This window comes from Mustelus asterias, chromosome 21 (genome assembly GCF_964213995.1).
Source record: "Mustelus asterias chromosome 21, sMusAst1.hap1.1, whole genome shotgun sequence".
Classification (NCBI taxonomy): Eukaryota; Metazoa; Chordata; class Chondrichthyes; order Carcharhiniformes; family Triakidae; genus Mustelus; species Mustelus asterias.
Genome location: NC_135821.1, coordinates 3,733,830 through 3,805,918, shown reverse-complemented (window position 1 = coordinate 3,805,918; position 72,089 = coordinate 3,733,830).

The window sequence follows — 72,089 nt, the reverse complement described above, 5'->3', positions numbered from 1 at the left end:
ATTTGTGAAAGGGAATCTGCCAGCCCCATTCTGGGTGGTTGACCTCTTAATAATCTTGGGCAGCTCGGGAAGGGCAATAAGTAATGATTTGCCATTGTTTCAAACAAGTCAAGAATAACTTCCCAAAGTAAAGTTTATTTATTAGTCACAAATGAGGCTTACATTAATGCTGCAATGAAGTTACTGTAAAATTCTCCTAGTTGCCACACTCCGGCGCCTGTTTGGGTACGCTGAGGGAGAATTTAGCATAGCCAATGCACCTAACCAGCACGTCTTCAGACTGTGGGAGGAAACCGGAGCACCCGGAGGAAACCCGCGCAGACACGGGGAGAATGTGCAAACTCCACACAGACAGTGACCCAAGCCGGGAATCGAACCTGGGTCCCTGGCGCTGTGAGGCAGCAGTGCTAACCACTGTGCCACCGTGCCGCCCAGAGTGGGACCGTAATAAACAACCAAGAGTGAGGAGAATAATTTGGACAAAAGATTTCAGTGTTACATTACAGAATTGGAGGGCATGATTATGAAAACACCTCTTGTCCGACGACAATGGTGGATTCCTTTTCTGGAGCTGGCAAGCTGCAGCGGGATGCTCTATGGCAGCTGACCCGAATGATAAAATCCACTCCATGATCTGTTGCGGGAATGAGGTGGGCCTGCAAGTCTGCTTTTAACAGCCACATGTGGGGTGGCACGGTGGCACAGTGATTAGCATTGCTGCCTTACAGCGCCTGGGACCCGGGTTCGATTCCCAGCTTGGGTCACTGTCTGTGCGGAGTCTGCACGTTCTCCCTGTGTCTGCGTGGGTTTCCTCCGGGTGCTCCGGTTTCCCCTCTCAGTCCAAAGATGTGCACGTTAGATGGATTGACCATACAAAGTTGCCCCTTAGTGTCCAAAGATGCGCAGGTTAGGTGCACCCGAACAGGCACCGGAGCGTGGCGACGAGGGAATTTTCGTAGTAACTTCGTTGCAGTGTTAATGTAAGCCTACTTGTGACACTAATTAATAAATTTTTTAAAAACGTAATTAGGTGAAAAAATGGTTTTATCTTTTCAGGAGAGTCTGCCAGCAGCGCTGAGCAAGGTTTGCTGGCCAGGATTTTGTTTGTAACTTGTGTTTTCTGAGATCTCAGTACCTTGGGGCACCTTTGGTTCCGCAGATTTGATTTTGAGAGGTTTTGGTTACAGCCAGGTGGGCCTTGGAGTTAAGGTTCTGTCGTCACACACTAGTGATAATTGACTTTCATTGTGCGCTGCATTCCGCACACTATCCCAAGCACAGCAGAGTTCAGGGGAATTGAGTGTAATTGGGAGGCGGCTGGGTGATAACCAAGAAATCCCATTTTCACGTTGTCAGTCAAATGCATTCATATTAAAAATCATAGGCGGCACCGTGTCACACAGCGCCGAGATTCTGTTTTGTTACTTATTAGTCAGTCCATTAGACACAACTCCTTCCTTTTTGCTTGAGGTTTATTGATCCAAGGAATGTGTATACGTTGTTGAGAATATGCACCACTTTAAATGACATGTAATCTTTGAGGAATCGCAGGTCACAGATTCAGTACCTTGTCTAGAAAGTTTAACTTGGGTGCAAAATGCAAACCTTCCCTATGCCATACTAACAGCAATAAGTTGCATTTATATAGCACCTTTAACACCGTTTAAAAAGTCACAGGAGCGTTATCACACAAAAATGAGCAAAAGGAAATATTTGGACAGGTGAGCCAATTCTTCCTAAATAGGCAGGTTTTAAACTGAGTCGAAAAGGAGATGCCAAAAATAGTGAGTCAAAGTGGTTTAGGGAGGGAGGGAGCTTACCCTTACCATTAGATTTTGCCCAGAGGCAGTATCAGCTCATCCCAGTACAATTCATAGAAACCCTACAGTGCAGAGGGAGGCCATTCAGCCGATCGAGTCTGCACCGACCACAATCTCACCCAGGCCCTAACCTCATAACCCCGTGCATTTACGCTAGCTAGTCCCCCGGACACTAAGAGGCAATTTAGCACGGCCAATCCATCTAACCCGCACATCTTTGGACTGTGGGAGAAAACCGAGCACCCGGAGGAAACCCACACAGACACGAAGAGAACATGCAAACTCCACACAGACAGTGACCCAAGCCAGGAATCCCTGGCGTCGTGAGGCAGCAGTGCTAACCACTTTGCCACCGTGGCACCCCAATTATGCTGGCTGAGCCAGTGAGTTGTGCAACTGGTCAGGTCATATGGACATGGATCTTCCTGGGATCCCAGAAAAGCACAGGTTAAAATTGGCATCAAATCCGTTTCCCCAAGATGGCCTGTGACCTGAAGAACGTTGTTGTTTGTCCCAATCTGTGACAAATATAAGAGCAAGTTTTGAGTCCTTTGTAAACTGGATTCAAAATCTTAAATTGAAAGATTTTAAACAATGTTTAGAGGAGAGCTTCAGAGTTAGGCCTCTGAACTGAAAGATCTGTTCCCGCCCTCCTAAAGCCTCAATGGAATTGGTCTGATAGTTTTTCTCAGATATGATGGCAATGTACCCCAAGTGTTGCCATGGACCATATAGAGTCTTAGAGGTTGACAGCATATAAACAGGCCCTTCGGCCTAACTTGTCCATGCCGCCCTTTTTTTTTAACCACTAAGCTAGTCCCAATTGCCCACATTTGGCCCATATCCCTCCATACCCAACTTACCCATGTAACTGTCTAAATGTTTTTTTAAAAGACAAAATTGTATCTCCCCTCTACTACTATCTCTGGCAGCTTGTTCCAGACACTCACCAACCTCTGTGAAAAAAGCCCCTCTGGACCCTTTTGTATCTCTCCCCTCTCACCTTAAACCTATGCTCTCTAGTTTTGGACTCCCCTACCTTTGGGAAAAGATATTGACTATCTAGCTGATATATGCCCCTCATTATTTTATAGACCTCTATAAGATCACCCCTCAGCCTCCTCTGCTCCAAGGGAAAAATGTTCCAGTCTGTCCAGTCTCTTTTATAACTCAAACCATCAAGTCCCGGTAGCATCCTAGTAAATCGCTTCTGCACTCTTTCTAGTTTAATAATATCCTTTCTATGATAGGGTGACCAGAACTGTGCACAGTATTCCAAGTGTGGCCTTACCAATGTCTTGTATAATTTCAACAAGACGTCCCAACTCCTGTATTCAATGTTCTGACCAGTGAAACCAAGCATGCCGAATGCCTTCTTCACCACTCTGTCCACCTGTGACTCCACTTTCAAGGAGCTATGAACCTGTACCCCTAGATCTCTTTGTTCTATAACTCTCCCCAACGCCCTACCATTAACTGAGTAAGTCCTTCCCTGGTTCGATCTACCAAAATGCCTCACCTCGCATTTATCTAAATTAAACTCCATCTGCCATTCGTCAGCCCACTGGCCCAATTGATCAAGATCCCACTGCAATCCTGGATAACCTTCTTCACTGTCCACACATGGTTTGTGGACAGCCCACTCCCACCTGACTGCCCACACCAATTGTTTTATGGTGTGGAGAGTGTATTATTAGAATCAATTAGCTTGCTAATAAGCCTAATTGAACCTTCATTATCCCACACTATTTTACATCCCCCCCCACCCCACTGAGAATACACCTGGTGGTGGGGCGGGGGCACATAAAATATATCCCATGGGTTTTACAATTTGGCATTATGAAACACATTAAATGATCATGTCCACTGTAAAGTCAGAATATCGAAATGGAAACAGGTTTTTAATGCTGCATGGAGTGCTTATTTCATTTACAATTAGCTCCCAGGCCACATACTGCACAGAACAGATTCTTTGGCATGCTTTGTGTGGTATCTCTGTGATCGTCCATAGAATCTATAATATTGAAACTGCTACAGCTTGAACACGATGAAACAGACCCATTCACTCATTGAGATGAATCATGTGGAGTCGCCATGGTTTGAATCATCGAACCATTCAGCACAGATGAAGGCAGTTTAACTAATCTTGTCAATGTTGACTCCTTGACAGATTTATTTAACTGTCCCCATTCCCCTGCTCATTTCCATAAAGCCTTGCTAATCTTTCCTTTTCAAAGGGAGGGTCTTACTGCCCCTCTCTCCCCAGCAGATGCTGTGGGCCATGGTAACTTTGGTGATTCCGTAATAACCCCCTGGGTGGGAAGGACTGTAAAATCCTGACTCGAGTGTAATAACCCATTCACTTTAGAAGTTACTATTGAATCTCCTTCCTCTGCCTTTAAGGTAATGCATTCCAGATCATAAATGACTTGCTGTGTAAAAACGACATTCTCCTCATTTCCCCTCTGGACTTTTTTGCCAACTATCTTTTTCACACAACGAATGGTTGGGGTTTGGAATGCCTGGAAGTCTGGTGGAGGGAGCTTCAGTCGAGTTATTCAAGAGGGCATTAGATGATTACTTGAGAAACAATGAGCCCGTTTTACCATCGTGATGCGCCCGTTTTTGGGCGTGAAAACTTGCTAAAGTCGGGCATGAGGCGAGTAGCGTGATCCACGCTTGCCTCCGCGCCGATTCCCCCTTTACCAAGGCCTGAAAATGGCCGCGATTGGGACCGTGCCCAAAACGGGTGCGACGGCCATTTAAAATTTTAAAGTTCAAAGTTTAAAGTTTTTAAGTTTATTTATTGGTGTCACAAGTAAGGCTTACATTAATACTGCAATGAAGTTACTGTGAAATTCCCCTAGTCACCACACTCCGGCGCCTGTTCGGGTCAATGCACCTAACCAGCATGTCTTTCAGACTGTGGGAGGAAACCGGAGCACTCGGAGGAAACCCACGCAGATACAGGGAGAACGTGCAAACTCCGCACAGACAGTGACCCAAGGCCGGAATCGAACCTGGGTCCCTGGCACTCTGACGCAACAGTGCTAACCACTGTGCCACCCAAATGCATTTGCATGCATTTAAATTGACTTAATGGGCTGCACGCCCAACCTTACTGGCACTTCCCCCTTTACCACTGTGTTCGCCCATCCAGAATTGGCACGAAACAGACATAGAATCATAGAAACCCTACAGTGCAGAAGGAGGCCATTCGGCCCATCGAGTCTGCACCGACCACAATCCCACCCAGCCCTACCCCCCACATATTTACCTGCTAATCCCTCTAACCTACGCATTTTTAGGATTCTAAGGGGCAATTTTTAACCTGGCCAATCAACCTAATCCGCACATCTTTGGACTGTGGGAGGAAACCGGAGCACCCGGAGGAAACCCACGCAGACACGAGGAGAATGTGCAAACTCCACACAGACAGTGACCCGAGCCGGGAATCGAACCCGGGACCCTGGAGCTGTGAAGCAGCAGTGCTAACCACTGTGCCACCGTGCCGCCACATGCTCCACAAAAGTCCAGTTAGTGAGGAGGTAAGTGCCAAGCATCCAACAGCTCTCTGCTTGAGATCGGTGGGGGGATGGAAGGGGAGATCCACAGCCAATCTGCTTATGATCAGTGAGGGGAAGGGGGGGAGTCTGTTGCCATTCTGCCTGAGATCGGTGGGGGCGGGGTCGGGAGGGGGGGGGGGGCAGGGGCCCGTGATCAGTCTGGGTGGCAGAGGAGGTGGGGGGATAAGGGGGTCAGTAATGTTGTGGGGGTGGGGCAATGTCTGTGGGAACCAGTTGGAGGCATTATCTGGCCCAGGAGGGATGGTGACAGGGGAGCCGCTTTCTATCATTTTTTTTCTCTGCGCATGCACCGTAGGAGGTGCCGATTGGAGCTGCAGGGTTTCGGGCGCGCGTGCGATTCGGAATCGCTAATATTTTTGCAGGCAGCGTGTGGCGGCGCCTGAGAACGCGTCTAAAAGTCGGATCTGAAACACTCCGAGATTCAAGTCCGTCCAGTACTTAGAATCAAAATGGTAAAATAGGGCCCAATGTTTAGGGGCATGGGGAAAAGGCACGAGAATGGCACTAAGTCCTAATGCTCATTTGGAGAGCCAGTACAGATACGATGGGCCAAATAGCCTCCTTCTGCATTAAAAGACTATTATGATTCTGTGACACTTGTGGAAACAATTTCTCCCAAGAGTAGGAGAATGCTTGACATCAGAGAATGAGTATACATTTTAAACCCTACTTCAGAATTAGATTAACTTGGAAGAACGGCTTAAAAAATATTCCAGCAACATTGAACAATATGCCAATTTTAGCAGTTCCTGCGAGACTACATCTGATGATCAGTTATAAATGACTGACTGAAAGGGGGCAGTGACACAGCTCCTGACATGAGAGTTAGCTATCAGACTCTGTGGGGCAGTGGATTGTTCCATGGATCCTGTTTCCAAAACCGCTGAATTAGATTTATTATCCAGAGATTTCTAATTTCTGTTCTCTCAACATTTCCTGCACGCATTTTCAGCTTGGCTGCTCTGTATCTGGAGAAGAGAAGCAATGGGAAACAGGAACAACAAGTTTATTTTAAAGTTTATTTTAGTCATAAGTAGGCTTACATTAGCACTGCAATGAAGTTTACTGTGAAAACCCCTTAGTCGCCACACTCCGGCGCCTGTTTGGGTACACTGAGGGAGAATTTAGCATGGCTAATGCACCTAACCAGCACGTCTCTCGGACTGTGGGAGGAAACTGGAGTACCCGGAGGAAACCTATGCAGACACAGGGAGAACGTGCAGACTCCATACAGACAGTGACCCAAGCCGGGAATCGAACCCAGTTCCCTGGTGCTGTGAGGCAGCAGTGCTAACCGCTGTGCCACCACGACGCCCCACGAGTGAATCGAACGCGATTACGCATATGGTGCAAACAGTGCGTGTAACAAGCCCTGCCAGCCTTGGCTCAGCTGTTCGTACTCTCACCTGTGAATCAAAAGGTTCTAGGTTTGATTCCCACTCCAGAGATTTGAGCACAAAGTCTGAGCTGCTGTTCCCAGTATTGGGAGTGCCACCTTTTGGTTGAAATGGTAAATGTCTGTCCTCTCAGTTAAAAGATTCCGTGGCACTATTTCTAGGTAATGCAGACCTGGTCAATAGTTAGTCCTCAAGCGAAACCTTTTAAACCTATTATCTCGTCATTGTTTTATTGCTGTTTGTTGGACCATGCTGTGCACAAATTGGCTGCCACATTTCCTACATTACAACAGCGACCATACTGACAAGTACTTAATTGTCTGTAAAGAGCTGAGTGGAATCCTGAGGTTGTGAAAAGCGCTATCTAAATATGTCTTTCTCCTATTTCTTAAATATTATTGACAGTAGAGGGATTGTATGCAAAAATAACTTAAGATGTAGATTTCACTATGTATTACGTTACAAACTCATGTTACATTGCACTAGCCATATCCAATTACGATTAACAGGGCTTTCCTGAGCAGAGCTCTCTCCACCAGAAAACTGGTGTGGGTCAACTGAACTCCCAGGAAATGCTCCAGCAATTGCCGTTAAGTAATTTTCCCTGTAGGTGATTAAATGCATTATGCTGACAGAGGTACAGATCCCAGTATAGCCCAAAATCTTTCAACACCGGCTCCTTTTTCACCAGAACAGAAGACCTTTCAGCCCCTCAAAGGTGTTCCGCCATTTAAGTAGCCAGATCGAGATGGATGTGTACCTCAACTTCGTTTGTCCGTCTTGAATTTATATTCCTTGATATCCTCGCTGAATATATAGGCAATCGATCTCGGTCTTCAAAGCTCAACTTGTCCATTGATATGATCTTAGTTGATGTTATAACTCAATGGGAAGGTCCTAGAATGCAGCCCTGGCTCAAAAGACAGTAACTTTTTAAATACAATGTGGAGGAACAGAGCAATAAGACTGCTAATTAGTTTCAACAAAAACCATGAAAATTGGGTGATGATACTTCCCCCATATCTTAACAAATACACACACATTTTAAGATTAACAAAGTACATCTTAAACTACAATGGTCTCAACAATACAAAGTCCCTTTAGGCAGGCACACAGATTAGCTGTGGTCAAATACACACGCTTCGCTCTGAACCCAAGTGAGTGTTTGTGGACTTCTCCTCAGAATTCCCCCAGATGATTGTCACAAGAGAGTTTCCAAACTCCATTCCCAAACACACTTTAAAATCTTCTTTCACAATAATACTTTCCGTTAGTGGTTTACATTCCAAAATCCAGTCCAGGTTTTCCAATGACTCTTTTAAATAACGCTTCTGCTCCAGTTTTAACAGCGGATCCAGTATTTACATCACCCAATTCCCAGACTCTATTGAAATGGCATCAAACTTTTGATTTGCCTCTGAAGTCTGCTTTGCCACTTTAAATCTGGTTGCTGCAATTGCCTCTTGAACTCAGAATACTTTGTTTACTCTTCCTTGAATTCTCTGAACAATACCTTGGTCTCTGTGCTCTTAACTTCAGTTGTCTTAAGACATTACTTTTGTCCCAATTCCCTGGTTATCTGGACACTAATTGGTTCTTTGCGAAGCCTGCCTCTTTGCAATTCCATCCTGTCTAGTCTTTCTTCTGGCAGAGTTGAGAGATGTTCACTCCCTGGTGTCCTATCACGAACTGCAATATATCCAGCTAAAACTTATAAGTTTTTCTACCTTACAAGGTCCCCAGTTGCTAAGCAACCACTGCTAGTTTGTTTACTGTTCACATCATAGCCCTCTCTGAGCACAGTTGGAACTGAACCAGCCCCCAAATATACAAACACCTTTGCCCAGCATGAATCTATAACTATAGGTTTTACCCTGCCTTCCACAGAAACATTAGATTAAACCCACTTAAAATTATGCCTTATTTCTAATGTTTACCAATACAAATACAAATCCCTTAAAACTACCTTTGCTTTCCTAACACAGTGCAGTATTCAATTGTTCAGTTGTTCTATGTTTGAATATGTCAACAATATGCCAACTTCAGCGGTTCCTGAGAGACGACATCTGAGAAAAATTATCCATGATTGGCTGAGAGGAGGCAGTGACTCAGCTCCTGGCCTGAGAGGTAGCTTCCAGACCCTGTGGGGCAGTGGAGTGCTCCATGGATGCTGTTCCCAAAACCCCTGAAGGTAAATCATTGTCCAGATATTTCTAACTCTTGTGCTATTTGTTTATTTCATTTATTTCTGGCTTGGCTGCCCTGTATCTGGAGAGACTGAGCAATGGGAAACTGATCTATGCTCACAGTGCTTGACTGTTTAAGCCTGGGTGTGGACTTGGAGCAAAGAAAACAGACACTACATAAGCTACTGGAAGTTGAGCTGTGAGCATGAGCGCAGTCATTTTGCGACTGCAGGGATATTTTTAAACTATTGTAAATAAACCTTTTGCACATTTAGAAGCTAATGTAATCTCTGCATTGCCCTGAGGCAAATCAAATAGATAAAATATACAACAGTCCCAATATCGTGGGTGACACAGTGGCACAGTGGTTAGCATTGCTGCCTCACAGTGCCAGGGACCCAGGTTTGATTCCCGGCTTGGGAATTTGGAGTTTGCAAGTTCTCCCTGTGTCTGCGTGGGCTAGGGGTATTTCACAGTAACTTCATTGCAGTGTTAATGTAAGCCTTGTGACTAATAAATAAACTTTACTTACTTACTTTTCCTCCAGGTGCTCCGGTTTCCTCCCACAGTCCAAAGACATGTTGGCTAGGGTGCATTGGCTAAATTCTCCCTCAGTGTACCCGAACAGGCACCGGAGTGTGGCGACTAGAGGATTTTCACAGTAACTTCAATGCAGTAAGCCTACATGTGACTAATAATAAATAAACTTTTTTAAAAATGTCGACACCTTTTTGGGGGTAGAGAATTCCAGATTTCTACTACCCTTTTGTGTATGAAAGTGTTTCCTGACATATCTCCCAACAGAGTAGCTCTAATTTTCAGATAACAACCCTTTATTCTTGAATGCTCGTCAGGGAAATGCACCTACCCTATCAATTTTGAAAAACATTTCAACACATCAATCAGATCACCCCTCTATCTCATTTATTCATAACTACGTGGGGTTACGGGAAAGGGTCTGGGTGAGATGCTCTGCCAGAGAGTAACTTGACCCTTTGACAAAGAGTCATCTGGACTGGAAACGTCAGCTCTTTTCTCTCTTTACAGATGCTGCCAGACCTGCTGAGATTTTCCAGCATTTTTTGTTTTGGCCCGGCTTCAATTCCTGCCCTGGGTCACTGTCTGTGTGGAGTTTGCACATTCTTCCTGTGTCTGTGTGGGTTTCCTCCGGGTGCTCCGGTTTCCTCCCACGCTCCAAAAATGACGTTTGTTCATTCGTCACAAGTAGGCTTACATTAACATGCAATGAAGTTATTGTGAAGTTAGGTGGATTGGCCATGCTAAATTGCTCCTTAGTGTCAGGGGGCTAGCAGGGTAAATATGTGGGGTTGTGGGGATAGGGCCTAGGTGGGATTGTTTTCGGTGCAGGCTCAATGGACTGAATGGACTCCTTCTGCACTGTAGGGATTCTGTGAAGCAAGAGAAAAATAAATCAATTTAGTTTTTTTTTTAAATCCCAAAAGGGCAATGGCTGATTATTTGTCCAGGTTTTTTTTGCGTTCGCAGGTCATTTGCGGAGCAATATGATGATTTGTGCGATCTCTACTGGGATTGTGATAAAGAACCTGTCATGAGTGCTTGTAGCACATTGTGTAGTAATTGTGGGGTATTGAGATTCCGAGGAGAAGCAGACAGCTACTACCAAAATACACAGGTCTCAACATCTCGACACTGAGATGAGGGCAAGCAGAACTCCTTAAATTATTGATAGGCACTGGATGAGAATACTGATGATGACAAAGAATGTATGAAATTTTTAAATTCAGGAAACGAAGGGTTATTAAAAAAAGATGAATGGCTGAAAGGAGCTAGTAGATTTTAGAAGCAGGAAGCAAGTAAAACAAAGTAAGTAAGTGGGAAATAAGTAAAACAAAGGCAAAGAAAAAAGAGAAAGGAAGGATAGGAACAAATTTAAAAGAATGAAAGTAAAATAGGCATTCAGGCAGCTTAAAACAGGAAAAGAACAGAGAGAGGCAGAGAGTGAAGTCCAATTTCATAATGGAAGACTGCATGAGAATGAGGGCTTTACAGTGGAAGATTTTAAAAAGCAAATTGATGAGATTTGAGAACGATAAATGAGTTTATCCTTGAAGTTCACTTGTGTGAAGGCCACAGCACTATTCTACTCTAACCTCTTCACTCCACAGCTGAACAAACCCCCTCACAGAAGCATGCAGTAGTAAAGCAGCCTTTGATTCTTCAAGCAACCCTCAGGGACCCCGACACCCTTTCAAAATGGCTTTCTTCTTTGTTTGCCTTTCGAATGTCTTTCAGAATCGCATTGAGAACATGAGTTAGTTCCAGCTGAAAAGGGCTTTTTAAAAATTCAATACTATCTTCATCGTGTTTCTCAGGGTGGTGCAAGATAATGTTACCCTCTGTTGCAAATAGAAGAAAAAAAAAAGTGCCATCTCTAATGGAAAACTCAGCTGTGACTGCCCTGCTCCCCCATCCTATTTCTCACATTCACGAGCAGGACGGGAAATTATTTATCTGTGTCTGAGCAAGGGGCTTCGACTTGCAGGGAACTGCAGTCAGCGCACGTTAAAACCCACTATTAGAATTGGGATACCCTCTTGGGGACACACCAAATATTGTAGCCAGTGAAATATAGCCCTGAGAGGCCTCTGCTTGCAGTCACCTATGGACCCATGACAGAGTGCAACCAGGGCAAAGTCAGCAGTCTGAAAGTGTAAGCGTCCTCCTCCTTGAGTCAGAGGGTCATGTTTTTAAGACCCACTCCGAAGATCTGAGCACAAAATCCAAGCTGATGCTCCTGCACTGTTGGCGGTGCTCCCTTTTAGGTGAGAAGTTGAACCAATTGCATAGGGCATTGGTGAGGCCACACCTGGAGTATTGTGTGCAGTTTTGGTGTCCTTATCTGAGGAAGGATATCCTTGCTCTGGAGAGAGTGCTGCAAAGGTTTACCAGGCTGATTCCTGGGATGGCAGGTCTGTCATATGAGGAGAGACTAACTCAGTTAGGATTGTACTTCTCGGAGTTTAGAAGAGTGAGAGGACATCTCATAGAAACTTTTAAAATTCAAACAGGATTAGACAGGGTAGATTCAGAAAGAATGTTCCCGATGGTGGGGGAGTCCAGAACTAGGGGTCATAGTTTGAGGATAAACCTCGGGTCACTGTCTGTGTGGAGTTTGCACATTCTCCCCGTATCTGCGTGGGTTTCCTCCGGGTGCTCCAGTTTCCTCCCACAGTCCAAAGATCTGCGAGTTAGGTTGATTGGCCATGCTAAATTGCCCCTTGGTGTCAGGGGACTAACAGGGTAAATATTTGAGGCTACGGGAATAGGGCCTGGGTGAGATTGTGGTCGGTGCAACTCAATGGGCCGAATGGCCTCCTTTTGCACTGTAGGGATTCTATGAATTCGACTCATTCACCCAGAGGATGATGAATGTGTGGAATTCACTACCATAGAAAGTAGTTGAGGCCAAAACGTTGTGTGATTTCAAGAAGAAATTAGATTTGCACTGTGGTTAGCACTGCTGTCTCACAGCACCAGGGATCTGGGTTCGATTGCCAGCTTGGGTCATTGTGTGGAGTTTGCACATTCTCCCCGTGTCTACGTGGGGTTGCTCCAGTTTCCTCCCACAGTCTAAATATGTGCGAGTTAGGTGGATTGGCCATGCTAAATTGCCCTTTAGTGTCAGAAGGATTATCAAGTTAAATATATGGGGTTACAGGGATTGGGCCTGGGTAGAATTGTTGTCGGTGTACACTTGATGAGCTGAATGGCCTCCTTCTGCACTACTGGGAGCCAATGATTCGACATAGCTGTTGGGGCTAAAGGAATCGTTGGATATGGGAGGAGGGGTGGGATCAGGATATTGAATTTGATGATCTGTCATGATCAAAATGAATGGCAGAGCAGGCAAAAAGGGCTGACTGGCCTACTCCTGCCTCTAGTTTCTATGTTTCAATGCCCTTCCAGTTAATAGCAAAGGATTCCACATGGCACTAAAGAGAAGGAGAGTTCTCCCTGGTGTCCACACCAATTCTTATCTCTCAACCAACATCCCTAAGTCAATTACATAATATAAAGAAGAGAAAATGCTGGAAACACCCAGCAAGTCTGACACACACCTGCTGGGTGTGTTTCCAGCATTGTCTGTTTTAATTTCAGATTTCCAGCACCTGCAATATTTTGCTTTTGTCTTTGTGCCATTAAATCAATTATCCAGTCATCTTTGCATTGTTGTTTGTGGGAGTTTGCACCGACTGGCTGCCATGTTTCCTGCATTGAAATTACGGCACTTCAACGGCATTTAATTGGCTGTAAGAGTTAAAAGAACTCCTACCTCTTGCGAAAGGCTCAGTGTTAATTTGGCATCAGCTGGTGCATTGATCGAGAGCTTTAAGGACAAAAATAAAGGCCTTGCAGCAAAGGGACAAACTGTTTCTGTTAACTCAAGGTTGAATTGTTTTGGTGAAATTGGGGAAGGAAAGTTTTAAGTTTATTAGTGTCACAAGTAAGGCTTACATTAACACCGCAATAAAGTTACTGTGAAAATCCTTTAGTCACCACACACCGGCACCTGTTCAGGTACACTGAGGGAGAATTTAGCATGGCCAATGCACCTAACCAGCACATCTTTCGGACTGTGGGACGAAACTGGAGCATCCGGAGGAAACCCATGCAGACACGGGGAGAACGTGCAGATTCCGCACAGACAGTGACCTGAACTGGAAATTGAACCCGGGTCCCTGGCGCTGGAGGCAAGAGTTGGATTGAGAATTGGAGACATTAACGGAAATGACCGAGAGACAGTCAGTGGGATTTTAAACTCCTTTCCCTCAGCGGTGTATTTTCCAGTGGCTCACCATTGGCCACTGGTGGGATCTTCCAGTCCTGCCGAGGTCTATGTCTCACTCATCCCACTGCAGGGGGAGGGGGGAGGGGAGTTATCATCGACAGGACTGGACAATCCCGCTGGCGGGAATTGCTAGAAAATCCCACCCATTGTGATTGATGATAGAAGCAATCCCATAATGATCATTTAGGGAAAGCAGCGATAGGATAAAGGAACGGGAAGATGCCAGCATTAATCCACTGCTGTCAAAAGAAATTGGAATGCCACCAAGAGGAGATGGTATCTTCAAAGGATCTGGAACTATTGTACCACTTATATCGTAGTGGGGAGTGATGGAGGATCTCGGTAAGCTGTTGTCATCTATCCACACAAGTTAGGTGGTTACGCATTGTTACAAGTGAATTATTGGGATGGTATTTTTGTAGAGTAATTTACTGCAGTTAAACGACCAAGTTAAAAAGAACTCTCTTTTTCTCCAATATTTAGTTTAAGATAGTGGAACCAAAGCCTTTGACGATATTCACAACATTAGATAGAATGGCAAAGGGCAGCACGATGGCACAGTGCTGTGCCTCACAGCACCAGGGACCCAGTTCAATTGTGGCTTTGGGTCACTGTCTGTGCGGAGTCTGCACGTTCTCCCCGTGTCTGCGTGAGTTTCCTCCGGGTGCTCCAGTTTCCTCCCACAGTCCGACAGACATGCTGGTTAGGTGCATTGGCCATGCTAAATTCTCCCTCAGTGATCCTGAACAGGAATTTTCACAGTAACTTCATTGCATTGTTGATGTAAGCTCGCTTGTGACGCTAATAAATAAACTCATCCTTACTGAAGAGCAAGGAAGAGGAGATTTTCAGCACGGGAAACCTGATTGCAGAGGAGATGGGCTTCGATCATTCAACACCAAGGTCTGTAGAGCAGGCTGGGAACCTTGTCTCACAGAGGTACCAAGGGAGCAGTTCCTGCTTGGATATTCCAGGGAAAAACAGCAATACTGTTTTTCTAAAAAAAACGATTCCTCTTTTGGAAGGAGTTGATAGCTACAAGATTAATGGTCATATTGATTCTGGCACATGTCTCAAATTACAAAGCATGTTGGGCAACACATGGCTAAACATTCATGTTCTACACGAGTGGACATTTCCCTTAACATTTGTTGCTAGTTTTGTTGCCAATTTTCTCCGGCCCTCACTCCTGAAAACGTGGGCTCCTTGTCAAGTAGCATTCCACTTGGGATGGGCACCCTCCATGACCTCGTTGATGGGCATTATGAAGTGGATGTCAGCTGTGGCTCAGTATCTCAGTTATAGAATCCCTACAGTACAGAAGGAGGCCATTCAATCCATCAAGTCTGCACTGACCACAATCCCACCCAGGCCCTATTCCCGTAGCCCCACATATTTACCCTGCTAATCCCCCTGACACCGAGGGTCAATTTAGCATGGCCAATCAACCTAACCCGCACATCTTTAGAGTGTGGGAGGAAACCGGAGCACCCGGAGGAAACCCATGCGGACACGGGGAGAATGTGCAGACCCTGCACAGACAGAGATCCGAGGCTGGAGTTGAACCCGGGTCCCTGGCGCTGTGAGGCTGCAGTGCTAACCATTGTGCCACCTTGCCACCCACTCTGTGGATTCTATGGATCTCTGGCCTCTGAATCAGGTTGTGGGTTTCAAGTTCCATTTTAGCGATTTGAATATAAATTTTAGGGTGAACCTTCGAGTGTCATTACTATGTGAGTGTTGTAGGTGTCATCTTTCGGATGAGATGCTAACCTGGAGCTGTGTCTGCCCTCGTAGTTCGAAGTAAAATTTCCCATGGTAACTTTCAACGAAGAACAGGGAGCTGTATAAAACTTTAGTTCGGCCACATTTGGAACATTGTGTGCAGTTCTGTACTCTATACTAACGAAGGACGTGGATGCTTTGGAGAGGGTGCAAAGAAGGTTTACCAGGATGTTGCCTGGTTTGGAGGGTTTTAGATATGAGAAAAGGTTGGATAAACTCAGATTGTTTTCACTGGAAAGACACAGGGTGAGGGGTGACCTGATAGAGGTCTACGAAATTATGAGAGGCAGTGCTGGTGGATAGTCAGAGGCTTTTTCCCAGGGTGGAAAGGTCAACCACAAGAGGGCACAGGTTAAAGGTGAGCGGCGGAAAGTTTAGGGGAGACGTGTGGGGAACATTTTTCACACAGAGGGTGTTGGGTGCCTGTAAGGCATTGCCAGTGGAGGTGGTGGAAGCAGGCATGTTAGCAACGTTCAAGGCGTATCTTGATAGAGACATGAACGGGAGGTGAACAGAGGGATAGAACCCGCATATGGCCAATAAGAAAAGTAAAGTTTAAGTTTATTTATTCGTCACAAGTAGGCTTACATTAACGCTGCAATGAAGTTATTGTGAAAATTCCCCTAGTCGCCACACTCTGGTGCCTGTTCGGGGTCTGCACGTTCTCCCCGTGTCTGCGTGTGTTTCCTCCAGTTGCTCCGGTTTCCTTCCACAGGCCGAAAGACGTGCTGGTTAGGTGCATTGGCCATGCTAAATTCTCCCTCAGTGTACCCGAACAGGAGCGGAGGCATTGGTGCATGTTTGGCTACACTGAGGGAGAATTTAGCATGGCAAATGCACCTAACCAGCGTGTCTTTTGGACTATGGGAGGAAACCAGAGCACCCGGAGGAAACCCACGCAGACACAGGGAGAATGTGCAGTCTCTGCACAGACAGTGATTCAAGCTGGGAATCAAACCTGGGTCCCCGATGCTGTGGTTCTAAATAAGGGTTAAGAATCGGTGCAGGCTTGGTAGGCCGAAGGGCCTGTTCGTGCTGTGTTGATCTTTGTTCTTTGCTCTCCTAGCCAAAGTTCATCCCTCAATCATTTAAAACAAATCAGCCTATCATTGATCGTTATCACAGTGCTGTTTTGGGACCATGCTGTGCACAAATTAACTGCGATATTATAACAGCGACTACACTTCAAAAGTACTTCATTGGCACCAAAACACTTTGGGGCAACTGGGTGTGTGAAATGTTTTTAAATATTTGTGAGTTGGCAGATCATTCAATTGCATTACAGTCAAGATCTCTCCCTGCCCTCATCTGATATCCACAGGTGCACACAGTACTCACCAGGGGTCATTGGCTAATGCTCAAGAACAAATATCCTTGATCACTTTGCTTCTCCCTAGTTGTAGTCTGTCTATTATTCACTGGATGAACTTGCTGAACCGTCAGAGGATCCTCTCTAAGCATTTTTAACTAAACGCTGCGGGTGTGATCACTTACCTGCAGTAAGATCCGTGACAAATATTCTAGAGCTATGCAGACGCAATTAGTTAATGATGCGATTGTGAATGCCCAGATTGTCTATAACTGGAATGTCAGGAGCTGGAGTGAATTAGCTGAAAGGATGGTGGAAGCAGATTCCAGTAACTTCGAAAAGGGAATTGTACAAATACTTGCAAGGAAAAAATCGCATTTTTAGGTAAAGAGTAGGGAAGTGGGACTATTTGAATAGCTCTTGGCGGCACAGGCACGATGGGCCAAATGGCCTCCTTCTATACTATGATTCTAATTTATGATGGTCAACAAATACAAAGTCAGCAACTAGGACATCCTGGAGAGCCATCAGCTCTGAAACTAACCAGTGCAGGTAAATGTATCTGATTAGAAGCTTAAAGCCATCCCCACCTAAATGAGAGCATTATCACACGCTCAATAGAGGAAGCAAGCACTATTTTAGAAGCTGCAAGTGGCAAAGGCCACAGGGTCCAGAGGAGGTTCACGAGAACGATCCCAGGAATGAAAGGCTTGAAATATGAGGAATGTCTGAGGACTCTGGGTCTGTACTCGTTGGAGTTTAGAAGGATGAGGGGGAAACTTACAGAATACTGAAAGGCCTGGATAGAGTGAACATGGGAAAGATGTTTCCATTCGAAGGAAAGGCTAGGATCTGAGGGCACAGCCTCAGAGTAAAGGGACAACCCTTCAGAACCGAGATGAGGAGATACTTTTTCAGCCAGAGGGTGGTGAATCTGTTGAATTCATTGCCACAGAAGGCTGTGGAGGCCAGGTCATTGTGTGTGTTTAAGGCAGAGATGGGTAAGTTCTTGATTGGTAAGGGGATTGAAGGTTACAGGGAAAAGGCAGGAGAATGGGGTTGAGAAACTTATCAGCCATGATCGAATGGTGGAGCGGACTCGGTGGGCCGAATGGCTTCATTCTGCTCCTCTATCTGATGGCCTTATGTACAGCCAGAGGTCACACTCAAAACAACAACTTATATTTGTAATGCAGTAAAACTCTCCAAGGTAAACCAAAGCATGACACCAAGCCACAGTAGGTGATATTAGGACAGAGGAACGAAAGCCTGGTCAAAGAGGCAGGTTGGACAGGAGGAAAGCGAGGTAGAGAGGCGGGGAGCTGCAGGGAGGGAATTCCAGGGCTTTGGGCCCAGGCATGGCCACCAATAATGGAAAAAATAATATCGGGAATACTCAAGGGGCCAGAATTAGAAGAAGCAGGGTTGCAGAGCTGGAGGAGATTGCAGAGATAAGGGAGGGGCGAGGCCATGGAGGGATTTTAAAATAACAGAATTAAACCAAACTTTGAAGGAAGAAGTAAGGCCAGAGGAATTAGTACAGAAACTGATGTCAGGATATTCTAATTTAAATACAACGAGCTCATGAATAAACTACTAGTTGCAAAGCAGAGATGCCGGCGTTGGACTGGGATGGGCACAGTAAGAAGTCTCACAACACCAGGTTAAAGTCTGATGGGTTTATTTGGAATCATGAGCTTTCAGAGCGCTGCTCCTTCCTCAGGTGAGTGACCTGATGAAGTCACCTGATGAAGGAGCAGCGCTCTGAAAGCTCATGATTCTAAATAAACCCCAGGACTTTAACCTGGTGTTGTGAGACTGCTTACAGCTAATTTCAGTTATTCATGTGACATTGCGTTACAGTTACTGCTGTATTTCGTATATATATATATTATATATATATATCCATCTTTACTCAGTCCACCACAGCAAGAATATAAGGATACCCAGCTGACAACATTTTTGTTGTGATTTATTTGACTTGAGGGAACGTGATCAATTTGCAACCCCTTCATTAACAGTACAGATGTGAAATCCTAAATATAATAGGACATAGCCTGCACCACTGGGCTGTAGAAATTCGGACCTGCTGTAACTTTTGCTGCTACAGGTTGCAGTCGCTGTTTGTGATCTGAGAATCTTCTGCTGATCCATCAATGCAAATTGGTTGAGTCTGAACCTACGAGGACAATGTCCTTTTTCTTTCGGAACTCCTTCCCCTTTGCTAGCCTCGGCTCAGCAGGTCACACTCTTGCTTCTGAGTGAGAAATTCATGGGTTCAAACCCTGCTCCAGCACGAACTCTAGACTGACACTTCGCTGCAGTACTGAAGGAATGCTGCAATTGGAGGTTTCACCTTTGGGGTGAAGTGTTCCGTTGAGATCTCGTCTTAAGGATCCCGTGGCACAATTTCAGTGAGGAGCAGGGGAATTTTCCTAGGTGTCTGGCCAATATTTATCCCTCAAAATCACTGAAACAGCCCATTACCATTCATGGGATCTTGCTGTGCGCAAAACAGTTGTCACAATTTTGATGTTATAAACACTTCAGAAATATTTCATTGGTCGTGAGGCATTTGGGATGCCTAAGGCTGTGAAAGGTACTGTACAAAATTTCTCCTTCCCCTTTTGCCTCTCTTCAGAGGCTGCTTATTATCCGCTGCCCTGCAGTGACTCTGAGACATTACCTTGTAGGTAATGAGTGCTGTTGAAAAAGTAACTTGTTGCTCTAATCTCTATGAGATAGCTAGATAGCCAAGGTCTCAGTTACAAACACGGTCATATAATCTGTGTAAGTGAGACGTTCCCTCATACCACAACACTGTCCCAGTACCATGGGATTACGGTAATGTAATCGTGTCTTAAATAATGAAAATTAAAATGATGTATCCTTCTGGCATAGTGTCCTTTCACCCCAAGGACCTTTCCTCTCCTATGGCTGTTTTCCTGGTAACGTTATCCTACTGCGTAATACGATGCATAATCCAGCACTAAAAAATCTAAATAAGCATCACTCAGGTTGTTATGGCATGCAGGCCATTCAGGCTATTTTGTTTGCACTGATGTTTTTCTCCTTATGAACCACTAACCCAGTAGTGGCCCCTCTTGCCCTTGCTCCCCACACAGTTCACTTTCACTATTGCTCTTGGCTTTGTTCAATGCCTTAACATGCCTCTCAAAACTATTCAAGGTACTTCTGATATTTTTGGAGTGCAGTAACTCTGATGAAATGGGTGCTACAACAGCCACGTTACACATAGGATAACAACACACACTTAACTAATAACAACATAAGAACTAGGAGCAGGAGTAGGCCATTTGGCCCCTCGAGCCTGCTCCGCCATTCAATAAGATCATGGCTGATCTTTTCATGGACTCAGCTCCACTTACCTGCCCGCACACCATAACCCTTAATTCCTTTACTGTTCAAAAATTTATCTATCCTTGCCTTAAAAACATTCAATGAGGTAACTAAGGCGAACAAGCAATTAATCTGTGTTTTTAATCATCATTTTCCCCATCTCCTATTCTGTTAAATTAGACTTCATCCCTCACCCTTCAGGCCAAAAGCTGTTTCCTATAGATTGCTAGATGTTCGAGCTGATAAGGGTATGGTGAAGGCAACGGGACGTCTGGGACATTGGTGAAGAATGGGGCCAGCAGTCTACCTCCTTAACCAATGAGACTTAAACTGTGAGAGAGAGAGACAGATGAACTCCAGAAAATGAAAGGGATGAATTAGAGTTAGATCAGGAGGAGATAGTGGCACAGTGACATTGCCCCTGGACTAATAATCCAGAAACCCAGGGTAATTCTTGGGGGATGCAAGTTTGAATCCTACTACGGCAGATCGTAAAATTTGAATTCAATAAAAATCTGGAATTAAAAGTCCTCTGACCATGAAACCATTGTCAATTGTCATAAAAACCCACCTGGTTCACTAATGTCATTAAGGGAAGGATATCTGCTGTCCTTTGCTGATCTGGCCTCCGTATGACTCCAGAGCGGCTCGGTGGCACAGTGGTTAGCACTGCTGCCTCACAGCGCCAGGGACCGAGGTTCAATTCCTGGCTTGGGTCACTGTCTATGCAGAGTCTGCACCTTCTCCGCGTGTCTACGTGGGTTTCCTCCAAGTGCTGTAGTTTCCTCCGGAAAGACGTGCTGGTTTGGTGCATTGGCCATGCTAAATTCTCCCTCAGTGTACCCGAACAAAAAAGTAAAGTTTATTTATCAGTCACAAGTAGGCTTACATTTCACACTGCAATGAAGTTACTGTGAAAATCTCCCAGTCGCCACACTCCAGCGCCTGTTCGGGTACACTGAGGGAAAATTTAGCACGGCCAATCCACCTAACCTGCACATTTTTTGGACTGTGGGAGGAAACTGGAGCACCGGGAGGAAACAGAAATGGGGAGAATGTGCAAACTCCACACAGACAGTAACCCAAGCCAGGAATTGAACCTGGGTCCCTGGCGCTGTGAGGCAGCAGTGCTAACCACAGTGGCAGCAGTGCTAACCACAGTGCCACCAGTGTGTGGCGACTAGGAGAGTTTCATTGCAGTGTTATTGTAAAACTACTTGTGACCATAAATAAACTTTAAAAAAAATCCATAGCAATGTGGTTGATTGGAATAAAAATGTCCTTTGCAATGGCCTACCAAACCAGTTCAAGGGCAATTAAGGATGGGCAATAAATACTGGTTGAGCCAGCAATGCTCATATCCCATGAATAAATTTTCGAAAAAGGAAGATGAGTGAGAGAAAGGAATATTGGATAAACAGAGATAGAAAAAGACAGAACAGAAAAGTAAGAAAAAAAATGCTAAAAATATTACATTTCAAAATTTAAAGAAAATCTAATAATTTACTACTATCACAAACCACGCAGATGGTATCTGCGAGGGTGCCTCAACTTGAAACATGGGTTCGTAGTGGTGTATCGTTTTGGTTTTGGAATGGTGTGAGGTGTCACGTGAAACCCCCAGTGAGAATAACCAGATCAGTCATTGAGTACCAATTACTAAAGACTATTTATTAAAGAAAAGACAAATACGCACCAATAGGACTATAATACTCCAAGATAATTAAGTATATGAATTACTAAAGACACACACAGTTTATCTAGAAATTACTCCTTTTTCCAAGATATATCTGTGATCCCTGATCTCTTTAAGACTTTCCCGTTCCCAAACAACATCCAAATCAAATCTAAGTCATGTCCAGCTTATAGTTACCATACAATACAAGGTGGATGATCAAGTCTGAAAAATGTCTTTTCCTGTTCCAGAGAAGATATTTAAACTGTCTTTACAAAGGTTTCTGCACGATCTTGGCTTTAAGACTTCTTAAATGTTAAAATGGCCTCTCGGCTGTGAGATGTTAAACTGGCCAGTTGGCTGTTAGATATTACAATGCCTTCATGGCTACTAGATATTAAACTGTCCAGCCTGCTTCTGCAGGTGCTGGCAATTTTACCCTGGTTCTCCTTTGATTCTCTCTCCTGTGTATTTGAGCTGTCTGCATCTTTCACATTCTGTGACTCTCGAAACTAGCACCTATAAACCTCCACTGATGTCTCAGTCATCTAGATAAGCTGTTTTCTGATGCTGGGGCTATTTACACCTGATTCTGTCTAGATGCCTGCTAATCTTGTTGCTGATCATATCTCATCATCCCTTTTGAATGCTGGCTATTACTGTCGCTAGGCAGATTTTTACCCATTGACAGGAAGATCATGTTCTAAAATCCCTTGTTAAATTCTTGTTCCTGATATTACTCGGTAGATCCATTACATTATCTATTGGAATCACACTCCAATGTTTAAACTGTTCATTTTCTGGACCAGAGAGTTTGTTTTATAAATCTCATTTAAAAAGATACCTACGCTGTTAAGTACCAGCTCCAACTTTCTGCATTGAGTTTAATGTATTGATTATGTAAGAGTACAGATTTTCTCGAAGAAATGGGGAAATTGAGGGCGAAATGTGATTTTCTTATGGCGTTAATGGTGGAGGACATAAATTGCACAGCAACTTGTGGTGAATCACAATTCAGGGTGTATCCCTTCCACATCCCAAGTTGCTGGACAATTTACACATTGATAATGGTGAGTGCCATTATCTTGGTGCAATTACCTGGGCCATTAGGTGAGTAGTGGTTGATCAAGCAACAAGTGCCCTCATGCAATAGCATTCAATCACACTGTCAAGATAAGTTAGGGAGTTCTGTACCGAACCCTTGGTTAAAGTATAGAATATTTTGTAAGATTACTTGAGGAGGGAATAAACTAATGAGTGAAGTAGCCAGGATGTAAACCACGTGACCAGCAGACATTGTTCAGAGTAGTTTTCAGGTTAGTTAGCAGCTTGTGGTGTGAAGGAGTTGCAGTTATGCTTTCCTGTTAACAATAGCTGTTAATTCTTTATAGTAAATCAGTTTGCTGAGTAATTGTGTACCACATCTTCAGATAAACCTATGTTTAATTTACTAGTACTGTGTAAGATTGGTAGGTTTGTAATAAATAAACATATAACAGGATACCCTAACTCAGTAATGTTGGGAGTTTTCCTTTTGTAGTGTCATGTGTGAGCTGACAGTCTTACTTGCTGCCACGGATCTTAAAGGCTGTCATCCCTTATTCTGATGAGCATATATTTCACAAAGAACAAAATGCCTGATGTATTCTTCAGCCCCTTTGTGGGTTCCATCGACACCATATTTCCTTGGTGGTCTTCCAGTCATGTTAAATGCTGACGTCTTTGTGTTTGGGTAGAGACCCCTAGGGTGTGGAGCTAAGAGACGGAAAAGAGCAGTTTATCAATGGAAGCTTTGTAAAGTGTACTCCATTATACCCAGTCATTTCAAAGGATCAATAGTAGGTGGGAGGGGAAAGTGGCCAGTTCTCAAACATCACCTGAAAAGGCTGGTTTCAGTACTCAAAGAAGTAAAAATTAATTTGTGTTTCTACCACTTCTACCAGGGTGACACGTTGGCACAGTGGTTAGCACTGCTGCTTCAGAGCGCCTGAGACCCAGGTTTGATTCCCGGCTTGGGTCACTGTCTATGTGGAGTTTGCACGTTCTCCCTGTGTCTGCATGGGTTCCCTCCGGGTGCTCTGGTTTCCTCCCACAATCTGAAAGACATGCTGGTTAGGCGCATTGACCCGAACAGGTGCCGGACTGTGGCGACTGGGGGAATTTCACAGTAACTTCATTGTAGTGTTAATGTAAGCCTTACTTGTGACTAATAAATAAACTTTTTACGCTTTGAGTTGGCTAAAATGAAGAATCTGCATCCATCACATCTTCAAGATGTCCCAAAAGAAGTACTTTTTGAAATGCAGCCACTGCTGTAATCTTGGAAATAAGGGAGCCAAATTTATACAATGCAAGCTGCCTCAAATCGCAAACTGATAGTGTCCAGATGATCTGTTTTAGTGATAATTGAAGGATGAATATTAGTCAGGATGCGGAGGAATGACCCCCTGCTCTTATTAGAAATAGTGGCTGTGGTACCTTTCACGATTACCGAGATTACCCTCAGTTAAAACGGAAAGTATGATGGCAACGTTGAGAGGGGGAGAGTTCAGAACTGTGGAACTGTGCAGAAGTGGAAATCGAAAAAGGAAAATCTGAACGATTTTAGAATCATCGAATCGCACAGTATAGAAAAAAAAAGCCATTTGGCCCATCTTGCTTATGCCAACTCTTTGAAAGCATTATCCAATTGGTCCCACTACCCTCACCCCCACACATCTTTCTCTTTCCCTTTAGTTCTACTGCTTCAATTCTTTTTCAAGGATTTGATCCACTCCTTTTTGACAGGTATTTCTGAAACTACTCCCAGTGCCCTTTCAAGCAATGTATCAAAACATTTGGTGAGAAAACATCCTTCTTGACTCCCCGCTCAGGTGCTCCGCCAAAAGTCTTAAAGAGGAGTGTTTAATGAGTTTGAATTGATTGTCTTTTTAGAATTTCTGCCTTCGGAAAGGCAGTGCAGCGAGAGATGCTGGAACACAGTTTTTCTGAAGCTCTATTCACACGAGTAAAAGCCATTAACTTCACAGGGATTCAGTTCACCTGAACAGAGAGTATTAACTTTGTCATATTTAGCAGCTGGTAAGGCTGCCTTCCTTCAGCCCATAGACGGGGTAATGGTAATCTGTCCATCAGCGGGACAATGCCGTTCTTATCATATTCAGAAGATAGGGCGATGAAATGATACTTTAGCACTTAAAAGTGGGGGTTTCATGTTAATCTGTACAATAGGCCATTTTTTTTCACTTCCCTCAGATCTCTGAGAAACGAGAGATGCAAGAGATTTAGCGAAATAACAGGTATTGTCCGCTTCTGTGGCTTCTGCCTGAACCTGATTAATCTAGCCTTTCACACAGGGTGGGAGAACTGGGAGAATGGAGGGTCAGTTTACAGCAGGTGGGCAATCGATAGTACTAGACCACTTTGCAGCTCAACAGTTCGAAGATCAATAGTAGCCGCACCAGAAGAAATTCCCTGCCTCTCATTCAAGGGTAATTTCAATTTTGCTGGCAGCTTTTATATTTTCATGACTTGTCAGATCTGATCTGAGAATTGACTCGGATGCGACACAAACTGGGAATTAGGCAAAACCCACAAGAGACTTGTTAATGAATCCTGACTGTAGCTTGCCAGAATCAAAAAGGGAGTATTTAGGCATCCGCTGCTCTACAGAAAGCTTAAAGTTTATTTACTAGTGTCACAAGTCGGCTTACATTAACACTGCAATAAGGTTACTGTGAAAATCCCCTCGTCGCCACACACCGGCACCTGTTCGGGTACGCTGAGGGAGAATTTAGCACGGCCAATGCGCCTAACCAGCATGTCTTTCGGACTGTGGGAGGAAACTGGAGCACCTGGAGGAAACCCACGCAGACACAGGGAGAACGTGCAGATTCCACACAAACAGTGATCCAAACCAGGAATTGAATCCGGGCCCCTGGCTCTGTGAGGCAGCAAAACTAGGCACTGTGAGGCAGCAGTGCTAACCACTGTGCCACCATGCCATCCCAAGGGCAATGTATACCTGCACCTACAGTACGAAACACAGCCAGGGGTCCCAGTGACAGTGTGTGCTGAAATGTTGAGATTTAGATTTTTAAAAACTCCTCTCTTTTGATGGTGAATGGTTATAGAATCTGTCTTTTATCTGAAGGAATCTGATCAATCCCAACCAGTTAGAAGGTGTAGGGCTACTGATAATTGTTAAGACAGAAAGTAAGACTTGCGGTCATATTGTACCTTTCATGATTTCTGAAGTACTTTACAACCAAAGGCACAAAATGTAAACAGAGCTATAATGTAAGAAACTTGACTGTCAATTTGCACAAAACAAGCTCCCTGAAACAAGAACGTTGTAATGACCATAGAAACATAGAAACAAAGAAAATAGAAGCAGGAGGAGACCACTCGGCCCTTCGAGCCTGCTCCGCCATTCATTTTGATCATGACTGATCATCACATTCAATATCCCTTCATCCCTTTACACCAGGTAATCTGTTTATAGTGATGTTAGTCTAAGTATAACTATTGACCAGGACATCAAGAAGAACACCCCTTCTTCAAAAAAAAGGAACATTTTCATTTGATTTATTATTGTCACATGTATTAACATACAGTGAAAAGTATTGCTTTTTGCGCGCTATACAGACAAAGCATACTGTTCATAGTGTACATAGGGGAGAAGGAAAGGAGAGAGTGCAGAATGTAGTGTTACAGTCATAGCTAGGGTATAGGGAAAGATCAACTTAATATAAGGTGGATCCATTCAAAAGTCTGATGGCAGCAGGGAAGAAGATGTTCTTAAATCGGTTGGTACGTGACCTCTGACTTTTGTATCTTTTTCCTGAGGGAAGAAGGTGGAAGAGAGAATGTCCGGGCAGTGTAGAATCCTTGATTATGCTGGCTGCTTTGCCGAGGCAGCGGGAAGTGTAGACAGAGTCAATGGATGGGAGGCTGGTTTGCGTGATGGATTTGTAGTTTCTTGCGGTCTTGGTCAGAGCAGGAGCTATACCAAGCTGTGATACATCTGGAAAGGACGCTTTCTATGCAAATGAGAGGACAGTATTTGTGACAGAGCTGCACTCCCTCAGTACTACACAGGGAGTGTCAGCCTACATTTTGTGTGTAAGCCTCTGGAGTGGGAGTTGAACCCACAAGCTTCTGACTCAAAGGCAAGACAATTACCACTGAGTCAGTGATTGTCATTCTGTCAGGATGGGCTAAACAATGGGTGTCAGCAGGCGCATGTTAGCACAGTGGTTAGTACTGCTGCCTCACAGCACCAGGGACCTGGGTTCGATTCCCGGCTTGGGTCACTGTCTGTGTGGAGTTTGCACGTTCTCCCCGTATCTGTGTGGGTTTCCTCCGGGCGCTCCGGTTTCCTCCCAAATTCTGAAAGATGTGCTGGTTAGGTGCATTGAACCGAATAGGCACCGGACTGTGGTGACTCGGGCAATTTCACAGTAACTTCATTGCAGTGATGAATAAATAAACTTTCTTTAGACTGTAGAGGGCATCGGAGGTGGGTTTCCAATGAAACACACCACGCTGTGGCACAGGGCCCTGACGTAAGGGGCCCTGAGGTGGCTGGTGTCTGTGGGCACCAATCACAGCCTGATAACTCTGCATTTGCTGTTTGTGAGCCTATCAGCAGGAGTGCAGAGCATCATCAGACTCTGATTGGCCAAGTCCCCATTGAGCAAGAAAACGGACTGATCCGAATGTTGAGGCACAAGGAATGAGGGGCGACTCGGTGAGGAGGGAGAGAGGCAGAAGAGCCCGTGTTTCACTTTGATTTTATTGGATTTACTATTGTCACATGTATTAAAATACAGTGAAAACTATTGTTTCTCGCGCTATAGAAAGCATACCGTTCATAGAGAAGGAAACGAGAGAGTGCAGAATGTAGTGTTACAGTCATAGCTAGGATGTGGAGAAAGATCAACTTAATGCGAGATAGGTCCATTCAGCAGCAGGGAAGAAGCTATTCTTGAGTCGGTTGGTACGTGACCTCAGACTTTTATATCTTTTTCCCGAAGGTAGAAGAGCGAATGTCCGAGAGGGGTGAGGTCCTTAATTATTCTGGCTGCTTTGCCGAGGCAGCGGGAAGTGTAGACAGAGTCAATGGATGGGAGGCTGGTTTGCATGATGGATTGGGGTACATTCACGACCTTTTGTAGTTCCTTGCGGTCTTGGGCAGAGCAGGAGCCATACCAAGCTGTGATACACCCAGAAAGAATGCTTTCGATGGTGCATCCATAAAGGTTGGTACTGCCACCAGGTTTCTTGACCCAAGACTGAGGGCAGGCCAGCCAGGAACAGCGAGGTGAGGCACTTGGCGAGCCACCGTGAGCCAGCCTGTCAGCAGCTGTTGAGCAGTGAGGGGAACGGGCAAGGAAATGACTCGACCCAGCCAGGACTAAGGAGGGCAGGCCAGCCAGCAACAGCGAGTCTCTGGGGCTGGGCGAGAGCCACGAAGAGGTGAGTCACCAGTTGGGATCAGCAGCCATCGAGAGGCGAGGGGAGCAAGCGATAGGAGACTGGACCACCAGGGCTGAGGAGGGCAGGACAGCCAGAAACAGCGAGGCGAGGTGTGAAGTGCCAAGCAAAGCCACAAGGTGAGCCAGCCATCAAGCAGCAAGGGGTGACTCAACAAAGCCAGGACTGAGGGCTGGCCAGCCAGCAACAGTGAGGTGTAAGGTGCTGACTCAAGCTTACCAGCATGAGGAGGTGATGAATGAGGCAGGGGGCTGCCTCGAGGATCCCAGGTGAGTGAGATTAGTGAGATTGTGAGAATGGGAAGAGCATGAGTTATGGGGGTAAACTGTGAAGGGATGGGGTGGGGGAAACGGTGTGAGGGATCTCGGGGAGGAGAGTATGTGAGAGAGGGGGGTTAACCAGGGTTGCAGACTTTTAGGGAGAGAGAATGCCCAAGACCACAAGAAACTACAAAAGGTAGTGAATGTAGCCCACGCAAGCCAGCTTCCCATCCATTGACTCTGTCTGCACTTCCCACTGCCTCAGAAAAGCAGCCAGCATAATTAAGGACCCCGGACATTCTCTCTTCCACCTTCTTCCGTCGGGAAAAAGACACAAAAATCTGAGGTCACGTACCAACCGACTCAAGAACAGCGTCTTCTCGGCTGCTGTCAGACTTTTGAATGGACCTACCTCGCATTAAGTTGATCTTTCTAATTACCCTAGCTATGACTGTAACACTACATTCTGCACTCCCATCTTTCCTTCTCTATGAATGGTATGCTTTGTCTGTATGGCGCACAAAAAACAATACTTTTCACTGTATAATAATACATGTGACAATAATAAATCACAGCGACTTAATTGCAGTGTTAATGTAAGTCTTACTTGTGACTAATGACTAAACTTTAAATAGTCTTGTTTGAAATCCAGTCATAATTTTTGAATTAAGTTTTTATTTATTAGTGTCACAAGTAGGTTTACATTAACACTGCAATGAAGTTACTGAGAAAATCCCCGAGTCGCCACACTCTGGCACCTGTTCGGGTACACTAAGGGGCAATTTATCATGGCCAGTGCATCTAACCAGCACGTCTTTCGGGCTGTGGGAAGAAACCGGAGTACCCGGAGGAAACCCACGCAGATACAGGGAGAACGTGCAAACTTCACACACACAGTGACCCAAGCCAGGAATCGAACCCGGGTCCCTGGCGCTGTGAGGTAGCGGTGCTAATCACTGTGCCACCATGGGATTGATTGTGCAAAAGCCTACTCTTTCAGGACATTCATTAAAATCAAGATCAGTTTCTTTATCAATTGAAGCAACACTATCAGTCTGGCCGTCAAAAGCACAGAAGATTGAAGGCAGGGCAAGAGGACGTAGCTAGGCATAAAGACAGTTTATAATTTTACTTTAAAAAGTTTAAATTATTGAACAGTGCACAAACTGCACATTTATCTTCATCCACCGCAAGTATGGGTGAATTATTTGATGATCTAGACCTGCCAATTTTTAGAGATACCACATCACCTGAAAAAGTTAAACAAGAATTGAATTTTGAAGTGGCAATGAAATGAGAAGATGTTGTTGATTCTTCTGTTGAAACCTACATGAACATTAAGGTCAAAATCTGGGTGTGACAGAATATTTTGTTCTAAATAAATCAGAAAATGTAGGTAACGTGGAAAATTTGAGGTTGGAGGCTGAAAGCAGGTTAGAAGTCTTCGTAAGTCCTGTTTTCTGAGGGTGAAGAGAAATAGGATGACAGAAGTTAGAAATTGGTTGAATTTATTTTTTTGGAAACCTCTAAGGCAGTCTACTGATATGCTTGCAAATTATTCCCTGACCCTAGTGAAGGGAAACAAGCATTCATTAATGATTACTATACATGGAGAAATGTTGGAAAAGATATTGCTGATCATGAAACTTCCAAAGCTCATATTAAAGCTATGTGTGTGTTTGTTCAAAATTTAAGTTATCTGGAAGAATTGATTCTGCGTTATTGGCTCAATTTGAAAAGATAAAGTAAAGTATATTTATTAGTCACAAGTAAGGCTTACACTGCAATTAAGTTATTGTGAAATTCCCCTAATTGCCACACTCCAGTGCCTGTTCGGGCCAATGCAGACTTGGAGGAAATCGGAGCACCCGGAGGAAACCCACACAGGCACAGGGAGAATGTGCAAACTCCACACAGACAGTGACCCCGGCCGAGAATCGAACCCGGGTTCCTGGCGCTGTGAGGCAGCAGTGCTAACCACTGTGCCACCGTGCCACCCGAATGTTCTTATTGGAGAAAAGTGTTGAGACATGTTGTTGCCACTGCTGTCTTCTTTCGGAATACCTCTAAGAGGACATGATGAATCATCATTGTCAACTCGAAGAGGTAATTTTTTTACCCTGCCTTGAATATCTCAGTGAATTTGATGAGCTTCTCAAAGAACATTTGAAAAATTATCAATGTTGTGCTCAAGAAAGACTAACCTTTTAACACACAAAACCTACAATGACTTTATTACTATAATAGCAGAACGGCTCAGAAACTAATTCGCTAATGAAGTAAAAGGTGCTAAATACTATTCTATAATAGTTGATTCAGCACTAATGTTGATAGGACTTTAGTGAATGCTACACAATTGTTAGCCTCAGTTAAAAGTTTTGTCATAGAGCTTGAAGCGACTATAGCTTGGTAGAAACTGAGGCATGAATGTTAACAAAAAATATAGATTCTTATGATGAGAAGTGTATAAGATACAGGAAGTTATTTTTTCGATGAAACTAGAGACAATTAGATCATTTTAAAAGGGAAAGAGGAGATCATGGTTGAAACTGTCAATGTTATTTGTAATTCAGTAATGGTGCAATTGCAGAGTAGAAAGGAATCTCAGAAGAAAATTTTAAATGTGGGATGATAGTGTGCTATTGCTATAGATATATATATTTTATGTTTTAAGGGGACTATTTACAGATTCAGCTCTATTCCACAGGCAATCAGGGTGTCTGAAAACATTTAGCTCAGATGCTGGGTGAGCAGGATTATTACTCATTTTAGCCATGTCGTGTTTACTTAGGATAGAGCTAATGGATTTTTGTTTATAGATGGAGATTTCCCTTGGTGTTTTGATTAAAGGAATGGAAGGTGAGTTTAGATAGACAGGGTCATGTGATGATGTGGTTAATGGGAGGAGCTAGATCTGCAGCAGAGAGAAACAGCTTTTCAGTTCTAGCTGTTTTTCAAGACAGTTTTACAAGTTGCGCTGAAACTCATTCTGTCTCTGAAAGCTTCAAGACTATCTACACTCATTATAGCAAGTATGTCTATGGTTGCTACCTGTATTTCAAGTGACTCTGTAAGAGGAATGTTGCTTCTTTGGAACTGGACACCCACTCATGAATTTGCGGCAGTATCTTCTTTGATTTTGTGAGAGGAAGTAAGTAAGTTAACTGAAATTGAATGAGAGTCTGAAATACACTGAATGGCAGCATATGCATCTAAGTTACCTTTATAAAAGCAAAGTTCATTTTCAAAGTCAAAAACAGCACCTGAATGAGCAGACCACCTGTCTTGCATTGGCCTGTAAAGGTAAAGTTCCCATAGACCCAGATGATCATAGGCTACTTTCCCCTTTGAGGGAGAGAGCTGACTGGTGGTGATTTAACCTGAGGATCACCACACCTCAAGCAAGGGGCAAGGTTGAGAAAGTGGGGCCTTCATGAATAATCTTAGCCAATACGGGAATTGAACCTGTGCTGTTGGTGTCACTTTGCGTTACTAACTAGCTGTCCAGCCAACTGACCTAACCGACTGCATGTCCTGTGCTACAGTCATAGTGCTCATCAGCAAGTTCCATGTTTGCTCGTGTCAGGACACACTTCACAATATTAACCACCTTCACTGTCATTCTGACCAGTGATAAATTTTTGACTTGATTTGATTTGATTTATTATTGTCACATGTATTAATGTACAGTGAAAAGTATACCATTCATAGAGAAGGAAACGAGGTGTAGAGAAAGATCAACTTAATGCAAGGTAAGTCCATTCAAAAGCCTGATGGCAGCAGGGAAGAAACTGTTCTTGAGTCGGTTGGTACGTGACCTCAGACTTTTGTATCTTTTTCCCGACGGAAGAAGATGGAAGAGAGAATGTTCGGGGTGCGTGAGGTCCTTAATTATGCTGGCTGCTTTGCCAAGGCAGCGGGAAGTGTAGACAGAGTCAATGGATGGGAGGCTGGTTTGCGTGATGGATTGGGCTACATTCATGACCTTTTGTAGTTCCCTGCGGTCTTGGGCAGAGCAGGAGCCATACCAAGCTGTGATACAACCAGAAAGAATGCTTTCTATGGTGCATCTGTAAAAATTGGTGTGAGTCGTAGCTGACATGTCAAATTTCCTTAGTCTTGGATTCCTTAGAATTGGATATTCATACAGGAGTTTTTTTACCAGTTAAAAACACTAAAGCTGTGATCAATTTGTATTTTTGTGTCTTCCATCTGTGCGTTCCGTGGGACGAGCGCGGGTGGGATTGGCAGGGGTGCGACATCATGGGGGGAGCTATAATGGGGGCCCCACGCAGTATAAATCCGTTTCTCCAGGGCTGAGTCTGTTCCTTACAGCTTCCAACATCCATATACTTGCATTTTTGAGCGAGAGTTGCTGGACAACGATGAAAGGATCTTGGCTGATCCAGCCAACAAAATCTGATGTTCCCCAAGCTGAGATACATAATTTAGATCAGGTCCTCTCCTGATCAGTAGCAGAGTGCTGTGGAGAATTGCATTTACCTTCTAATGCGTCCAAGTTATGATCAGACCTGAATTGCAAGCGCTTAGTGCTGTCAGGGGTTGTAATGTAAAGATATTTCACATGTATCATCTTGTGGTCGCGCTCCGACACACCTGTTCAATGCTTAGCCCTCATTGTTCTGATTTCTCACTTGATTAAGCCCTTTGGTTAAGGGACAAGTTTCTCTACCCTGAGATGTTGTATTGAACAGGGGGTTATTGTCACAAGGGGCATATCTTTTGGTGTTTTGACAGCACGCTATTAATTCTTGTCAAGGCGCAGTTCGTTGTCAGAATACTGAATGGATGGCAGCCAACTTTCTCATGGATAGCCCACGGAATTGCTTCCGACCCATTCACTGCAGTACTTGGGGCAGTGGCGGGGGGGAGGGTGGTAACTATTCCTCCCTCTGCAACTCTGCAATGCCTGCGGGGAGGTTAATATGCCTCATTGCAATTTAGGGCTAATTCGCCACTCACTCACTATCTGGAGTAAATCTGTTTCCCACCTTGTTGGCTTATCGTGTTTGGTGATAAAATCTTGCCTGGACACTACCATCTGATCATGCTTCCGGTCACTGTGCTGTCCGGTAGTCTCACTATGATGCCTGGGTAATCCTTACCAAATTTATTCCCTATCAAATGTTGTTGCTGTTGTTAGCAAGCAGCTTTTTCAATGCGTGGTCCCTTTAATTATTTTCTGCGGACACATATGCATGCAGCATAGAAGGAACATTGGTTCTTGCGTCACAGTGTTGTCTGGGAGTAACCCTCCCTCTTACTGACAGAAATTTTGCATTAGAACATAATTGGGTATATTTTCCTTGGGGGGAAAAAAGTAGATTTGGAAGTGATTCAATCAACGGTTTAACGATTAGTAAAGGGGAAAAGTAAGGGTATCCCCGACAAATACCTAGAGAGTTGTAGACTAAAACAGCACGGAAACAGGCCCTTCGGCCCAACCGGTCCATGCCGACCATGCTGCCCTCCCATTTAGTCCCAATTGCCCACGTTTGGCCCATATCCCTCTAATCCTGTCCCATCCATGCACTTATCCAAATGTTTTTTAAATGTTGCTATTGAAGCCGCCTCAACCACTTTCTCTAGCAGCTCATTCCATATCCGCGCCACCCTCTGGGTGAAGAAGTTGCCCCTCAGGTCACTTTTAAATGTTTTCCCTCTCACCTTAAATCTCTGCCCTTTAGTTTTCAATTCCCGTTCATCCTATCTATGCCCCTCATGATTTTATACACCTTAATAAGTTCACCCCTAATTCTCCTACGTTCCAAGCAATGAATGGGACAGTACGGTGGCACAGTGGTTGGCACTGCTGCCTCACAGTGCCAGGGAACCAGATTAAATTCCTGGCTTGGGCCACTGTGTTGAGCTTGCACGTTCTCCCTGTGTCTGCGTGGGTTTCCTCCAGGTGCTCCGGTTTCCTCCCACAGTCCAAAGATGTGCAGGTTAGGTGAATTGGTTGTGCTAAATTATCCCTCAGTGTACCTGAACAGGTGCTGGAATATGGCGACTAGGGGATTTTCACAGTAACTTCGTTGCACTATGTGAATGTAAGCCTAATGTGACTAATAAATAAACTTTTACTTTAACTTTATGAAGTCCTGGCCTGGACAACCTCTTCCTATAACTCATAGAAATCATAGGAACCCTACAGTGTAGGAAGAGGCCATTCGGCCCATCGAGTCTGCACCGACCACAATCCCACCCAGGCCCTACCCCCATATCCCTACATATTTTTACCCGCTAATCCCTCTAACCTACACATCTCAAGTCACTAAAGGGCAATTTTAGCATGGCCAATCAACCGAACCCGCACATCTTTGGACTGTGGGAGGAAACCGGAGCACCCGGAGGAAACCCACGCAGACACGAGGAAAATGTGCAAACTCCACACAGACAGTGACCCAAGCCGGGAATCGAACCCAGGTCCCTGGAGCTATGAAGCAGCAGTGCTAACCACTGTGCTACCGTGCCACCCGTACTATGCTACCGTGCCGCCCATAACTCAGGCCCACTAATCCTGGCAATATCCTCGTAAATCTTCTTTGCACTCTTTCCAGTTCATCAATATCTTTCCTATAACAGGGTGACTAAAACCGTACACAATACTCCAAGCGCAGCTTCACCAACAACTTATACAACTGTAACATAATGTCCCAGTTCCTATACTCAATGCCCTGACTGAAGGCCAATGTGCTAAATGTCTTCTTCACCACCCTGTCTACTTGTGATGCTGCTTTCAACGAACTATATTCATTATAGTGAAGCGTTAAAATTGCAGAGGTCATAGTTAAAAATAGGAAGTTAACAATAAGAAGGGAATTAATCAGCTTAACCATTAGCAGTTGAACAATAAAATGAAAGAAAGCAACTTTACTTTCTAGCTTATAATTATTCCAGTTGCAAATGGGCCCTATTCATGCATAGATCAAAACCACTTTTAAATAAATACAGTTGGCACACTTGCTATAAACTGTGTTAACAGTCTTGAAGCTTTCAGAGAGATTTTGTGGAGTGAGAGTGAGTTCTGAGGAACAGCCTGCACATGCCTCCGGATTCAGAACCAGAATTCATCTTGTAGGGACTGCAAGCACTCTATGACTCTGTTCCATCATTAAGAGCCACAAAGGGTACTTCAGTGAAAATATGGAGATGTTTCTGTTATTGAATTTGGAAATTACACCTTTGCAGTGGTCGTGTTTTAACCTTTAACATATAAATGTGAAAGGCTGAGTGAGTGGGCGAGGATCTGGCAGATGGAGTATAACGTTAACAAATGCGAGGTTATTCACTTTGGAAGAAATAATAGCAAATTGGATTATTATCTAAATGGAAAGAAATTACAACATGCTGCTGTGCAGAGGGACCTGGGGGTCCTTGTGCATGAGATGCAAAAACCCAGTCTGCAGGTGCAACAGGTGATCAAGAAGGCAAATGGGATGTTGGCCTATATCGCAAGGGGGATAGAGTATAAAAGCAGAGATGTCTTGCTGCATCTGTACAGGGCATTGGTGAGGCCGCAGCTGGAATACTGTGTGCAGTATTGGTCCCCTTATTTGCGGAAGGATATATTGGCCTTGGAGGGAGTGCAGAGAAGGTTCACCAGGTTGATACCAGAGATGAGGGGTGTTGATTATGAGGAGAGACTGAGCAGATTGGGTTTGTATTCGTTGGAATTTAGAAGGCTGAGAGGGGATCTTATAGAGACCTATAAGATAATGAAGGGGCTGGATAGGGTAGAGATGGAGAGATTCTTTCCACTTAGAAAGGAAACTAGAACTAGAGGGCACAGCCTCAAAATAAAGGGGGGTCAGTTTAGGACAGAGTTGAGGAGGAACTTCTTCTCTCAGAGGGTGGTGAATCTCTGGAATTCTCTGCCCACTGAAGTGGTGGAGGCTACCTCGTTGAATATGTTTAAATCACGGATAGATGAATTCCTGATCGGTAAGGGAATTAGGGGTTATAGGGATCAGGCGGGTAAGTCGAACTGATCCACTTCAGATCAGCCATGATCTTATTGAATGGCGGGGCAGGCTTGAGGGGCTAGATGGCCTATTCCTGCTCCTATTTCTTATGTTCTTATGTTCCTAAACTAGTTATAGTTAATAACAAACCCCACTAAACCTTCACTAACACAGCAGGAAAATGAATGTCATACCAACAACCCTCAATGATGTCCAAGCCTATGTTACTCATCATCGGTAATAACCATCCATCATTTTATGGTGTCTTTGATTTGATTTATTATTGTCATATGTATTGGGTACCGTATTGTTTCTTGCATGCTATACAGACAAAACATACCGTTCACAGAGTACTAGGAGAGAAGGAAAGGAGAGGGTGCAGAATGTAGTGTTACAGTCATAGCCAGGGTGAAGAGAAAGATCAACTTAATATAAGGTAAGTCCATTCAAAGGTCTAATGGTAGCAGGGAAGAAGCTGTTCTTGAGTTGGTTGGTACGTGATCTCAGACTTTTGTATCTTTTTCTTGACGGAAGAAGGTGGAAGAGCGTGGGGTTCTTGATTTTGCTGACTGCTTTTCCGAGGCAGCGGGAAGTGCAGACAGATTTAATGGATGGGAGGCTGGTCTGCGTTATGTATTGGACTACATTCACGACCCTTTGTCGTTTCTTGCGGTCTTGGTCAGAGCAGAAGCCGTACCAAGCTGTGATATAACCAGAAAGAATGCTTTCTGTGGTGCATTTGTAAAAATTGATGAGAGTCGTAGCGGACATACCGAATTTCCTTAGCCTCTTGAGAAAGCAGAGGCATAGGTGGGCTTTCCTAACTGTAGAGTCGGCATTGAGGGACCAGGACAGGTTGTTAGTGATCTGAACACCTAGAAACTTGAAGCTCTTGACCATTTCCTGTCAGCTGTCAGTGAGCTTTGTCTTCCAGTTCGAAGGTCTCGGGTTTTAACTCCTACCCTGGAACTTTGAGTGCATAATTCAGATGGATATGCCATCCGAGTACTGAGGGACGTTGCACTTTCAGATGGGATATTAAATCATAGAATCCTTACAGTGCAGAAGGAGGCCATTCAGCTCATCGAGTCTGCAGCAACCACAATCCCACTCAGGCCCTATTCCTACAACCCCGCATATTTACCCTGCTAATCCCTTGACACGAGGGTCAATCAATCTAACATGCACGTCTTTGGACTGTGGGAGCACCTAGAGGAAACCCACGCAGATCTGGGGTGAACATGCAGACTCCACACAGACAGTCACCCGAGGCCGGGATTGAACCTGCGTCCCTGGTGTTGTGAGGCAGCAGTGCTAACCACTGAGCCGCCCAACTGAGGTTTCATCTGCGCTCTCAGATAAACGTAAAAAGCCTCATGGCTCCATTTTGAATAGTTCTCCCCATTGTTCTGGCCAATATTTATCCCTCAACCGACATCACTAAAAATAGATGATGTGGCAGTTGTTGCATTGCTGTTTGTGGGATCTTGCTTTGCAGAAATTGTCTGCTGCTTTTTCTGAAACAGTGGCTGCGCTACAGTGCTACTCTATTGGTTGTAAAGTATGTTGGGACAACCTGAGATAGTGGGAGCCTCTATAGAAATCAAAAGTCTTTCCTCCTTGGACAACATAACACTTGGACTCCATCTAGTGGCTGAGATGTGAAATGAAATCCTGCCTTGTGATGATGTACAAGAAATCCTCTTCAGAGACGATGGGGGTAATTTTGAACCCACACCTCTGTGTCTGTGTGAATGGCGGCGCACGCTCAAAATCCAGAGAGCGCGATTCACACCAACGAGTCTCTGAGTTCAGATCTACTCGGCCCCTCACGGGCGGAGAGGTGTGAAACACATTGTGGGACCGCAGACGCTTATCTTAATACATCAGCATGTCATTAGCGAGCACTCTCTCCGGGATTTCCCCCTCCTCACCAGATATTCAGTGGGTGCCGGTGTGACGTCACAGGACTGCCATTTACAACAGCTCCGAATAAGCGTCAACTTGGTTCCTTCACCCCCGAGGGGGAGTGCAGAGGTGAGCACTCTGGCAGTCAGCATCCTCCGGGGTGTTCACTGCTCAGGGGGCACCGGAGTGAACATGGGGGGCACAGATAAGTGCAACTCGGGGGTGGGAGTTCTACAATCGCCATATCAGGGGGAGGGGTCCACTGGGGTCACTTGCAGGCCTTACGTTCCCTTCATTTTGGTGTGCCCCTTGCTGCAAAGGAGCTGTGAAGGCTGGTATGCAGGCAGTGCTTCCCCTGTCCTCCTTCCTGGGTTCCTGTCCCTATCACAGCTGAGGGAGTGCCCTTCCTTAGTGGGGGCTGGTCAGAAGATGGGAGGGCTCGAAAACAAGAGGCTCAGCACTGGGGAGTGACTGTGAGATACCCGGGGAGGTCCCATGAGAGGCCGGGCTGTCAGGGCACAACAGGGGATTCAGGAATGGGCTGCATCTCCCTCATGTGCCCTGACGGGCCTCGCACTCGAGAGGATGACTGCAGTGAGATTGGAACCCATACTCAGGCAGCGGTGTGAGGACAAAGGGGAGGGGCTGCCCAGAAGGCCATCAGGGATGCTTGCATGTAGCGTGTAGATCTCATAGAATCATAGAATCTCTACAGCGCAGAAGGAGGCCATTCGGCCTATCGAGTCTGCACCAACAACATAAGAACATAAGAAATAGGAGCAGGAGTAGGCCATCTAGCCCCTCGAGCCTGCCCCGCCATTCAATAAGATCATGGCTGATCTGATGTGGATCAGTACCACTTACCCGCCTGATCCCCATAACCCTTAATTCCCTTACCACCCAGGCCCTATTCCTGTAACCCCATGTATTTACATTAGCTAATCCCCCCTGACACCAAGGGGCAATTTAGCATGGCCATTCAGCTTAGCCCTCACATCTTTGGACTGTGGGAGGAAACCGGAGCACCCAGAGGAAACCCACGGGGAGAACATGCAAATTCCACACAGACAGTGACCCGAGGCAGGAATTGAACTCGGGTCCCTGGCACTGTGAGGCAGCAATGCTAATCTCAATGGGTCATGGAAGGCTGCTCAACTCTGCACGTCTTGTGACCTGGGAGAAATAGGGTGCCCCCGGGAATGAGCTGAATATGATCATTGCTGGCCTCACGATTCAACTGTATCCTGTTTGCCACAAGAGGCAGACACTGGGTTGCACAGGCACCCCAGCCTCCCCTCACTAGTGATTGTGCCATTAAATGGTGTGCAACCAAAAAGCACTGCCTTTTCGTGGAGGCCAACGTTTAACCCTTCGCAAGCTGATGTCCTAGGCCTTGAACTGACATTCCCAGTAAAGCTGAGATGGTGACATTCACGCACCTGATGAAGGAGCGGAGCTCCGAAAGCTCGTGCTACCAAATAAACCTGTTGGACTTTAACCTGGTGTTGTGAGACTTCCTACTGTGCCCACCCCAGTCCAACGCTGGCATCTCCACATCACACAGATAACATTGATGTGCCCTCCCTATGCAAGGCGTGATGGGTGATATCTATCATTACACAGACCAATCGAGGGAGATTGCAGGCATTTGGTGCCACCAAATGGAGTTGACAGGGACAAATGTGGAGATGTGGCTTTCGTGTCCGAGTGGAGGGTGTGAGGATGGCGTGGAGGCACCTACTGAGTGCGCCGCCAGTGGGTGTAGTCCCAGACGAATTGAGGGAGGAGGGTCGGGTCATGAACCCTTGTAGTGTGGTTTTCTCTTCTTTAAAGTGCGGGGTGTGGAGGATGATGGAACCTGTCGAGTTGGCTATCCCACTAATTGGCATAGAGCAGCGGCAAAGACACCCATGTGCCGCGGTACAGGGCCAGGACCAGTGTCCTGTGGGGGATGGAGAGGCTGGGCCTGTTGCTGATGCCATCCTGCTGTTACAGCAGCTGCAACACCACAGATGCGTAGGTACCAACCAAGGGTATTCCAACATTGGTCAACGTACCTGCAGATTTAAGTGACGCAGTGCCGTAGAAGATTGCATCTGTCCCAGGGGACAGTGGACTACCTCTGCCAGACCCTGCAAGAGATGGCACCACATGGAATGGGGCACACCCACCGCCTGTGGCCTTGAAACTCAAAGCTGCTCTGATTTTCTATGCGAGTGGCTCATTCTTGTGGCCTGTGTGGCATCTCCCAGTCGACCACACACAAATGCATCTCAGAGGTCACAGATACCCTTAATGTGAGGGCTGACATGTCTATCAATTTGGACCTGGACCAGGCAAGCCAAGATACCAGGGCACAGGCTTCGTCACCTCAGCAGGCTCACCCCAGGTGCAAGGTTTGATTGACTGACCCATGTGGCTCCATGGCGCCACGTGGCACCATTCATGAACCGCATGGGATGTTCGTAATGTGCAGCTCGTCTGCGACCACACTATGCGTTTCAAACAGCTGTGTGCCCATTTCCCGAGGAGTGTCCATGACATCTACATCTTGGGAGATACTCAGATTCTAGCTGTCTTTGAGGGAGTGCGGCGGCTGGAGGGATGGCTCCTCGGGGGGCAGCGGGTACCTACTCAGGAGTTGGCTGATGATGCCAGTGCGGAAGCCATAAGGACCTGCTGAGACTCGTTATAAGAGGGCTCATGCTGCAATGTGCGTGCTGGTGGAGCCGGTGATTGGCCTGCTGAAGATGTGGTTCCGGTGCCTGAACCGGTCAGGGGGTGCCCTACAATACAATCCCCAAAGAGTCTCCCACATCATTGTAGTCTGCCGTGCTTTCCGCAGCTTGGCAGTGCAGAGGGGAGACCACCTGGTCCTAAAGGAGATGGAGCAGTGTCACATCCCCTCGGATGAGGAGGAGGGCGGTGAGGATGACCACGCAGAGGAGGAGGCGGAAGAATCCCGGGCATTGGTGAGAGCCCCACAGGCTAGGGATGGCCTTATAGCATCTCGGTTTGAGGACGTGCAACTAGAAACGACTAGCTCTCCCACCATGGGGACTAACATCTCACCAGTTATGTAATATCAGTCCGCTCCCATGGTGTTGCCTGGCTTCCTGAGCAGAGTGCTGAAGCTATTAGCCAGACTCTGTGAGAGAATGATGATGACTTGTATTGAGGACAGAGCGAGCACCCTCCTCTGTGTCCTGCCTCTGCTCCACTCCATCCAGCACCCTGTTGAGGGCCCCCTCCGAAAAGTATGGTGCAGTTTTCTTGGCTGCCATCTCCTGCAGGCTTTGTGGAACAAGTGGTGGGGAGCTGTTTATATGGAGCTCCCCAGTGCTTGCAGCAGTTAAGTCGCTACGGGGTGGGAAATCAGATGGAACATGCCACAAAATACTTGTCGGCGTGATACTTGGCGGCATAGAAATTATCGCTAACAAGGCGTAAGATTCAGTCCTAAAACATAGCGTCAGCGGAAAACATTCCGTTTTTCTCACCAGAAACAACACTTTGCCATTTTTGGGAAGATATTGCAGTATATAACTTAAGTGACACTTACTTATTCTTCTTCATGTACAGGATACATAAGCTGCTACTACATCACTATGTGCCCGATGCATTGTATTAAAGGACATCTCCAATGTCTCTGCTTCATGTGTGCAATATTCAATCACTGACCTACTGTATATTCTGCAAAGTATATTGTAAGGGCCATTTTACCAAGAGTAACAGAGACACAGTTTAAAAACCAATCAGCTGAAGTGAAATGTTTTAGGATGTTCTGAGAATCTCTATTTTTATTTCTTTGTTTTTTTTCAATGTGAGTGTTGATGAGAGGGCTAATGTTTACTGCCCATCCCTAATTACTCTTGAGCAGGTAGTGAGCCACCTTCTTAAACCGCTGCAGTCCATGTGGTGTTGGCACATCCACGTTGCTGTTGGGAGAGTAAGAAATCTCACAACACCAGGTTAAAGTTCAACAGGTTTATTTGGAATCATGAGCTTTCGGAGCGCTGCTCCTTTATCAGGTGGGTGGAGAGGTAGGTTTCACAAACACGGCATATACAGACAGAGACACAATTGCAAGATAATGATTGGAATGCGAGTCTTTACAAGTAATCAAGTCTTTACATAGATGATTTGGAGTTGGGGACCAAGTGTAGTGTGTCAAAATTCGCAGATGACACTAAGATGGGTGGAAGAGCAAAGTGTGCAGAGGACGCTGAGAGTCTGCAAAGGGATATAGATAATCTAAGTGAGTGGGCGAGGGTCTGGCAGATGGAGTACAATGTTGGTAAATGTGAGGTCATCCATTTTGGTAGGAATAACAGCAAAATGGACTATTATTTAAATGGTAAAAAAATTGCAGCATGCTGCTGTGCAGAGGGACCTGGGTGTCCTTGTGCAGGAATCTCAAGGAGTTGGTTTGCAGGTGCAGCAGGTAATTAAGAAGGCAAATGGAATTTTGTCCATCATTGCAAGAGGGATGGAGTTTAAAAACAGCGAGGTTATGTTGCAGCTGTATAAGGTGCTGGTGAGGCCACACCTGGAGTATTGTGTACAGTTTTGGTCTCCTTACTTGAGAAAGGATATACTGGCACTGGAGGGGGTGCAGAGGAGATTCACTAGGTTGATTCCGGAGTTGAGAGGGTTGGCTTATGAGGAGAGACTGAGTAGACTGGGGCTATACTCATTGAAATTTAGAAGAATGAGGGGAGATCTTAGAGAAACATATAAGATTATGAACGGAATAGATAAGATAGAAGCAGGGAAGTTGTTTCCACTGGCGGGTGAAACTAGAACTAGGGGGCATAGCCTCAAAATAAGGGGAAGCAGATTTAGGACCGAGTTGAGGAGGAACTTCTTCACACAAAGGGTTGTGAATCTGTGGAATTCCCTGCCCATTGAAGCAGTTGAGGCGACCTCATTGAATGTTTTTAAGGCAAGGATAGATAAAGTTTTGGATAGTAAAGGAATTAAGGGTTATGGTGAGTGGGCGGGTAAGTGGAGCTGTGTCCACAAAAAAAATCAGCCATGATCTTATTGAATGGCGGGGCAGGCTCGAGGGACCAGATGGCCTACTCCTGCTCCTAGTTCTTATGTTCTTATGTTCTTTACAGGTACAGACAGTGCGAGTGGAGAGAGGGATAATCACAGGTTAAAGAGGTGTGAATTGTCTCAAGCCAGGACAGTTATAAGATTTTGCAAGTCCAGGCCAAATGGTGGGGGTTACATGTAGTGTGACATGAACCCAAGATCCCAGTTGAGGCCGTCCTCATATGTGCAGAATTTGGCTATCAGTCTTTCTGCTCGGAGATTCTGCGTTGTTGTGTGTCTTGATGGCGGCCTTGGAAAACGCTTACCCGAAGATCGGAGGCTGAATGCTCTTGGCTGCTGAGGTGTTCCCTGACAAGAAGGGAACACTCCTGCCTGGTGACTGTCGAACGGTGTCCATTCATCCATTGTCGTAGCGTCTGCATGGTCTCGCTGAAGTACCATGCCTTGGGACATCCTTTCCTGCAACGTATGAGGTAGACAACGTTGGCTGAGTCGCATGAGTATGTACCGTGTACCTGGTGGGTGATGTTCTCACGCGTGATGATGGTATCCGTGTCGGTGATCTGGCACGTCTTGCACAGGTTGCCGTGGCAGGGTTGTGTGGTGCCATGGTCGCTGTTTTCCTGAAGACTGGGCAGTTTGCTGCGAACAATGGTCTGTTTGAGGTTGCGTGGTTGTTTGAAGGTGAGAGACAGTGGGAGGGAGAGACAGGGAGAGACAGTGAAAGATTGGCCAGAATTCCAAGTCAGGATGGTGTGTGTGTTGGAAGGATGCTTGTGACATGGGAGTGAGAAGGGTTTGTGGGAATGGTGTTCTCATGTGTCTGCTACCCTTGTTCTAGAGGTTACAGATTTGGAAGCTGCTTTTGAAGAAGCTTTGCCAAGTTGCCACAATGCATCTTGTAGATGGTACACACTGCTGCCGCTGTATGTTAGTGGAGGGTGTGCCGATCAAATGGGCTACTTTGTCCTGAAAGGTGTTGAGCTTCTTAAGTGTTCATAGAATCATAGAAAGTTCACAGCACAGAAAGAGACCACTTGGTCCATTGCGTGTGTGTCAGCTGAAAAACAAGCCACCCAGCCTAATCCCACATTCCAGCATTTGGTCCATAGCCCAGCAGATTACAGCCCTGAGGTGCAAATCCAGGCACCTTTCAATGAGGTGAGGGTTCATGCCTCTACTAACCTTTCAGGCAGTTAGTTGCAGATCCTCTGGGTGAAAAAAAAACTTTCCTCACCTCCCCTCTAATCTTTCTAGCAATCTATCCAATCTTTTGTCATGACTGCATTTTCCTGGCAACATCCTCATAAATCTCCTCTGCACTCTCTCTAATGCAATTACACCCTTTCTATAATGATGTGACTGGAACTGCACACAGTACTCAAATTGTGGTCTATCTAATGATTTACACATTTTCAGCATAACCTTCGTGCTCTTCTATACCTCCGCTAATAGAAACATATAAACTAGAAGCGGGAGAAGGCCATTTGGCCCTTTGAGCCTGTTCCACCATTCATTTTGACCACGGCTGATCATCAAATTCAAAATCCTGATCCCCCCTTCCCCCCATATCCCTTGATCCCTTTAGCTCCAAGAGCTATATCTAATTTCTTCTTGAAATCACACGGTGTTTTGCCCTCAATTAGTTTCTGTGGTAGTGAATTCCACACATTCACTACTCTCTGGATGAAGAAACTTCTCCCCACCTCAGTTCTAAAAGGTCCTCAAACTATGACCTCTATGCACTCCCCACCATCGGGAACGTTCTTTCTGAATCTACCCTGTCTAATCCTGTTAGAATTTTATAAGTTTCTATGAGATCCCCTCTCACTCTTCTAAACTCCAGTGAATAAAGTCCAAACTGACTTAGTCTCCTCATATGACAGACCTGCCATCCTAGGAATCAGCCTGGTAAACCTTCGCTGCACTCCCTCTACAGGAAGTACATCCTTCCTCAGATAAGGGCTCCAAAACTGCACACAATCCAGGTGTGGCCTTCAGTTAATATTGGGGTTGTTAATAAATAAAAAGATTCAATTTGCCTTCTTAACCACTTTATTGATCTGTCCTACTACTATCAGGGATCTGTGAACATTTAGTCCAAGGTTCCTCACTTCCTCTACACCTCTCAGTATTCTCCAATTTCTTTTGTATTCCTTTGCCTTGTTTGATCTCCCCAAATGCATCACTTCACAGGGTCATACAATCCCTACCCTACAGAAGGAGGCCATTCAACCCATTGAGTTGGGTCGAATTCCATTTGTCACTTTTCTGCCCACCTGACCTGTCCATTGATATCTTCCTGCAGTCTCCAGCTATTCTCTTCGCTATCAACCACGCAGCCAATTTTTCTGTTGACTGCAAACTTCTTGATCATTCTCCCTACATTTATGGCAAATCATTAAAATGTACCACAAAAAACAAGCAACCTAACACTGAGCCTGCAGATCCCCACTGGAAGCAGCCTTCCAGTCGCAAAAATACCCTCAAACATTTATCCTTTGTTTCCTGCCACTGAGCCAATTTTGTATCCAGCTTGCTACATTCCCCTAGATCCAATAGGCTTTCATTTTATTTTTATTCAGTCTTCCATGTAGCACCTTGTCAAAAGCCTTGCTAAAATCCATTGAAACCACATCACTGCACTATCCTCATCAATCCTCCTCCTTACTTCCTCGAGGTATTCAATCAAGTTATCCAGATACGATCTTTCTTAACAAATCCAAACTGTCTATCCTCGATTAATCTGCACCTTTCTAAGTGACGGTTTATCCTGTCTCTCAGAATTGATTCCAAGAATTTGTCCACCACTGAGGTTAGAATGACTGACTAGTCTGAAATCATACCGTTTACCCCTTGCTCCTTTTTAAACATTAGCAGTCCTCCAATCCTCCAGCATTACATCAGTATCCAGTGACGTTTGGAAAATGATGGTCAAACCCTTCACTATTTCCTTCCTGGCTTCTTTTAACAGTTTGGGGTACATTTCACCCAGCCCTGGTGAGTTAACCACTTTCACAGATGCTCATCCCATTAATACTTAAAGTTTTTTTTAAAAGTTTATTTATCAATCAAAAGTAGGCTTACATTAACACTGCAGTGAAGTTACTGTGAAAATTCCCTAGTCGCCACACTCCAGCGCCTGTTCAGGTAACACTGAGGGAGAATTTAGCATGGCCAATGCACCTAACCAATCCACCTAGCTAATACTTCCTCTCTCCCTATGTTTATCACATCCAATATTTTACACTCCTCTTCCTTAACTATAGTATCTGCATCATCCCTCTCATTTGTCAAGGCAGATGCAAAGTGTTCGTGAAGAACCATATCAATATCTTTTGCCTCTACACTTGGATTATGGTCTTTTATGGGTCCTGCTCTTTCCTTAATTATCCTCTGACTCTTAGTGTATTGATAAAACATCTTTTGGTTCATTTTGTTTTTGCTTGCCATATTTTTTCATGTCATCTCTTTGCTTTCCTAATTTCCTTTTTGATTTCACCTGTCCAGAGAGTGGTGAATCTGTGGAACTCTTTTCCACAGAAGGCTGTGGAGGCTGGGTCATTGAGTGACTTTAAGACAGAGATAGATAGATAGGTTCTTGATTAATAAGAGGATCAGGGGTTATGGGGACAAGGCAGGAGAATGGGGATGAGAAAAATATCAGCCATGAGTGAATGGCGGAGCAGACTCGATGGGCTGAATGGCCTAATTCAGCTCCTCTGTCTTATGGTCTAATGGTCCATTTTCTATAGTCCTCTTGGCTTTCTGCTGAGTTCTTGGTGTTGGACGTAAGCTTTCCATTCCTGCCTCATCTTACCTTGTAAACTCCTTGATGTCCAGGGGGCTGTAGATTTGGCTGTCGCACCATTCTTCTTGTGGGAACATATTTATTCTGAACCCTTAAATCTCCCCTTTGAATGCCGCCCACTGCTCTGACATTGATTCATCTTCAAGTAGCTGCTGTTTCCAGTCCACCTTTGCTAAATCATTCCTCAGCTTCGTAAAATTGGCCCTGCACAAATTTAGAATTCTAACTCCTATTTATCTTTGTCCTTTTCCATAATTATGTTCAAACTAACTGAATCATGATCACTACAACCAAATGCTCCCCCACTGCCACCCTTCCACCAGCCACGCTTCATTTCCTAAAACAAAGTCCAGAACCATGCCCTCTCTTGTTGGACTTCCAACATCCTGACCAATTGAGTCCGTGTCTATATATGCCCTGGTTGTGAACCCAACTCTCCATTCACCTGATGAAGGAGCAGCGCTCTGAAAGCTCGTGATACCAAATAAACCTGTTGGATTTTAACCTGGTGTGAGACTACTTACTGTCCATATTTGCTCTTCTATCTCCCTCTAACTGTTTGGGGGGGGCTCAATTATTACAACGTCAACACCCAGAAAACATAGGATTAATGGAAGCAGGCACTTCATTCAGTGGACATGATACACCAGGATTTTCAGAAAGCTTTGATAAAGACTGGTTTTATAAAGAGGATTACAGCGCAGGAATTAATTGTAATTTAACTAAGTGACTCAGTATTAAAATACAGAGCTCGTGAGAAGCGGAAAATGCTCTATTTATAGAATCCTTACAATGCAGAAGCAGACCATTCAGCCCATCGAGTCTGCACCAACAACAATCCCACCCAGGCCCTATCCCCGTAACCCCATGTATTTACTCTGCTAAACCCTGACACGAAGGGGTAATCTAGCGTAGCCAATCAACCTAACCTACAGTGTGACTGTCCCATTTTGTTCCTAAACTCAATCCCCATGGTCTCATTTGAGGATCCATTTAGCTTATGTTGTTGCAGGTGCAAGTGGAAAGTATTCTGTCACACTCCTGGATAAGGCGCTATCTACTGCAAATTCATTATTCCTTGCTATTATAGCATTGTAAACCTTTGGGGTATTGGGGGCTATTTTACCTGGACTTTTACACCTCAATCTTATTGCAAACCAAGTATTTTTATTACTAGGTGAACTGGTCCACTTACCCAGCATTCTGAAAATATCAGTCTAATTATAAGTCAGAATGTTCCATTGGATCCAGTCACATCACATGGACTACAACAGTTCAAGATGGTGGCTCACCACCACCTTCTCAAGGGCAGCATTCTGACAGTGCAGCACTTCCTCTGACAGTGCAGCACTCCCTCTGACAGTGCAGCACTTACTTGGGCGGCATAGTGGCTAACACTGCTGCCCCACAGTGCCAGGGACACAGGTTCGATTCCCGTCTTGGGTCGCTGTCTGTGCGGAGTCTGCACATTCTCCCCGTATCTGTATGCGTTTCCTCCGGGTGCTCCGGTTTCCCCCCACAGTCTGAAAGACGTGCTGGTTAGGGTGCATTGGCCGTGCTAAATTCTCCCTCAGTGTACCCGAACAGGCACCGGAGTGTGGCGACTCAGGGATTTTCACAGTAACTTCATTGCAGCGTTAATGTAAGCCTACTTGTGACAGTAATAAATAAGCTTTAAATAAATCCTTGCTGTTTTGGTCCCCTGGATCTGTGTTGGAACTTTGAAACAGTTATTCAATTAGCTGCACTTCCCTGCTCATATCACATAGCAGTGTGATTTTTTTTCACCGTTTTTTTAAGTACTTACTCTTTTGGAAGTAACTATTGAATCTGTTTACTTTCCAACAGCACGTTCCAGATTGCAACAGCTCCTGGGGATAAAAAATTCCTCATGTCGCCACTGGTTCATTTGCCAAATAACTTAAATTGGCTGCTATCCCTTGGAATGCTGTAGATCTCTCTCATTCAGTGCTTATTTCTTGACCTCCTCATCCTCAACAAACTCTGATTCAAGTAGCCTCCGTCATTGTATGATGCACAGTCAAAGTAAGAAAGAAGCCAGAAAAATGTTGTGGGTTCCACCAGTTACTTGCTTCCACAGGGACCCGGGTTCGATTCCGGCCTTGGATCATTGTCTGTGTGGAGTTTGCACGTTCTCTGCATGTCTGCATGGGCTCCCTCCCGGTGCTCCAGTTTCCTCCCACAGTCCGAAGAAGTGCAGGTTAGGTTGATGGGCCACGCTAAATTGTCCCTTAGTGTCCAAAGATGTGCGAATTAGGTTGATTGGTCATGCTAAATGACCTTTATGGTCCAAAGATGTGTAGGTTAGTTGGATCAGCCATGGTAAATTGCCTCTTAGTGTCCAGAGATGTGAGGTTAGGGAGATTGGCCATGCAGCCCCTTAGTGTCCAAAGATGTTCAGGTTAGGTTGATTGACCATGCTAAATTGCCCCTTAGTGTTCAAAGATGTTCATGTTTGGTGGATTGGCCATGCTAAATTGCCCCTTAGTGTCCAAAGATGTGCAGGTTAGGTTGATTGATCATGCTAAATTACCCGTTAGTGTCCAGAGATGTTCAGGTTAGGTTGATTGACCATGCTAAATTGCCCCTTAGTGTTCAAAGATGTTCAAGTTTGGTGGATTGGCCATGCTAAATTGCCCCTTAGTGTCCAAAGATGTGCAGGTTAGGTGGGTTGGTCATGCTAAATTGCCCCTTAGTACCAGGGAGGGATTAGCAGGTAAATATGTGGGGTTAAAGGGATAGGGCCTGGATGGGATTGTTCTCAGTGCAGGCTCGATGGGCCAAATGGCCTCCTTCTGTACTATAGGGATTCTATGAGTCAATGAATAGAACATTTTCCACTTCTCACGGACTTTGTATTCTAAGTCAATTAGTTAAGTTACCATTAATTCCTGAGCTGTAATCCTCTGTACAAAACCAGTGAGTGTGCCTTTATCAAAGTTTTCTGAAAATCCTGGTGTATTATGTCCACTGAATGAAGTGCCTGTTTCCATTATTCCTGTTTTTTCCGGGTGTTGATGTTGTAATGTTTGAGCATGCCTGCAGGAGGTGCTGTTGGGCACAGTTAACTCCAGTGTAAGGTCGAAATCAGTGCTCCAAGCAGAAGGACAGTCATTGTTGGGAAAGAGCGCCGCCAGCAGGCGTCTAATGTTACTGCAACTCTTATAAAACTGCCAAGAGAGAAGAGTTTATCTGCCTGCGCCAAAACTGTGCAGATGAAGCCTGAATCCAAATGGGCCATAATTGACATTAGCCGTCCAAGTGACTGCAAGGCAGCAGTTGTGGGAAATAGAAAAATGTCACACTCATGTGGTAGCTGTTGCTCTTCAGATTTTGGTTTGCGGCACGGTGGCACAGTGGTTAGCTCTGCTGCCTCGCGGTGCCAGGGACCAGGGTTCGATGCTCAGGTCACTGTCTGTGTGAAGTCTGCACATTCTCTCCGTGTCTTCGTGGGTTTCCTCCGGGTGCTCCGGTTTCCTCCCACAGTCTGAAAGACGTGCTGGTTAGTTTCATAGAATCCCTACAGTACAGACGGAAACCATTCGGCCCATCGGGTCTGCATCAACAACAGTCCCACCCAGGCCCCATTCCCCCAACCCCATACATTTACCCTAGCTAATCCCTCTGACACTCGGGCCAATTTCACATGGCCAATCCACCTAACCCGCACATCTTTGTTAGGTGTATTGGCCATGCCAAATTCTCCCTCCGTAAAGTAAAGTTTATTTATTAGTCACAAGAAAGGCTTACATTAACACTGCAATGAAATTAGTGTGAAATTCCACTAGTCATTGCACTCCGGTGCCTGTTCGGGTCAATGCACCCTAACCAGCATGTCTTTCAGACTGTGGGAGGAAACCGGAGCACCTGGAGGAAACCCGCACAGACACTGGGAGAACATGCAGACTCCACACAGACAGTGACCCACGCCGGGAATCGAACCTGGGTCCCTGGCGCTGTGAGGTAGCACTGCTAACCACTATGCTACTGTGCTGCCCTCAGTGTACCCGAACAGATGGTGACTGGGGGATTTTCACAGTAACTTCATTGCAGCGTTAATGTAAGCCTACTTTGTGACAATAAGAAATAAACTTTAAAATAAACCATATTTGGTTGTGGTGTAGGGAGAGAGGAAGAGTGATTTTTAACTCTCTAAGTAACATCACCCTGTACCTGACCTGGAAGGGATTGATGATGACACTATAATTGCAAAGTAGCATTTTCACCTTTCAACACAAGAAAAGACTTGGACAGAAATTATTGTTGGGTTAGGGATCTGTTTTGAGCTGAAAGTAAGAAATACAGCCTCCAAACAAACTTGTTGTTGATTCTATTAATGACTATGTTTCCATATCACATAACAGGAATGCTACAAGAGGCTTGTACAACCGGAGTCCAGACATATGGAAAAACCCAGGGGCTTCAGTCGGGATGGTGTTGCTGGCTGTTTGTGCCTGTGTAGAACTGAATGTCTCCTGGATGCCTTGTCATGTTAGCTGGAGCCAGGGCTGGTGTCTCTGTGGTTCAGTGGTCGTGCTACTGACTCCGAAGCCATGAGTTCAAACCACATTCTAGAGATTCAAGCACATAACCTGGTGCAGTTTGAGGAGGATGATATCTTTTGAATGAGGCCGTGTTTGCCCTATCAGATGTATGTTAAATAAAAAGCCCGAATTGAAGAATTTGGCGCCACAGTGGTTAGCACTGCTGCCTCACAGCGCCAGGGACCTGGGTTCAACTCCGGCCTGAGTGACTGCCTGTGTGGATTTTGCACATTCTCCCCGTGTCTGTGTGGGTTTCCTCCGGGTGCTCCGGTTTCTTCCCACAGTTCAAAGATGTGCAAGTTAGATGGATTGGCCTTGCTAATTGCCCCTCAGTGCCCCAAGGTAGCACAGTGGTTAGCATTGCTGTTTCACAGCGCCAGGGACCCAGGTTCGATTCCTGGCTTGGGACACTGTGCGGAGTCTGCACGTTCTCCCCGTGTCTGCGTGGGTTTCCTCCAGGTACGCCGGTTTCCTCCCACATTCTGAAAGATGTGCTGGTTAGGTACATTGACCTGAACAGGTGCTGGACTGTGGCGACTAGGGGAATTTTACAGTCACTTCATTGCAGTGTTAATGTAAACCTTACTTGTGACTAATAAATAAACTTTAAAAGATGTGTCGGTTAGGTGGATTGGCCATACTAAATTGTCCCTTTGTGTCCAAAGATTGCAGGTTAGATGGATTAGCCATGGTAAATGCATGGTGTTATGGGGATAGGGCGGGGGAGAGGGTCTGGGTAAGATACTCTGTCAGAGAGTCGGTGCAGACTCGATGGGCCGAATGGCCACTTCCGCACTGTAAGGATTCTATGACTCTAAGAAGATCAGGGAGTTCTCCCTCCATCCTCCCTAATATTTACCTCTCAACCAACACCCGTAAAAAATAAGTTGATCTGGTCACTATCCCGTTGCTGTCTGTGAAGAGCTTTCTGTGTGAAAACTGGCTCCCGTGTTTCCATTACAACAGGGACTACACTTCAGTAAGTAATTCATTGGCATAAAGTTCTTTGGGGAGTCCTGAGGCTGTCAAAGGTGCTATCTAAATGTAAATTTTTTTTCTTTCAGTGTTTGGTCAGAGGGACGTAACTCAGAATGTGATTAACTAAAAACCTGAGTAACGTATTCACCACCAGAGGACAAACATGAGGACGGGGGGGATGCAGGGGGTCACAGCATTCACAACATTTCAGATCTCAAATCCTGGGTATCTTTTAGCTGAGACTTTGCTGCAGTCCTGCCTGTCCTCTCGGGGGAACAGAAGATAACCCAGTGAACTATTTCTCAAATGAAAGGTGCAAATGTGATTTTCACCAGTGTAAACATAGGCCGGGAATTTGCCCCCCTGCGCAGGAATCATTTTGATTTGATTTGATTTATTATTGTCACATGTATTAACATACAGTGAAAAGTATGTTTCTTGCGCACTATATGGACAAAGCATACCGTTCATAGAGAAGAAAAGGAGAGAGTGCAGAATGTAGTGTTACAGTCATAGCTAGGGTGTAGAGAGAGATCAACTTAAGGCAAGGTAAGTCCATTCAAAAGTCTGACAGCAGCAGGGAAGAAGCTGTTCTTAAGTCGATTGGTGCGTGACCTCAGACTTTTGTATCTTTTCCCAATGGAAGAAGGTGGAAGAGTGAATGTTCGGGGTGCTTGGGACCTTAATTATGCTGGCTGCTTTGCCGAGGCAGCGGGAAGTGTAGACAGAGTCATTGGATGGGAGGCTGGTTTGCGTGATGGATTGGGCTACATTCACGATCTTTTGTAGTTCCTTGCGGTCTTGGGCAGAGCAGGAGCCCAGACCAAGCTGTGATACAATCAGAAAGGATGCTTTCTATGGTGCATCTGAAAAGGTTGGTGAGAGTCGTAGCGGACATGTCAAATTTCCTTAGTCTTCTGAGAAAGTCGAGGCGTTGGGACAGAAAATTCGGTGGACCATTTAAAGGTCCGTCGACCTCAGGCGGGAATTTTGGTCTTGGGGAGCGCGCTGTTGAAAAATCCAGCCCATGGTTTAGTTTATCTAGTTATTACTGCATTTGTTTCTGCGCAAACGTTGAGTGCAGGCCTGTGTGTGTCCAGTATACACATGAATTAATGGAGTATGGGCATGGAGTGGTGACCAGTTAATTTCCCCACCTCACGCGGTTCACCCCCCATTGTCACGGGCAAAGTTTGTGGTCTTTTACACAAATTCAGATCTGCTGTGAGTGTCAGCTGGGGTTCAGCAGTATCAGCTGTTCCTGTAGTGTTATTGTACAATCATAGCAGCTGACTCACTCCGATCCATATCGATTTGTGCAACTGAGAGTCCAGAGGTGAAACAGCAACATTCCCTTGTGAACAGAACGGAACCCTTTCTTTCAAAGATGCATTTCTTCAATCTCTCCAAAGGCGAATTGAAGGAACATTTGATGGGAGGATGCCAGATAAGCATGGTTTACTTCATGCATTTGAGCGTATGGATGGGCAATTTTAATCAACATCCACTCACTCCGCGTGTTGGTTTATGAGGCCTCTGTTCCCAGCACCTTGCTGTATGGTTGTCAAACACGGACGACTTACAGCTTTCAAGGAAGGAAGCTCAATAAGTTTCATCTTTGTTCTTTGAGGCATGTTCTGGGCAGTTCATAGAAGGGTAAAATCAGGAATGTGCCAGCCCTCTCAAAGGCAAATTTCCCGAGTGCATTGGCACTCTTCAAGCAGAGGTGACTTTCCCGGCTTTCATAGGATCAAAGATGGTCACAGACACAAGGATTTTCCTGGTGAGGTTTCCAGAGCCAGAAAACCAAGGTCCACTTCAAGGAAATTTACAATCGTGGCATGAAGGCCCTAAACATTGATTTTCACACGAATCATTGACATCATCTGTGGGTCGGTGTGCGTCACCATGACGATCAGCGGCGACAGTCTCTTGGCAACAGCCACCAACAGTGTAACAGTTGCCAACAACCCACAGTCACACCTGATAACATCTCATTAGAGCAGCACGGCGGCACAGTGGTTAGCACTGCTGCCTCACAGTGCCAAGGACCCAGGTTCAACTCCGGCCTGAGTTACTGTCTGTGTGGAGTTTGCACATTCTCCCCGTGTCTGCATGGGTTTCCTCCGGGTGCTCCGGTTTCTTCCCACAGTCCGAAAGACGTGCAGGTTAGGGTGCATTGGCCATGCTAAATTCTCCCTCAGTGTACCTGAACAGGCGCCGGAGTGTGGCGACTACGGAGTTTTCACTGTAACTTCATTGCAGTGTTAATATAAGCCTACCTGTGATACGAATAAAATGAACTTTAAACTCATATGTGGCACTTGTGGCAGAATCTGCCTGTCACAGAGTAGTCACTTCAACCATCAGCAGAAGCGCACCATGTGAAACTACCCAATTGCTAACCAATTTGTTCCATCCTTTATGCAGATGAAAGAATGCCCAAAGATTAGTCACTCCACTCAGCTTTAGTTTCTCACATAGAAAATAACACACGTGATGCTATTCTACATGGGTAATCTGCCTTCCTCGTATTTTCAGAATGAGCTTACTCCTCTATTCTGGTTATAACAAAGTGAACCCTCCAATTTGGTCTTCAACTTTTATCGCCCAGCAGTCTTTTATTCCTTCTCTCGTCACCCTCCAGTGGTAGATTTTGGTCAAATTCACTCTTCCCTGCTCAGAAGCAGAATTTACCACCCAAATCTGACTCACAGTCAGTTAGCACTGCTGCCTCTCAATGCCAGGGACCCGGGTTCAATTCCTGGCTTGAGTCACTATCTGCATAGAGTTTGCACGTTCTCCCCGTGTCCGCGTGGGTTTCCTCCGGGTGCTCCAGTTCCCTCCCACAGTCTGAAAGATGGTTAGGTGCATTGGCCATGATAAATTCTTCCTTAGTGTACCCAGTGAAGGGGTAAGAAGCAATCGGGAAGACAATCCCCTGGGGCGGTTCCCCTCCATAATAGGTTTTCGGTGCTGGAGGCTACAGTTGAGGAGGAATCAACTGAGCATAGAGAGCAGATCTCTGGGGGTGAGCCGAGTGAGAAAGCTCAGGTGGTTAGGGGCTGTAAAAGACTGGGCCTTGTGATTGGGGACTCCACAATTAAGGGGACAGATAGGAGGGTCGGAACTAAAGGTAGGGACTCAGGGTTGGTGTGTTGCCTACCAGGGGCTGGGGTCCGGGATGTGTCTGACAGGGTATTCAGGACTCTTAGGGGGGAGGGAGATAAACCACAAGTTATTGTACATGTGGGGACACACGACATAGGGAGGATAGGGGAAGGGGATATTAGGCAGGGATTTATGGAGTTGGGGTGGAAACTAAAGGCCAAGACTGACAGAGTGGTTATCTCTGGACTCTTGCCTGTACCACGGGATAGTTTAGAGAGGAATAGGGAGAGGGAAGGTTTGAATTCATGGCTGAGGGGATGGTGCAGGAGGGAGGGGTTCAGGTACTTAAGCAATTGGGGCTCGTACTGGGGAAGGTGTGACCTCTATGAGAAGGATGGTCTACACCTTAATCAGAAGGGGACCAATATCCTGGGGGGTAAATTTGCTAAGGCCATGCAGGGAGGTTTAAACTGATTCGGGGGGGGGGAGGGATCCTGAGTAGTGGGGCTGAAAGTGAGGGATGCATGGATGGGGACTGCAATGCACGGCATTGCAGAGGTGGGGTGGAGCAGGGTTTGAAATGTGTATACTTCAATGCCAGGAGTATTCGCAATAAAGTGGGTGAACTTGCAGCGTGGATCAGTACCTGGGACTTCGATGTTGTGGCTATTTCAGAGACATGGATAGAGCAGGGGCAGGAATGGATGCTGCAGGTCCCGGGGTTCAAATGTTTTAGTCGAAGTAGGGAAGGAGGTAGAAGAGGGGGAGGGGTAGCATTATTGGTCAGAGATTGTATCACAGTGTCAGAGAGGAGGTTTGATGAGGACTTATCTGTTGAGGTAGTATGGGCGGAGATTAGAAATAGGAGAGGAGAGGTCACCCTGTTGGGAGTCTTTTATAGACCTCCTAAAAGTTCTAGAGAGGTTGAGGAAAGGATTGCGGAGTCAATCCTGCTTAGGAGTGAAAGTAATAGGGCAATTGTTATGGGGGATTTTAACTTGACTAATATTGACTGGAATTGTTATAGCTCTAGCTCGTTAGAGGGGTCAGTTTTTGTTCAAAGCGTGCAGGAAGGTTTTTTGACTCAGTATGTAGACAGGCCAACTAGAGGTGAGGCTATATTGGATCTGGTGCTGGGAAATGAGCCAGACCAGGTGCTAGACTTGGAAGTTGGTGTGCATTTTGGTGATAGTGACCACAATTCGGTTACGTTCACCTTAGTGATGGAAAGGGATAGGCATGAACCTCGGGCCAGTGGTTTTAGCTGGGGGAAGGGTAATTATGAGGCTATTAGGAGAGAATTAGGAAACATAGGTTGGACTAGGAGATTACAGGGACTGGGAACGTCCGACATGTGGAGTTTTTTCAAGGAGCAGCTACTGCGAGTCTGTGATAGGTATGTCCCTGTCAGGCAAGGAGGAATTGGTAGGGCTAGGGAACCGTGGTGCACCAAAAAAGTTTCTTTGTTGGTTAAAAAGAAAAAGGAGGCTTATGTTCGGATGAGACGTGAGCACTCGGGTAGTGCACTAGAAAGCTTTAGATTGGCTAAGAGGGAGTTGAAGAGCGAGCTTAGAAGGGCTAAAAGGGGACATGAGAAGACTTTGGCGGATAGGGTTAAAGAGAATCCTAAGGCGTTCTATAGGTATGTCAAGAACAGAAGGTTGGTTAGGGCAAGTTTAGGGCCAGTTATAGATGACAGAGGGAAGTTATGTGTGGAACCGGAGGAGATTGGTGAAGCATTGAACCAATATTTCTCTTCGGTGTTCACGCAAGGGGACATGAATATAGCTGAGGAGGACACTGGGTTGCAAGGGAGTAAAATAGACAGTATTACAGTTGATAAGGAGGATGTGCAGGATATTCTGGAGGGTCTGAAAATAGATAAATCCCCTGGTCCGGATGGGATTTATCCAAGGATTCTCTGGGAGGCAAGAGAAGTGATTGCAGAGCCTCTGGCTCTGATCTTCAGGTCGTCGTTGGCCTCTGGTATAGTACCAGAAGATTGGAGGTTAGCGAATGTTGTCCCATTGTTTAAGAAGGGGAACAGAGACTTCCCCGGGAATTATAGACCGGTGACTCTCACTTCTGTTGTCGGCAAGATGTTGGAAAAAATTATAAGGGATAGGATTTATAGTTATTTGGAGAGTAATGAATTGATAGGTGATAGTCAGCATGGTTTTGTGGCAGGTAGGTCGTGCCTTACTAACCTTATTGAGTTTTTTGAGAAAGTGACCAAGGAGGTGGATGGGGGCAAGGCAGTGGACGTGGTATATATGGATTTTAGTAAGGCGTTTGATAAGGTTCACCATGGTAGGCTTCTGCAGAAAATGCAGATGTATGGGATTGGGGGTGATCTAGGAAATTGGATCAGGAATTGGCTAGCGGATAGGAAACAGAGGGTGGTGGTTGATAGTAAATATTCATCATGGAGTGCGGTTACAAGTGGTGTACCTCAGGGATCTGTTTTGGGGCCACTGCTGTTTGTAATATTTATTAATGATCTGGATGAGGGTATAGTTGGGTGGATTAGCAAATTTGCTGATGACACCAAAGTCGGTGGTGTGGTAGACAGTGAGGAAGGGTGTCGTAGTCTGCAGGAAGACTTAGACAGGTTGCAAAGTTGGGCCGAGAGGTGGCGGATGGAGTTTAATGCGGAGAAGTGTGAGGTAATTCACTTTGGTAGGAATAACAGATGTGTTGAGTATAGGGCTAACGGGAGGACTTTGAATAGTGTGGAGGAGCAGAGGGATCTAGGTGTATGTGTGCATAGATCCCTGAAAGTTGGGAATCAAGTAGATAAGGTTGTTAAGAAGGCATATGGTGTCTTGGCGTTTATTGGTAGGGGGATTGAATTTAGGAGTCGTAGCGTTATGTTGCAACTGTACACAACTCTGGTGCGGCCGCACTTGGAGTACTGTGTGCAGTTCTGGTCCCCACATTACAGGAAGGATGTGGAGGCTTTGGAGAGGGTGCAGAGGAGGTTTACCAGGATGTTGCCTGGTATGGAGGGGAGATCCTATGAGGAGAGGCTGAGGGATTTGGGATTGTTTTCGCTGGAAAGGCGGCGGCTAAGAGGGGATCTTATTGAAACATATAAGATGATTAGAGGTTTAGATAGGGTGGATAGTGATAGCCTTTTTCCTCTGATGGAGAAATCCAGCACGAGGGGGCATGGCTTTAAATTGAGGGGGGGTAGTTATAGAACCGATGTCAGGGGTAGGTTCTTTACCCAGAGGGTGGTGAGGGATTGGAATGCCCTGCCAGCATCAGTAGTAAATGCGCCTAGTTTGGGGGCGTTTAAGAGATCCGTAGATAGGTTCATGGACGAAAAGAAATTGGTTTAGGTTGGAGGGTCACAGTTTTTTTTTTAACTGGTCGGTGCAACATCGTGGGCCGAAGGGCCTGTTCTGCGCTGTAATGTTCTATGTTCTATGTTCTATGTTCTACCCGAACAGGTGCCGGAATGTGGCGACCAGTTTAAGTTTTATCAGTGTCACAAGTAGGCTTACGTTAACACTCCAGTGAAGTTACTGTGAAAATCCCCTAGTCGCCACACTCCGGCACCTTTTTGGGTACACTGAGGGAGAATTTAGCATGGCCAATGCACCTAACCCGCACATCTTTTGTACTATGGGGGGAAACCGGAGCACCCGGAGGAAACCCACGCAGACAAGGGGAAAACGTGCAGACTCTGCACAGACAGTGACCCAAGCAGCAAATCGAACCCGGGTCCCTGGTGCTGTGAGGCAGCAGTGCTAACCACTGTGCCACTGTGCCATGCGCCTAGGGACTAGGGGATTTTCACAGTAACCTCGTGCAGTGTTAATGTAAGCCTACTTGTGACACGAAAATAAATTAATGACCCCTACTATATTCAAACGAATAAGGTTGTGGCATCAGTAATAACTGTGAATGATAGCTGAATGCTAGAACATTTGTTTTACTGTCTGCCGGACATTGGTTTGGACACCGTCTGAATCTTAATCTATATCTGTCAGCCCTGCTGTTCTGTGAATGTAACCTCCCACCCTCTCAGCTAAGTTTAGCTCAATAGTTACACTTTTAACATAGGTTACACCAAGATGCTTCCCCCCCCCCAATTTCACACCTCATCGTGATGGTGAGGTTAGAGAACCCAAAACACACCATTTGCACAGTGGTTCTATCATATCGCGCAGAACGCATTCAAAGCACTTGACAAATAATGTATTACTTTCAGGTCAGATGTTGTCGTTCGCACACATTTGATTGTAGAGAGAGAGAACAACATGAAACCAGGAGAGACTGATCGCAGTCTGCACCTCAGGGAAGCAGTCCCATAAAGGCATTGGTGCCTTCTTCACCCTGGTGACATGAAGCAATGGGTTTGGAGTTTGCTGCCAAATGTTAAAAAAACATGAAAGCAACCACAGAAACTGTCAGATAGACCCAAGAAAGCAGCGAAGGCCTTGGTGGTGCGTGCATCAGGCAGCAATAAGCCTTTGGAAATGACTGCGCAATCATCTGGAAAATGCCAGTGCTTTGTTTGTTAGATTGAATGGAGTCGGACTGTTTTCACTAATGAGTTCATTAGCAGCGAGCTGTTCAGCTGGTTAGGTCGGATGAACTGTTCCTTAAATTAGATCTTAGTGAGAGGGAGAGAATGCAGCCCTGTTAGTCCCAGCGGAACTATGTAGATATTTTAGAACCATTATACAATGGCTACTTGGGAACAGATAGAATAAACAATAGGCGACTATGCAGCATTGAGAATAATACATCTGACATGAAGTCATAATGCTAACGATTCTCACTTCATGAGCACGGGTCAACTCATGCCCTGCTCTTTTCATAGAATGATAGAATCCCCACAGTGCAGAAAGAGGCCACTTGGCCCATCGAGTGTGAAATCCCACCTAGGCCCTATCCCCGCATCCCTACATGTTTGGGCGGCATGCTGGCGCATCGCTGCCTCAAAGCAGCAGGAACCCGGGTTCGATTCTCGGCTTGGGTCACTGTCTGTGTGGAGTCTGCATCTTCTCCCCGTGTCTGTGTGGGTTTCCTCCGGGTGCTCCGGTTTCCTCCCACAGTCTGAAAGATGAGCTGGTTAGGGTGCATTGACCCGAACAGTGTGGCGACTAGGGGAATTTCACAGTAACTTAATTGCAGTGTTAATGTAAGCCTTTCTTGTGACTAATAAATTAACCTTACCTTACTTAACCCACTAATCCCTCTAATTTATGCATCCCTGGACATTAAGGGGCAATTTAGCATGGCCAATGCACCTAACCTCAGCTAATGTCTAAACTCAGCTAATGTCAGTAGAGATTTATACGATGAGGGTAGGGAGGGGTAGTAGAATTGGACAAAGGAAATGTAAAGCTGTTTCAGATTCCAGCATCCGAAGTACTTTGCGTTTATCTGCTTGTTAAATCTCCCTGCCCCCTTTCAGAGACTGGAATCATAGAATCCCGACAGTGCAGAAGGAGGCCATTTGGCCCATCGAGTCTGTATTGACTCTTCAACAGAGTATTCTTCCCAATCCCTATTGCTGTAATCCCAGATATTTACTCCCCCAATCCCCCTAACCCACACATCCTGGAACACTAAGGGGCAATTTAGCATGGCCAATCCACCTAACCTTCCCATCATTGGACTATGGGAAGTGTTGACCAAGTGATATTATCGCTAGACTATTAATCCAGAAATTCAGCTAATGTTCAAGGGACCCAGGTTCAAATCCTGCCACAGCAGATGGTGGGTTTGGATTCAGTAAAAAATATCTGGAATTAAGAATCTACTGATGACCATGAAACTATTGTCGATTGTCGGAAAAACACATCTGGTTCCCTAATGTCCTTTAAGGATGGAAATCTGCCGCCTTTACCGGGTTTGGCCTACGTGTGACTCCAGAGCCACAGCAATGTGGTTGACTCAATTGCCCCCTCCCTGAGCAACTGGGATGGGCAATAAATGCTGGCCAGCCAGCGACACCCATGTCTCATGAATGAATTTAAAAAGTCAGCAGGTGTTGGCCTGATAGAATGGGTGGAAAAGCCAGGTTAAACCCCTGGAGATGACATGGTGACTAACACCACGGTGTCAAAAACCTGTTATTGGAGGGTTGGCACGGTGGCACAGTAGTTAGCACTGCTGCCTCACAGTTTGATTCCCAGCTTGGGTCACTGCCTGTGTGGAGTTTGCACGTTCTCCCCGTGTCTGCGTGTGTTTCCTCCGGGTGCTCTGGTTTCCCCCCACAATCCAAAGATGTGCAGGTTAAGTAGATTGGCCTTGCTAAATTGCCCCTTAGTGTCATGGGGACTAGTTAGGGTAAATGCAAGGGGTTACGGGATAGGGCCTGGGTGGGATTGTGGTTGGTGCAGACTCGATGGGCCAAATGGCCTCCTTCTGCACTGTAGGGATTCTATGTTTCTACGTAACCTGCAGAATCTTCTGTTTGGGTCTTTCATCGTGGCTGAATGTGCGTTTAATGTAACGTGAAGTATTTATGCATCATTTTGATAAACCAAATGAATGCATTTAGTTTTCTTCACTTCAAATAAAACCACAGTGTTTGTTTTCATGACTATTTGACATTCATCCTTTACTAATAATGCATCCTTGGTGTCATACATCATCAGGCTGGGCAGTCTTTTTGCAGGTCTCTTGCAGGTCTCAGCCTCTTTGCTTTGTTTGGATCCCCCTTCCCTATCTATTTTCCAGCTCCTCTTGTTAAACTGCCTCCCAAAACTTTGAGATCTGAAACTTGTGACCCAATGTTTGATTTGATTTGATTTGATTTATTATTGTCACATGTATTAACATACAGTGAAAAATATTGTTTCTTGCGTGCTATACAGACAAAGCATACCATTCATAGAGAAGGAAATGAGAGAATGCAGAATGTAGTGTTACAGTCATAGCTAGGGTGTAGAAAAAGATCAACTTACTGCGAGGCAGGTCCATTCAAAAGTCTGACTGCAGCAGGGAAGAAGCTGTTCTTGAGTCGGTCGGTACGTGACCTCAGACTTTTGTATCCTATTCCCGACGGAAGAAGGTGGAAGAGAGAATGTCCGGGGTGCTTGGGGTCCTTGATTATGCTGGCTGCTTTTCCCGAGGCAGCGGGAAGCGTAGACAGAGTCAATGGATGGAAGGCTGGTTTGCGTGATGGTCTGGGATACGTTCATGACCCTTTCGTAGTTCCTTGCTGTTGTCTGTTGTCCTTCTGCCCTGTTCATTGCTGGTTACTAATTAGAGTTGCAATTATTTCCCTCGCCTGGACCAGAGGCTGGAAGAAATCGCCTGCATTCCTAAAGTGCCTTTCAGGACCTCAGGGCACCCAAAATCTCTTTAGAAACAGAGCAGTCGTTTTTGAAATTCAGTGGCTGTTGCAGGAAAGTTGGCACAGTAAGCTCCCACAAACAGCGATGCGATTATGACCAGATCCCTTGTTTGTGAATGTTGGTTGAGCAATAAATATTTGCGGTATGCAGAATTATAGAATTCTTACAGCACAAAAGGAGTCCTTTTAGCCAGGCGTGACTGCACCGCTTCTCCAGATGAGCATTATGACTTAGTGTCATTTCCTGCCTTTTCTCTGTACCCCTGCACATTGTTTCAACCAAAGTAACCATCTAATGTCCTCCAGACTGGGGACAGCTCCCCTGTTCCTCTTCAAAATAGTCCCATTGGAGTTTTTACCTGAGAAAGCAGACGTGGCCTTAACTCAACATCTCATCAAAAAGAGAGCACCTCTGATGGTGCAGCACTCAGTCTGACGGTGCAGCACTCGCTCTGACGGTGCAGCACTCACTCTGACGGTGCAGCACTCACTCTGACGGTGCAGCACTCGCTCTGACGGTGCAGCACTCGCTCTGACGTTGCAGCACTCACTCTGACGGTGCAGCACTCACTCTGACGGTGCAGCACTCACTCTGACGGTGCAGCACTCACTCTGACGGTGCAGCACTCACTCTGACAATGCAGCACTCGCTCTGACGGTGCAGCACTCACTCTGACGGTGCAGCACTCACTCTGACGGTGCAGCACTCACTCTGACGGTGCAGCACTCACTCTGACGGTGCAGCACTCACTCTGACGGTGCAGCACTCACTCTGACGGTGCAGCACTCACTCTGACAGTGCAGCACTCACTCTGACGGTGCAGCACTCACTCTGACAGTGCAGCACTCACTCTGACGGTGCAGCACTCACTCTGACAATGCAGCACTCACTCTGACAGTGCAGCACTCACTCTGACGGTGCAGCACTCACTCTGACAATGCAGCACTCACTCTGACGGTGCAGCACTCACTCTGACGGTGCAGCACTCACTCTGACGGTGCAGCACTCACTCTGACGGTGCAGCACTCACTCTGACAGTGCAGCACTCACTCTGACGGTGCAGCACTCACTCTGACAATGCAGCACTCACTCTGACGGTGCAGCACTCACTCTGACGGTGCAGCACTCACTCTGACGGTGCAGCACTCACTCTGACAGTGCAGCACTCACTCTGACGGTGCAGCACTCACTCTGACAGTGCAGCACTCACTCTGACGGTGCAGCACTCACTCTGACAATGCAGCACTCACTCTGACAGTGCAGCACTCACTCTGACGGTGCAGCACTCACTCTGACAATGCAGCACTCACTCTGACGGTGCAGCACTCACTCTGACAGTGCAGCACTCACTCTGACGGTGCAGCACTCACTCTGACGGTGCAGCACTCACTCTGACGGTGCAGCACTCACTCTGACGGTGCAGCACTCACTCTGACAGTGCAGCACTCACTCTGACAATGCAGCACTCACTCTGACAGTGCAGCACTCACTCTGACGGTGCAGCACTCACTCTGACAGTGCAGCACTCACTCTGACGGTGCAGCACTCGCTCTGACGGTGCAGCACTCACTCTGACAATGCAGCACTCACTCTGACGGTGCAGCACTCACTCTGACGGTGCAGCACTCACTCTGACAGTGCAGCACTCACTCTGACGGTGCAGCACTCACTCTGACGGTGCAGCACTCGCTCTGACGGTGCAGCACTCGCTCTGACAGTGCAGCACTCGCTCTGACGGTGCAGCACTCACTCTGACAGTGCAGCACTCACTCTGACGGTGCAGCACTCACTCTGACGGTGCAGCACTCACTCTGACAATGCAGCACTCACTCTGACAATGCAGCACTCACTCTGACAGTGCAGCACTCACTCTGACAGTGCAGCACTCACTCTGACGGTGCAGCACTCACTCTGACAGTGCAGCACTCACTCTGACGGTGCAGCACTCACTCTGACGGTGCAGCACTCACTCTGCCAATGCAGCACTCGCTCTGACGGTGCAGCACTCACTCTGACAATGCAGCACTCACTCTGACGGTGCAGCACTCACTCTGACGGTGCAGCACTCACTCTGACGGTGCAGCACTCACTCTGACGGTGCAGCACTCACTCTGACGGTGCAGCACTCACTCTGACAATGCAGCACTCGCTCTGACAATGCAGCACTCACTCTGACAATGCAGCACTCACTCTGACAATGCAGCACTCACTCTGACGGTGCAGCACTCACTCTGACAATGCAGCACTCACTCTGACGGTGCAGCACTCACTCTGACGGTGCAGCACTCACTCTGACGGTGCAGCACTCACTCTGACAGTGCAGCACTCGCTCTGACGGTGCAGCACTCACTCTGACAGTGCAGCACTCACTCTGACAATGCAGCACTCACTCTGACAGTGCAGCACTCACTCTGACAATGCAGCACTCACTCTGACAGTGCAGCACTCGCTCTGACGGTGCAGCACTCACTCTGACGGTGCAGCACTCACTCTGACAATGCAGCACTCACTCTGACAATGCAGCACTCACTCTGACGGTGCAGCACTCACTCTGACGGTGCAGCACTTACTTGGGCGGCACAGTAGCACAGTGGTTAGCACTGCTGCCTCACAGCACCATGGACCCGAGTTGGATTCCCAGCTTGGGTCACTGTCTGTGCGGAGTCTGCACATTCTCCCCGTGTCTGCGTGGGTTTCCTCCGCATGCTCCGGTTTCCTCCCACGGTCCAAAAGACGTGCTGGTTAGGGTGCATTGGCCATGCTAAATTCTCCCTCTGTGTACCCGAACAGGCACCGGAGTGTGGCGACTCCTGGATTTTCACAGTAACTTCATTGCAGTGTTAATGTAACCCTACTCGTGACACTAATAAACTTACTCAGTATTATGCTGGGAACATTAGCCTAGATTATGCACTGAAGTGGGACTTGAACCTAGAACCTTCTGACGGAGGTGAGAGCAATTGAATTAGTATGGAAGGAGATTCACTTGGAGCATGAACAGCAGCTCAGATCAGTTGAGCTGACTAGCCTATATTGCTGTAAATTCTGTGAAGCAATTTGCTCGGTGCTCTGTGATTCGCTGTATGCTCAAGTCAATACCCTAACCTTGTTTCTTTCTCACCTGGCACGGTGGCATTGTGGTTTGCATTGCTATCATTGATTGCTGCAAAACCCAGCTGGTTCACTAATATCCTTTAGGGAAGGAAATCTGCCATCTATATCTGGTCTGGCCTATGGGGCACCCTGGTGGCACAGTAGTTAGCACTGCTGTCTCACAGCACCAGGAACCGAGGTTCGATTCCTGGCTTAGGCGATTGCCTGTGCAGAGTCTGAACATTCTCCTCGTGTCTGCGTGGGTTTCCTCCGGGTGCTCTGATTTCTTCCCACACTCCAAAAGACCTACTGGTTAGGTACATTAGCCATGCTGAATTCTCCCTCAATATACCCGAACAGGTACCGGAGTGTGGCGACTACTGGATTTTCACAGTATCTTCACTGCAATATTAATGTAAGCCTCCTTGTGACTCTGGAACAGTGGTTCCCAAACTTTTTTTCACTGGGCCGCACTTTCGGAATAAAAATTTGCTCGCGCCACACCGAATTTTTTATTGATAAGAAATACATTCAAAAACAAAAAAAAAAACAACTCCTAGTAGTGCTTGATTCATAACATAGAACACAACTACTTTATAATATGATCATGGGACATCCAGAAAGTATAAAACAATCACTTTGGAAAAATATCTATCCATGTTTAAATGTTTCTTTGATTGTCCCTGAATCTTCCCGCCACACTTGCCATCCTCTCTCGCTGCACCTGTGTGACGCGCCGCACACTTTGGGAACCACTGATTTAGAGTCATAGAATCCTGACAGTACAGAAGGAGGACATTCGACTCATCGAGCCTGTACCGACCGCAATTCCACCCAAGGTTTATTCCTGTAACCCCACACATTTACCCTGCTAATGCCGCTGACACTAAGGGGCAATTTAGCATGACCACTCCACCTAACCCGCACATCTTTGGACTGTGGGAGGAAACCGGAGCACCCGGAGGAAACCCACGCAGACACGAGGAGAATGTGCAAACTCCACACAGACAGTGACCCAAGCCGGGAATCGAACCCGGGTCCCTGGCGCTGTGAGGCAGCAGTGCTAACCACTGTGCCACCGTGCCGCCCCTCTAATATATAAACTTTAAAGTGGCAAGAGTCCAGAATCTGAATCGAGAGCTAAAAAAGATAGCTTTGGTATATTTAACAGAATTTTCACGTGAAAATAAGAAGAGCTTCTCAGTTGCAATAGCCTTTGGTCCCGTCACTTACATGTTTTGAATTTTCTCAGTTCACGTGTATAAGTTTAAGAATTTAGCAAGAGGACCTAAATATAGATTGGTTTTGCCATTGATTTTTGATCTGGTATCTCTTGCAAGCCGGTGGATGGTGGGTTGTGAGGAAAGCTTTCACATCCCCCTTTGAGTATGAAAATAGCAGCTTGTGTCATGTGGCAATAAAGGTTCTTCCCTTAAAGGGACAGCTTTCTTAACATCGGTCGCATATAATGTGTGTGAATCTGCCTAAAGGAATTTCTACTGTTCGTAATATATAGAAATGATTTGGAGGAAAATGTAACTGGTTTGATTAGTAAGTTTGCGGACAACACAAAGGTTGGTGGATTTACAGATAGCGATGAGGACCATCAGAGGATACAGCAGGATATAGATCGGTTGTGGACTTGGGGGGAGAGATGGCAGATGGAGTTTAATCCGGACAAATGTGAGGTAATGCATTTTGGAAGGTCTAATAAAGATAGGAAATATACAGTAAATGGCAGAACTCATAGGAGGATTGATAGGCAGAGGGATCTGGGTGTACAGATACACAGGTCACTGAAAGTGGCAACGCAGATGGAGAAAGTAGTCAAGAAGGCATACGGCATGCTTGCCTTCATCGGCTAGGGCATTAAGTTTAAAAATTGGCAAGTCATGTTGCGGCTTAGTTAGAAACCTTAGTTAGGCCGTCCTTGGAATATAGTGTTCAATTCTGGTCGCCATACTACCAGAAGGATGTGGAGGTTTGGAGAGGGTACAGAAAGATTTACCAGGATGTTGCCTGGTATGGAGGGCATTAGCTATGAGGAGAGGTTGGAGAAACTTGATTTGTTTCACTGGAACAACGGAGGTTGAAAGGCGACCTGATAGAAGTCTACAAGATTATGAGGGGCATGGACAGAGTGGATAGTCAGAAGCTTTTTTCCAGGGTGGAAAATTACTAGGGGGCACAGGTTTAGGGAGCAAGGTTTAAAGGAGATAGAAAGAACATAGAAAAACTACAGCACAAAACAGGCCCTTCGGCCCCACCAGTTGTGCCAAACATATCCCTACCTTTTAGGCCTACCTATAACCCTCCATCCTATTAAGTCCCATGTACTCATCCAGGAGTCTCTTAAAAGACCCTATTGAGTTTGCCTCCACCACCACTGACGGCAGCCAATTCCACTCGCCCACCACCCTCTGTGTGAAAAACTTCCCCCTAACATTTCCCCTGTACCTACCCCCCCAGCACCTTAAACCTGTCTCCGCTCGTAGCAGCCATCTCCACCCTGGGAAAAAGCCTCTGAGAATCCACCCGATCTATGCTTCTCAACATCTTATATACCTCTATTAGGTCTCCTCTCATCCTACGTCTCTCCAAGGAGAAAAGACTGAGCTCCCTCAGCCTATCCTCATAAGGCATGGCACTCAATCTAGGCAACATCCTTGTAAATCTCCTCTGCACCCTTTCAATCTTTTTCACATCCTTCCTGTAATGAGGCGACCAGAACTGAGCACAGTACTCCAAGTGGGGTCTGACGAGGGTCTTATATAGCTGCATCATTATCCCCGGACTCCTAAACTCAATCCCTCAATTGATAAAGGCCAGAACACCATATGCCTTCTTAACCACCTCCTCCACCTGCGGGGCCGATTTTAGAGTCCTATGGACCCGGACCCCAAGGTCCTTCTGATCCTCTACAGTACTAAGAGTCTTTCCCTTTATATTGTACTCCTTCATCCCATTTGACCTGCCAAAATGGACCACTACGCATTTATCTGGGTTGAAGTCCATCTGCCACTTCTCCGCCCAGTCTTGCATCCTATCTATGTCCCTCTGTAACTGTAGATGTACGAGGCAAGTTTTTTACACGAGGGTGATGGGTTCCTGGAACTCGCTGCCAGGGGAAGTAGTGGAAGCAGATACGACAGTGACTTTTAAGGGGCGTCTTGACAAACACATGAATAGGATGGGAATAGAAGGATATAGTCCACGTAAGGGTAGGGGGTTTTAGTTCAGTTAGGCAGTATGGTCGATGCAGGCTTGGAGGGCTAAAGGGCCTGTTCCTGTGCTGTAATTTTCTTTGTCTTGATACTTGTCTAAAACCAGAGCGCAAAATTGGATAAAAGTTTGAGAATATGGGAAAGAGTCGGCCACCTGTGCCTGGCTACCGAACACACAAGCACAAACTTTGTTTCAAAGGCAATCGTTTGCACCCTCGACAAGGCACAAGTCAGGAGTGCGCCTGGATGGGTGCAGCTCCAACAACACTGAGGAAGTTCCACACCATCCAGGGAAAAGCAGCGCTCTTAGGGTCATAGAGACATACAATATGGAAGAGGTCCTTCGGCCCATCGAGTCTGCACCGACAAAACTATACTAAATCTACACTAATTCCACCTCCCGGCACCTTGCCTATAGTCTGGAATGTTATGACATTTCAAGTGTTCATCCACATCCTTTCTAAAGGTTGTGAGTTTTCCCGCCTCTACTACCCTCCCAGGCAGTGCATTCCAGACTCCCACCACCTTCTGGGTGAAAAGGTTATTCCTCAAATCCCCTATAAACCTTCTGCGCCCCCATCTTACAATTATACCCCCTTGTTGTTGACCCTTCAACTGGAGCGGCACAGTGGTTAGCACTGCTGCCTCACAACTCCAAGGACGTGGGTTCGATTCCTGGCTTGGGTCACTGTCTGTGTGGAGTCTGCACATTCTCCCCGTGTCTGCGTGGGTTTCCTCTGGGCGCTCCGGTTTCCTCCCACAGTCCAAAGATGTATGGGTTAGGTGGATTGGCCATGCTAAATTGCTCCTTAGTGCCCCGGGATGCGTAGGTTAGCGGGATTAGCAGGGTAAATATGTGGGGTTATGGGATAGAGCCTGGGTGGAATTATTGTCGGTGCAGATTCGATGGGCCGAATGACCTCCTGCACGATAGGGATTCTATGATTCTAAGGGGAAAAAGCTGCTTCCTATCCTCCCTGTCTATGTGCCTCATAATCTTATACACTTCAGTCAGGTCCCCCCTCAGCTTTCTCTGCTCCAAAGAAAACAACCCAGTCCAATCCAGCCTCTCTTTATAGCTCAAATTCTCCTTCCCAGCCAACATCCAGATGTATCTCCTCTGCATCCTCTCCAGTGCAATCACATCCTCCCTATAGCGTGGTGACCAGAACAGCACACAGTACACTAGTTGTGGCCTAACCAAAGTTTATACAACTCCACTCTTGATCGACACCTATCCACCACCTTCAACATTCAATCCCTCCACCACTGACACTCAGTGGCAGCAGTGTGTACCATCTACAAGGTGCACTGCAGCAACTCACCAAAGCTCTTTTGACAGCAGTTTCCAAACCTAAGACCGCTACCACTGAGAAGGACAAGGACAACAGACACATGCAAGCCAATGCCATCCTGTCTTGGAACTATATCGCCATACCGTCGATGTTGTTGGAGCTCCATTCCTAGCAGCATGTTAAGTTTACCTCCACAAGATGAACAGTGGCAGTACAAGAACTTTGCTCACCATCACTTTCTTAAGGGCAGCAAGGGATGGGCAACAAATGCTGGCCTTGTCAGCAATGTTCACATCCCCTGAAAGAATGAAAGGAATCGTTGGAATAGATGGTCATCCTGAGGTTGAATGAAGCTCTGGATGCTTGCCTACCAAGTTTGCTGTTTATAACAAGATAACATGTGTTCAATGAGACCTGAAACTGAGGAGCTTCACAAAGGCGCAAGAGATTTAAAGCAGTGATGCCGCTTTGGGAGAAGGGTCAACCATTATATCAGAATGGGCGACTTGGGTCACCTTCAGTAGACTAATTGTTCACAATGCTAATGATTTTGTTATGCATTTCTTATATCACAGCTCACTCAGGAAGGCCAAATTGCCATGACAACATGCATGTCTGGATACTGACATGCATGTCCAGGAATCTCTCCCGCTCTTGCTGTCCGCCATTGGCATGTGCTGGAAGGATTTGGCACATTGTGAGCATTCCTTCCTTGGCCATCAAGTCCTGGGGTGGGAAACCCCAGACATTCGGAGGCAGGGATAGTACCCATCATGCCTCAGCACCTCCTGCATTTTTGATGAGGATATGAAAATTACTCTGCAGGGTTAACTTTAAGAGTTTGTTTGAGATTCTGAGCAACTTGAAGTGTGAAGTTGGTCATAATGTCAAACACCTTAATGGATTAAAAGCAACAAATCTTCGAAAAACTCAGCAGCTTTTGTGGAAAACAGTATTATTATTTCAAGTCCATGTGGCTCTTCAGAGCTGCTTTTACTTCAGATTTCCTGCATCTGCAGTATTTTGCT